Here is a 70199-nt window from a genome sequence, read left to right on the forward strand (position 1 = left end):
TCAACATGACAGAGGAGCCTTGTCCAAGAAATGTCCAAATAGAGGTGGGACAGGGAAAGGCACAGGGTGCTGTGTGTAACGGGATTCTTTTGCTGTTTGCTGAGTGAGGCTGAGGTTGGGATGAGCATACTTCCCATTGGAGGGGGCAGACGTGGATCTTCACCCTCTGCCTTGCTGGGCCAACCTGCTCCATGCAGATGGATTTCCCAGCTTCATGCCTAGGTTATCAGGGAAACAGAGAGCAGATAAGAATGTCTGGGGCAGAAGGAGCTGTGGGAATGGCTTGGGGAGCTGCATGCAGACTCACTCAACTGTGGGGTTTCCCCTCTGATAGGGAGGCTGGGCTGTAACTTCTCCCCCAGTGACCTCTGTTTACCCCTCAGGAAGGATGATCCACTCTTCTCTTCCACTAGATGCCCTTCTGGCAAGCCACCTTTCAACCCAGCTTCATCTTTATACAGATAACATGCTGGGGCATTGCTGTCCCATTTTCCCTCTGTCAACTCTCTGTTGGAGCAACCAGCTATGTATGGTATTTCTGCTGCCAACAGGCATCACTGGGTTCAGGTGCCATCAGTGAATTTTGGAGGCCACCATCCAGCTTGGCCTCCTATCCCTTTCAACATATCAGCTTGTCCATTTTGATGGGCAGGCAGATGGACTGTGTGGGTTGCTGGTCCTACCTCCAGCTCCCTGCTGGGGATTAGCAGGGATGGGCTCTTGCTGACTCGCAGTTGTCACTGAGTTCCCACCTTTGATCAAGAGTCAGCATTCCTGAAGTGCTCCATCTCCCACAGGTTGCGCTGATCAAAGGCAGCTGTTGCCTGGACCCTCCCCTGAGCCCATTTGCACACAACCAAAAATACAGAAACATGAAGGAAACAAAAGGAGGTGGAGATAGTGATGGATGGAGGAGAGAGTGGACAAGGGGCAGCAGCAGGTGGAATCCTTCTCCTCACAGAGGGTCCTATCTGTAGCCACCAGAAAGATGCCAGTAAGCCTTTGTGGGTCAGGAGAGATGCTGAAGTCTGGCTCAGGGCATGCCAGGAAGGAGTTGGACCTTATCTGTCACATGAAGGAAATGCTTTCATTACTAGGTGGCAGTAATTGCTTGGATCTTGTGCAGCTGCATGGCCAGTAGGATGCAGCCAACATCTCCTGTGGCTTGGTGGGCTCAGGATGGATGCCAAGAGATCCTCATCTTGAAGCTGATGCCAGAAGTTTGTTTGCACAGTGCCAAGGTCCCTACAGTCTCTCTGGAAGACCATAAGTTGACCTCTGCTTGGTTGATATGTTGCTGAAGTCCTGTATGTCTGCATCTCTACGTCTGAATGCCCCATGGCAATCCTGGTTGGTGCCAGGGACTCCTCTGCTCAGTACAAGCTCTCCTGTCCTTATCCATCCTCTCACCTGTCTGCTTTTTACTCAGTAATACAGTTTAGCTTTCAGGCTCTGGAAAGACACACTGCTCCAAAGTTGCAGACAGGAACTGCAGATACCAGGACCAAAGGAGACATTTGCAGATCATGAAGCAGGCAAGCCCAGGTGATGATTTATCTGGATGAAAGGTGAATTCTGCCCATGGTGATGCTGCAGCAATTAGCAAGCAGGAAAACTTACTCTCCATGTAGTAGAGGATCTGTCTACTTTGGGTGAAGCCCTTCAGCAAGGCAGCATGTTCTGCTCTTCCTATGGGCTCCATCTCCTTGTGCATCACAAGGGAGAGATGGATTCATTGGACACCACGCTTCCAAGATCTTGATGTCCTTAATCTAGGATCAGGTAGGATAATTTGCTCATATGAGGTGGGTCCTGGCATCTGGCAGCAGGCAGAGTGGGCAAGCTGTGAGTGACCTGGGGCAAACCTCTGGTGTCCTCTTTTGGACACGTGACAAGAAGAAGCATCTCTCCAGAACTGTGGTAGGCTTCACATCTGATCCCTTCTTGTACCCAGGGATGGGCAGGACCTGCAGCAGCAGCTTCTTCCTTTCTCTCCTCCAGCCCTGCTCCCCAAAGTTCAGATTCTTGGCTGCGGGCAGCCCATAGCAGTGTTTTACAGCAAGGTGACCCCTGCTCTTTGGTGTTGTGCAAGCCCCTGTCCATCCTGCTGACGAGCCATTTGCCAAACACATTGTGACAGCTAGGCTGGAACCACACAAGGACTGTGTCTTCTGCTATTGGCAGTGGGCATGGATGGAGAACTAGACACCCCCTGCCAGGCACCGGGGGACCTTGGAGGAGGGGGTGAGGGGGAAGGCAGTGCTTGGACCCTGCCACTAGCCTGACAGCCCTACACAGATCTATTGGCAGGACAGGAGAGCAACCCTGCTCCTCTATCTACAGACACCCAGGCTGTAGGTTCATGGTGCATCACCTTTGCTGGATGCATTGCCCACTGGGTACCCTCCTGAATTTGACTGAATGCAACCCCCCAGGCATGTGCATGGGATCATCTGACGTGTTTCCATGGAAAAAAGACCCCAAAACAGGATACATTCAGTCTGTTTCTGAGGCTGCTCTGGTGCAGTGTGGGAGTTGGGCTGTTTGACCTGCACCCAGTACCATGCAACACACCCAGTCTGTTCCCTACCCATACCATGCACCAGTAGCAAAAGGGCTAAAGTTGGTCTTTAGGATGTTCAAGCACAGCGAGCTGCTTTCCAAAGCCTCCTTTGAAACTTCTCAAGCTAGTGCCTCGGGTTCCCTCCCACCTGCCTGAGGTTGGGGTCTCTCCTCAGAAATAAGCCTACCTTGCGGCTTGCTTCGCAGGATCTTTCCTCACTGGGAGGTGGCTCTTTGTGGTATGAACCCTCTCAGAGGAGACACAGACCCAGCAGAAGGGTGCTGGGAAAGAGCAACCCCTATTGCAGGAGGAGCTGCTGGGCAGAAGCTGCAGCTCCAGGTGAGGCTGGGGCAGGAGAGGCCACTCATGGCCCAGATCAGCTGGCCACTGCCTGGTGGCAGCTCTGTCCCAGCACTGCCTGCTTAGGAGGACAAGGGCAGAACAGTCCTGGGCACAGTGTGCTGAAGCTGCGCCTGCCGGCAGCCACAAGCAGTAGTTGAGGAGGAGATGGGGGGGGGGGGGGGGGACAGACATCCCAGTGAGGACAGGAGTGACAAGGGCAAGGTCTGCATGTGTCAGTGACGGTGTGTGGGGCCCTGTCAGTGCCAGCTTGTGTCCCAGTGACAGGCTGACAGCCCAGCAAGGACAGCAGCAGAGGGCAGGAGGAGCAGGGCCTGTGCTGACATCTCGTGCAGACCACTGCAAGGAGTAGGGCAATGGGAGCAGCCACATCTCCTCTCAGGCTGCAGGAGGAAGGCTTTGTGCTACATGAAGCAACAGACAGCCATCCTGGAGCGTGCCACTCTCTCCTTTCTCCTGTGCACTAAGCCTGTCCATCCCTTCAATTCTTCTTCACTGGAAATGCATGTGTTTCCCTTCCTGCTCTCCAGGGACTTATATACACCACACTCCCCAGCTACACACCTGCTTTCTAATCCTGGTGGGATGCAGCAGGGCCCTTCTGCCATACACTGCCTGCGTTCAGGGCATGGGGAAGCAGGGCAGCACCGGGCCCAGCAGCACCACCTGCACCTGCACTTCTTCCTCCGGGCAGGGCTGGAGCTGAGCCTCCTCTTGCAGACGAAGCCCCCTGCACGAGGCAGAGCTGGGTGAGGTGGATGTTAGCAGAGGGGCTGCTCCGAGGGGCACAGCTCCACTTCCCTGTTCCGACCCGTCGCTGACAGCCCGCCGCCATGCCTCGCCTCACCGCGCCTGCGCACTGCCTCTCCGCGCTCACGTGATGCAGCAGGAAGATGGCGGCGCCCAGGGGTGGCGTGCGGGACTGTGAGCCGGGTTGGGCCTAGCGTTCAGTCGGGCCGCTCTCTGTGACCGACATGTCTCGGCTCATCGTAAAGAACCTCCCCAACGGGGTGAGTCTGCGTGCGGCCTCTGTATGGCAGCGTTCGGGGAAGGGAGATGAGTCTGATGGCTGCTGGGACGAGACAGGGCCGGGAGAGGAGGCGGAAAGGCCTGTGGAGGGCCCATGGGTATAGATACGGGTGGAGCGCCTGGGGGAGATGGTTCTTGAGGGGCTCCTCGATGGAGCACGGAGAGGCCTCGGGGCAGGGCCGGTGGGGGCTGTGGGCTGTGGAGGTGCCCTGGGGCCTTGAGGAGAAACCAGCTGCCCTGGGGATGGAGGGCCATGCTGAGGAATGCTGCGGGTTCTGTGGAACAAAGTCAGAAGGTACCACGGAGCTGCTTCCCAGCACGTGCCTCTGACCTCGGGACGCATCCAGCAGCTTCTAGGGTGGAGAAGAGGGGCAGATTGTGGCTTTCTGACCTTCCTTTGTTCCTAGGGAGGCAGAAGCAAGTGTAGATGGTTCTATTCTGACATATCTGCCCCCAGGGGGATACTAAAAGCTGCTTATGGGTGGGCTGGATGCTCCACTGAGGGCGTCCCAACACCTGGATGCAGCCTTTAGTATGGGGGTCTAGTAGGCACAGAAGCAGACATGTAAGGAATTTGTGGGGAAGAGGACAAGTTTTCATAGCTGACATGTGTTTCTTATCAGCCTTGCAACAACAAGGTGCAGTTTCTTCAGAAGTCCTTTGTATTAGTAAATGCTTTGCTTTAGATTTATCTGCCAAACGTCTCTATGATTATGTTGCTGATCTGCCTTCCTTTTCTTCTTCCCTTCTCCAGATGAAGGAAGATCGCTTCCGGAAGCTGTTTGCAGCCTTTGGGACACTCACTGATTGTTGCTTGAAGTTCACCAAGGATGGCAAGTTCCGGAAATTTGGCTTCATTGGCTACAAGTCTGAAGATGCAGCTCAAGCAGCATTGAACCATTTCAACAGAAGTTTCATAGACACCTCCAGAATCACTGTGAGTTGATATCTAAAAGTACCTTCTTTTGGTTCTTAAGAAACTTAGTCACTAGGGGATTTGATAGTCTTACAGATGAATATCTAAGAGCAAAATAAGTCTGGAGACTGAGTCCTTTGCAGCAAAACTCCATTCCTGGAGGCATTCAAGGCCAGGCTGTGGATGTGGCTCTGGGCACCCTGGTTTAGCGGCTGGCAACCCTGCCCATGGCAGGGGGATTGAAACTAGATGATCCTTTTCAACCCAGGCCATTCTATTATACAGTTCTATGATAACAGCAAAGCCTGATGCCAAGAGTTACTGCTGCTGTCTTGGGTAGGTACTTGATATGAATGGGTTGTCTTCTGTGCACTAGCAGTGATTTCAGTATTGGTTGGGGCAAATGCCAGGTTTTAAGCTGAAATAATCTGAGTTCTTTGTCCTGAGCTTGTATTTTCATTCGTTTGAAGTGATTCATCTTACTGTACTAGACAGGAAATTTCATTCATGATAAGCAGGAGAGCTTATTTGAGTCTTTGTAATTGAGTGTCACAAACTGCCATTTTGAGCAAGTATGAGGCTGCGTACTTCTAGAAAGAACATTTGTATTGAGTCATTAACCTGAACCCTCCGTTCTGTCCAGGTTATAAGAAAGATTCTTGATTAAGATGCATCCTGCAGTTTCAGAACAAGACTGTTGAAGATGAATTTAATTAAAAACTTGTTTGTTTGTTTTCTTTTCAGGTTGAGTTATGCAAGTCTTTTGGTGACCCTTCAAAGCCCAAAGCATGGAGTAAGCACTCTCAGAAAATCCCTGCTTTGGAAAAACAGCCTGAGAAACCTATGACAATTGCAGCTCCCGCAAGCACGAAGAAAGTAAGTTTTGCTTTTTTTCCATTTAGATTTGACACATATCAGTGCCTTGGCAGAGAGAAGGGTAGCCTGGCACGCAGAAAAGTGGACAGCTGATGTTGGGTCGTTAGGTTACCTGAGAAGTGTTACTGGCTTTGCTTCTGATAAGGTTTTCTGAAAATGACTTCTCTTCCTAGGATAAAAAGAAGAAAAATGCATCAGAAAACTTAAAGGAGGTGAGTAGAGTTTCTGTTCCAATGCCTACACTGTTGAGAAGTTGTATTAAAAGCCAGAGTTGAATAGCCCTTTTCTGTACTGCTTTCACTGTTATATGTTAAGCAAGATGTATGACTTAAAGAACTCCATAGCAATCCAATTCCAATGAAATGAATCATGATTTCAACAATCTCAGCGTGCACACACACACACACACACACACATATATATATATATATAAATTCTTATGGTTTTTTTTAATTGTTAAGTACTTCTCTGTTAATAAGCATTCTATCCAGGACATGTCTTTGAACAGTTGTGTCACATGCAAGTTGTGTCATGTTTAGTTTGCACACTTTTTTCCTTCTTTAATATTTTCTTGTCTCCTTTAAAGTGTTTTCTAAACATTAAATGTGAGTAGTAGGGCTGAAAGACTGAGAAGATGTTAGTGACTAAGTGCTCATCTTGTGAGTGTGGACTGCTCTTTGTGAACTGTTTTTTTATGATACTGGAAATATAATTGAATTTTAACATGCTACTTTTGTCTTCATGTCTCTCTTTTTTGCTTGGTTTGTTTTTCAACAGCTGGAAGAAGATAAAACATTCCAGGAATTCTTGGTGGTTCACCAGAAACGGTCTCAGGTGGCCACTTGGGCTAATGACACTTTGGCAGAGGAGCCCAAGAAAGAAAAATCAAAGCCAGTGGCTGATTATCTGAACTTTGATTCAGATGAGTCTGAGGATCTGAGTGAGGAGGAGGAGGATGGGGGTGAATCCTCTAAAGATGAGAAGGAAACCAAAGGTACCAAAATGGACAATCGCCCTTTGCTTGGCTTTGCCTCAGTGAATGTGAGATAAAACGTGCTCCTGGGGCTTGATTCAGTGTCCTGCTGAAACAGAGAATGTAATCAGAAGAGTAGTTTCCCCAGCACATAACTCATTGCGGGCACTGTGGAAGTGCAGATGGCTTCCCAAATATAGAGAAATGTGGGAAACACTCTTTCTGGTATTAAGGAGGTGGCGTTTGTGCTTTCTCCTGGGTTGTTAATTCAAAGCCTAGGAAAAGTAACAGGGCAGTCCTTTCCAATTTATTTTATACAGGAATTGTTGCTTGAAAGAAAGCAGGAATCCTGGCATGTTACTATAAAAGTGCTAATTTATAATTGCTCTACTGTTTTCTAGATTTCTCTTTAGGTGGAAAGTGTACAGTAGAAGGTCATCGTTCTTAGCCTGTTCTTAGATTTTACTTGGCTGGGGAGAGAGCAGCAGTATATATGCACAAAATTTCTTTGTTCTCTCCTTTCTGACAGCAAAGAAACAACAGAAGAAGAAGGCAGCTACAAGAGAAGACCTCTCAGATATGGATTACCTGAAATCTAAAGTCGTGAGGGATTCCTCCTCCTACTCTTCATCCAGTACAGATGAGGAAACAGATAGTGAGGAATTAGAAGTGGAAAGCAAGACTGAGGAGGATTCAGGCAGTACAGAAAATATTGGCACCCACACAGAAAAAAGGAGGAAGTCAAAATCCCGAGAAGCAGAGCAAGAGGCACTAGCAGAGAAGAAGAAAGGATCCACACTAGAGGTAGAACTGAATTACACTTATCACACTTAAAGAAGGAGCTTCATGGGATAGTATTTGTTTGTTGGTCACTCCAGGGTGTAATTGAAAGCTTGAAGTCTGTGAGACCCCTAGGTACCAGCTTTCTTGGCTTATTGGGTGGGACCCATTTAAAAAAGAAGTTTGTCAGATCTCCTCTCAGTGCTAGTTAAATTCCTCATTCTGGAAAAAAGTATTAGTCCTCCTTTCATAGGCTTTTCTCTCTTCTTATGTATATCTGCAGGGAATACTTTTGCAGAGCTTGTTTTTAGCATCTGGGTTTGATCATTCCAGTCAAACCTTGCAGCCTTATCTAGGTCCTTGTGGCCAAGCTGATGCAATTGTTTTTCCTCTTCCACTCTTCAACCTCCTGCTTACTATTCAAAATCACCTAGTCATATCATGACTTCTATGGTTTTTCAGTCAGCTTCTTTTTTTTTACAGACTTCTGTGCAGCAGAAAAAACATGTGAGTTCAGCAGGAGCAAGCACACTACACACAGTGAAACTACGTGGTGCTCCTTTGAATATCACTGAAGTAAGCTTGGTTCCTGAGCTGAGAATTCCCAGCTTCTAACTCAGCAAGATCTTTGCAGAGGCCCTGTCTTCACTTGGTTGAATTGTATGGGCAGTTGGGGAAGGTTTTTTACCTAGCTTTGTGCAGAAATATTGCACAAAACTGCTCCAAAAGTAATGCCTCCTATTTTTTTATGTGGTCTGTGACATCAGAGGGGGATGTTGGTATGGCAGTAAGAGATGACCCCTCCCACCAATGTTCCTTTACATTTAGTTGCTGTGCAACAGATGGCAGCAGAGGGGAACTGACAAAATGGTATCTGATGTGGAAGTGCATACAAAGCAAAGATGAGGAACTGAGTTCTGACCAAACAGTGACAGTTGAGTGGTTTGTTTCAGCGGTGATGACGGTGACTGTTACGTTTCCAACTCAGGTGCAGATTTTTAGATGTGCAGCATCCAGGCTCCTGTTCACTGCTGGTGAAAATACTGAGCAAATGGTGGTGACTGTGTTGGAAAAAATAGTATTTTGTAGCTGAGAACTGCCTCTATCAGATAGTATTACAATGCTCTTTGTATTTATTGTTGCTTTCATGGAAATAAATAGGAAGCATTACTTTTGGAGTGACCTACATATGGCGTTTTTGTAATGCTTATTTGAGAAAAAAAGGTCTGATGCCCGCTTTCTGTATCCAGTAGCTCATTTAAGCAATTCTTATTCTTCCTGCAGCAAAAGATTCGAGAATTCTTCTCACCTCTGAAGCCAGTGGCAATCCGAATAGGAAAAGATGCCCAGGGGAAAAATACAGGTAATGTATATATGTGGAAGAGGGTTGGCTCTGTGAGATCTCTCAATCACACCATTGCTCTTTCCATCTGTAGTGCTGCATTACTGGCCTGTGTCCCGATTCTTACAGACCTTTCTGTGACTTTGCAGTTCATCTGCCCTAGTTGCTGTCCATAGGATGCTGTGGACAGAGTAATGTTGGCTGTACTCCCTTAGGGTAATGCAGCAGACAGCAGCAGGAGCCTTTTCTTTGGTTTGTCTTTGAAGCTTTCCTAAACTTCCCAAACCATGCCAAGGAAAGGCCCCTTCCTCTAGAAAAAGCTGCTGCTGCAGATCTGCCTTTAGCCAAGGTGCTTTCCTGGCAGGCTGTGATTACTGGAAGTACCCATCAGAAGGTGCGGGTCCTTAGAGCTGATAGGGAACTTAGTTATGTGCTTTCCTTTCATAACCTAGAAGCAGATGCACCATTTCTTTGCTTTTGAAGGCACCTTTGGAAAGCCTACTTCAGCTGTGAAGTCAGGCTTGTTTAGTTTATACATAGAGAATGAGCTATTAAGAGGCAGCCTTCCAGTCTGCTGCAGCCATTTTCAGGCTGGATTAAAACTTTAATGGGAACTGAATGCCTTATCTGTAGAAATCTATATTTTAAGAAGCCTGATTCACCCTTAATTAGCCTATTGGTGACTGTGTTTCCTTGTGTGATGCTCAGCTGAACCTTTGCTTCCTCCAAGGTTTTATCTTTGTTGACTTGAAGAGTGAGGCAGAAGTGAAAAGGGCCTTGAAACGGAAAAAAGAATACATAGGTAAGTGCTGTTTGTTCCTTCTTCTTCTGGCTGATGTCAGTGACAGAGTGCTCAGGTGTTAAAGTGCTCCCTGTGAAAGAATCTCCCGTTGCCTTAGTTTCTTCCAGGCAAAAGGTGGGGGAGGTTTCCTCTGCACAGCTGTTGTGGGATAACCAGTTGCCATTTAAGAGCCATCAGGAGCAACTTAGACTGGCTGACCTATGTGTGTTACTCTTTGGCTCCTGCTATTTGTCATGTGCCAGATGTGTATCTTTTGAGTTATGATTGCTTTTGTCACTACTGTAAGCCTACTCTTAACACACTGATAGCCCAAGGCCTCAGGAAGCATCTAATGTGCCTGTATATGTTTGTTGACTAGGTAAGAGATACGTTGAGGTATCTCGATGTGAAAATACCCCTAAAGAAACTGCTACAGCAAAAACTGATGACCAACCTTGGCAACGAGTGAAGAGGGATGATGAGGAAGAGGAAGACTTGTCTGAATCAGGGAGACTCTTTGTCAGAAATCTTCCTTTTACTAGCACTGAGGAGGACTTGGAGAAGATCTTTTCCAAGTATGGTGCGTACTTGCTGTAGTACTGGGACTTGTAGGGCTGTGTCTCCTTGCTAACAGAGGTTTGCTGGGTGGGAATGGATGTATGAATCTGTGTATCTCACACCTCTTAGACTTTGATTCAAGTCATCTTCACTGCCTGGTGTGACAGCATGCAACTGCTTGGTATTGAAACTGACGTATCACTTGCTCAGAGTGTGTTCTCTATGCATCTGCCCTCATTCCTCGTATTTCTAATCCAGCAATCAAAGCCTTGTGTGCTACAATATATCTGGACTTCGGGTGCTATTGCTGGGCCTTCCTTGTTGGTCTGTAGCTAGAGGCTCCTCACCCGGACTCATGGCTCACCACACACCTTCCTGTAATGTTCAGAGCAGTTCTCTCTCTGGCTTCCTCCATGGCTGTGACCAGGGGATGCCTGTTCAGAGTGCTGGTGGTGAGTGTGGTGGCCATGTAAATGATCTCTCACAGAAAGACCTTTTCTCTTGCAGGGCCCCTCTCAGAGATCCATTTCCCTATCGACAGACTGACAAAGAAACCCAAAGGATTTGCTTTTATCACCTACATGATTCCTGAACATGCAGTGAAAGCCTATGCAGAAATGGATGGACAGGTGTTCCAGGTACAGTGACTGAGTTTCATATTCTGTCAGCCTACAGCTGGTAAGGGTGGTTATTAGTGAAGCGGACAGGTGTTTGCTTGTATGAGTTGCTGAGCACAACTCCTCTAGGTGCTAAGGGGTAGAGTCAATTTTCCTTTACTATCTGGGAACACACTTGACTAAGAGAAGTGCCTGAAAGTTTCTTTCCTCTGCTTAGTTCATGAACTTCTGTGAATTATTTCAGAGCTTCAGATCAATGTTTATAAATATCTAAAGTGCAGGTGTCGGTTGGATGAGGGCAGATTCTTTTCAATGGTGTGCGTGGTAAGACATGGAGCAAGGGCCAAAAATGGAAACAGGAATTTTCACACAAAGAAGACTTCTTCACAGTGAGGGTGGCAGAGCACTGGAGCAGGCTGCCCAGAGAGGTTGTGGAGTCTCCCTTTTTGGAGATATTCAAGACCCATCTGGACAGCTACCTGTATGACCTACTATAGGGGAACCTGATTTAGCAGAGATGTTGGACTCATTGATCTCTAGAAATCCCTTCCAACCACTGCACTTCTGTGATTCTGAATCCCATCTTCTTTTCTTTTAGGGCAGGATGATGCATCTTTTACCCTCCACAATCAGAAAGTTAAAAATTGAAGATGTTGCTGCAGAAGAATCTTCCTGCTACAAAAAGCAGAAGGAGGCCAAGGACAAAGCCAACAGTGCCAGGTACGAAGGTGTCTTGTAGCAGGGTAAGACAACATGACCTGCCAAATTACCAGATGGCCAGAATGCATCTTTGCAGGGGATGTATAGATTACCAAAGTCAATAAAGAATTTGTTATGCAGCTTTTTGTTTTCTTTACCTCTTACCTACTTGATTCTTCTTTCCAAGTAGCTCTGGTAGTTCAGCAAGTAGCATAAATAGAAAGAAACGTGGTTTTCATTGGTTTTGTGTATGAATTTTTCTGGTGTCTAATAAAAATTGATCTCATGCTGTAACTTTTCAGGGTAGTGGCTACAAATCAATTATATCTTTCTCATGCACTTGGTCACCTGCATTCTAAAACTTGCAGGAATTATCTTTCTAACAGATTCATTTGAAAGTTGACAATATGTTCAGACTTTATGGGTAAGGAATGCAACTTTGCTTGCACAGGACTTGTGCTTTTAGGAAACCATATGAAAAAAGACACATTCCTCTGGCTAGCTTCCAGCTGTAACTTTATAGCTGTGACCACTGACCTGCTAGGGAAGGAGAGCTAAGGTGCCAACACTGATGCCTTTGTTTGCTTAGCAGTCATGTCTCCCTCATTCTGTCCATTCTCTAAGTGTGTTCTACCCTTCTTTTCCTCCATCTTATCCTGGTTAATAGTGGTGACCTTGAAAGCTCTTCTTTTTCAGGATGATTGAACAAAGAGATGTCAGTAGAAGAAAAAACTGCAAGACTTTGAACCTGTCTCTTCTTTCTCTTTCCAGCTCTCACAATTGGAATACACTGTTTGTGGGGACAAATGCTGTGGCTGATGCCATTGCTCAGAAATACAATGCTTCCAAAAGCCAAGTGTTGGATCATGTGAGTTGAGTTACTGATCGGATGGGATGGGAGACTATTTTCCAACCTCTTTGCTCATGGCCAGCACATGCCTGGTCATTTTGCACAGCAAAAGCTGCTGTACAGTCATAAGCTCCACACGGACTGAAGCATTTGTGGTCATATAGCCTGTCTGTAGGTGACAGTCTCTGAAACTAGAAGTCAAAATGACAATCCTATCCTGCTTTTTTCCTCCTACTTAGGCTTTTCTGTGGCTGAAGTTTGTATTTGTACATGACTAAAATTGATGGGAATTCACAGATTAATTTAAGATCCTCCCTGGAAACTTCACTTTCCTTGAGAAGTTCTCTAGTTCCAACAGCAGCTTCAGAAGAACTGGAGCATTTTGTCTTCAGGTTCTCTGCCAAATTCCTGTTGTTTCTAAGAGCAGCAGGAACAAGTGCTCAGCAAATTTCTGGAACAGGCCTTTTGCTTCTGTATTGAACTCTTAACACATTGTTGACTGTTATTCTTGTCTGCAGGAGAGTAAAGACAGCGTGGCAGTGAGAGTTGCTCTGGGAGAAACGGAGCTGGTCCAGGAAATCCGACGGTTCCTCATTGAAAATGGAGTTAGCTTGGATTCCTTCAGTCAGGTGAGATGCCTGCCATGAGGCTGCAGAGTGAACCTGCTTCTTCTGTCCAGTCCTGACATCCTGTAATCTCTTCAAGGTTTTTAGTTAATTCTCAGTGTTGTGCAAGATTGAACTATTAAAATGGTTTTTAGTTGTTCTGAACTCTTGCAAATGAAGTGGTGCTTGGGATAGTGGAAGTACATGCTACAGCGTAACAGCATGTTAGTGGCAGACATCAAGTCCTGTGTCTGTAGCAGGATGTAGCTGGAGCTGAAATCTCTGTGTGTGAGAATTTGTGTGATGGGGTCTGTGCAGGGGCATGGATCTTTTCAACAGAATGCTGTTTTGTAAGAGGTTGTTGGCTCTTTTGAATCCTGAAAAGGGGTGACATGGCATGAGAGCAGATTATGTTGAAAATGAAATATCTTCAGTTAGTAAGAGATTGGTTTTTGCTTTCTGAAGTCCCACATCCTCTTTTTCCTCTTCTCCCACTGAATGTGTCAGGCTGCTGGTGAGCGGAGTAAAACTGTGATCCTGGTGAAGAACCTCCCAGCCACCACAAGCACAGCAGAGCTGGAGGCTGTCTTTAGCAAACACGGCAGCCTGGGCCGGGTGCTGCTCCCAGCCGGAGGCATCACAGCCATTGTGGAGTTCCTGGAGCCAACTGAAGCCAAGCAAGCGTTCACCAAGCTGGCCTACTCCAAGGTGAGTGTAGCCAGGGGGTATGCAACTGTCTGGAGGATGTTAGCTAATTGTGAAGCTGCATGCTAAAATGTGAGATAGAGGTGGTTTTTGAAGGAAGTTAGCTGTCAGCATCACTATGTTATTCCCTTAGATTTAGGAAGATGCCCAGTGCATCCATCTGCAGTAGCAGCTGAGTAGGACTCACAACATTCAGGGAATTGTTGGAGGAGTAGAGCTGTGACAAGTGTCCAAAACCCTCTGTGGCCAATGAGAGGGTTTCTGATGCCTTTTGCTACAGAGGAGTTAGTACTGAAGCTCGGAGCTCTCCCTTTCCTAGCTTTCTTTGTTCCTTGTCCTCCGGTTTCCATAGACTTGTCCTACACAAGCTTGGTTACTGACTCACTTCTCCAGTGAAAGATGGTTGAGCCAAACAAAGATGCTGCATAGCTTTTCTTCTCCATAACAGAGTGTTTGAAGGGAAAACAGAGCTGAGAGCTGACCTTTCTTTGGGCCTTACCTTCTACTTTTCACATTTCTTCTGTGTTCTCTCCACAGTTTCGCTCTGTGCCATTGTATCTGGAATGGGCTCCAATGGGTGTCTTCTCCAGCCCAGCCCTTCAGAAAAAAAATACAGAGGCTCTGGAGAAGGAGGGAAAGGAAAGGCTGGTACCTGGTAAGAGCTTAAACTGTATCGGAGGAGTCTGACTTTGTTACCGTGCTCCTTTCCACGTGAAGCAGCAATGCTGACATTCCTTAACTTTTTGATGCACTGGAACAGGTTGCCCAGAGAAGTTGTGGGTACCCTGGAGGCATTCAGGACCATGTTGAGGCCTTGGGCAGTATGATCTGATGGGTGACAACCAGCCAAAGGCAAGACTGTTGCAACTGGTTGGGCTTTAAGATTCTTTCCAACTGTAATGGTAGCAGGACTGGCTCAATGAGGTGTTAAAAAAGGGTGCTTACCTGTCTCTGGAGATTTAGGCTTGCAGAGAGACTCCACAAAGGAAAGATCTCTTTGCTAGAGATCCCCAGTGGCAGTCAGCCCTTAAATGGGATCTAAGAGGTGCATCTCGGCTCCCCTCCTTTCAGTCACACATCTGAATTGCCTTTACCTGTGCTCTCAGGCTTTTCTCCAGGTGCTCAATCAGTGGTTCAGGCTGTGACTCAACAGTTCCCATACACCAACGTAAGCTATTCTGTGACTTTGTTACAGAACCAGCCTTATGACATTCTCTGTGTGGTTTTTAGTGTCACCTCACTGTGCAGTGTGGTTGTTGATGTTCCCACATGTGTGCTGGGCTCAGTCCTGTCTCACTCCTTGCCTCTTGGATGAGATGTGAGCAGTGTAGTACTTCCTATAGCAGACCAATCCAATTTGGATTGGAGCTGATGTTCTGGGCAAGGGCAGGAGATTTTTGGTCAATTTTGCTCTTGGCAGCAGCCAATGGGATTTGTAGCTACTCTTTAGGCCACCCCAGCCCCTTGAGCACATGTGGTTACATGCTCCTCAAGGACACTCTCCTTGTGTGAGAGCACCTGAGCACAGCAGTGGGAGGATGTGGCAGCTGACTTGCCAGTGGCAGGCTGTGAGTCTCTGTAGTTCTTTCTCTGTTCCTCTTGCATTAGTCCCTGCTGTGTGCTTTGTCTGGACGCTTTTTCTACTGCCGCAAGGGCACAGCCTTCCTTCCACTGGTAAACTCTCATTTTCCCCATCCTAGAGGCTGTAAAAATTAAATCTCACCTGTATATTTAAAACCTTTCAAGCCTCAAGATAAAGGGCTTTAAGCCCAGGAGCTCCTGGAAGGCTGCTCAGGGCTGATAATGGTCTTTGCTGCCAGCCTCTGGAGCTCTGTGTCTAGGAAAGGGAAGGGAGGGGATGTGCAATAAACTCCTCACCTTGTTCACTAAAGGGCTTCAGGTGGCAGCACATGGCCTCTTATTGTGCCAGCCATAGATGGAGGCACCTTTTCATCCTGTCCTGTCTCACTAAATCTCTTCCCTCTCCCTTCTTCAAATTACTTGTTTTTAAAGGCACTGAGTTCTTTCTATATCATGCTGGCAAGCACCCTGCAGGTTGGGGCAAGGAGGGTTTGGCCACCTGACTGGAAAGGCTTGGTCTGTGTGGTGCCAGGGGTAGAGAGGGCAACTGGATGGAGCCCTGCAGGGAAACTTGGCTCTGGAGGTAGAACTGGGAAGTGTTAAAGTATCTCTGGCCCCATTCAGGTTCTCTCATACCATCAGAGAGAGCACTGAGCCTAGGAAAATAGTCAAGTAGATAGTGGTAATGCCACAGTGAGTTACTTAGCTTGGTCCTCCTGAGCACAGCATCAGATATGCTGTAGGGGCTGAAGCTGATGTGAAAAACAAGTTGTCTAGGAAGGGAAGAACTTGGGAAGCCAATGTATGACAGCTAGTGTATCTAACAACAGCCGTCATGTTGTTAGATGTGGTTTCACACACAGTGGGTATGTATTAGCAAGAGATGAGGTGTTAGAGCACTTACAGAACTGTACTTTTGCAAGTCCGGGGCTCCTTGCCTAGTTCAGTAGGTGTCTGGCAAGGATTCATGTGGGGGTGCTTGGGGGGATGAGGAGTAGGTTTATGGAGTTTCTATGTTCAGAGGATTTTGTTTCTAGAGGGAACTGTTCACATGTGCATGCTGAGTCTGCCTCAGGCTTTGTTCACTGAGTCTGATCTTGCTGAAGCAGTGACTGCCTGCTGGGGCAGGGGGCAAGCTCACTCCAGATTTCGTTTTGTTGTGTCTTACAGCATTGAGTTTTCTATTTTTGTATCAGATGGTGACACAACTGTAAAGGGCTCAGAGAAAACATCAGCACAGGATGATGAGGAAGAAGAAGAGGAAGATGAGGAAGAGAGCATTCCAGGGTGTACCTTGTTCATCAAGAACCTCAACTTTAACACCACAGAAGACACTCTGAAGGAGGTAAGCCATAAGCAAGGAGTGGAGTCTGGGTTTTGCTTAGTACAGGCAGGCTGCTCTGATGGAATAGAAGCAGGTTGAGACCACGCTGGTCCCCTTGCTGCTGGAAGGTTTGCATGGGCTTGAAGAAGGGGTTCTCCTGTGCTGCAGAGAGCAGGGAGAAAGGTGTTCTCCACCTCTGCTGTGCTAAGGATAAGATCTTGAAAGGAGATAAATTGCCAGTGGCATAGCCTTAAAGGTATAGGAGGGAGCACTGGATAATATCAGGTCTGGGAATCTCCACTTTTGAGTTATAGGCTTCAATTTGACAGATGTATCTGAAACAGTTTTGGTGGATTTGAATTCTACCTTGGGACAGGTGGAGGCAGTAGGAAATCTTTTTAAGACTCTTCATTTCCCATTATTCTCCTTGGGATCAGTACTTGCGCAGCTGTAATACTGCTTTACATGCTAAGGCAATAAATAAAACGATTATTTCATTGTCATGTGCTTTTCATCTTAAATTTTGTACCAGTATGGAGCTGTTTGTGTTACTTTACCTCAGCAAAGCATTTGGGAGAGATTGTAGCATTTCTAAAACCACATGTGATATTAATAGTGAAGCTGGGAAAAAACAGCTGGAAGTTCTCGCCTCTGCCACTCTGTGGCCTTGTGATCCACCATATTTCATGGTCCAAGAATGGTGGTGGGGTGTCAGTCCATCCTGGACCTGTGCTACTTCATCTTGGGATGGAGGTGCTGGTATAGATCTGGTCCAGCTGCCTGTGGGGACAAATGTAAATGTTTGGAGAATGACTGGGTCTTCTTTTTTTCTATCTTTCTTTTTTCCCTGGTACCTTCCAGTTGCTGTTTTACAAAGGAGTCATACAAATGTTGTGCCACTGTAAGACAGCCCATGCTGCCCTGCAGCCCACTCTTATAACTCTGGTAGGAGCTGTTTTCTCAGGGGCATTGCAGGAGTTACCTGCAGTTGGGTCCCTGCCTGCATGGGGCAGCTGTAATCTGCTGTGGTCCTCCACAACAAACACAGAGGTCTGTGGTTTCTGAGGAGTGGTGAAGGATTTCTGGCAACATCTGTATTGATTTATTTACGAGACTGTGTGTGTATTTGCACAGAAATAATTTTGTAAGAGAAAAAGCAGCTGTGCTGCCTGGGTGTCAGGTGTGCCTGGTGGGGAGGTGGGCTTGTGAGCATGTGTTCCTGGCTCTGAATGAGTGCTACGCTGTCACTCAAACTGACTCATAAGCCTCTGACAAAGGGTGTCTGAATTCCTTGCAGACATTCTCCAAAGTGGGAGCTGTGAAGAGCAGCACAATATCCAAGAAGAAAGACAAAGCAGGTACTCTAGATGTTACTGTTCAATTTCTTCCCACAGCTGGTTGCTGGGGGCTCAGGTGTGGCATTGCGTTAGCATTCATCTGGATGAGCATTTGTTAGGTTTGCATTGACGAAATCTTCAGTGTTTCTAGAAGTGTGCCTGTTGAAATGGCTGAAAACAGCAGCCAAAAACACAGTGGAGTTCAGTCTAGAAGGTTAAGCGGAATTGTGGAACTTATAGAGATGTGGCCTTCTCATGAGATCAGGACAGAGAAGCCAACTCCTTCAGGATCACAGAGCAGGATGCAAGTTGAAAGGGACCAGTGTACTTAAATGATTGAACATGTGCACGACACTTTATCCACAGCAGCAGCCACAGTGTTCAAGGGTGCCTGGCTGAGTACTGCTCTGAGCGGGCATTGTTTGCTGCCTGTGCTGATCCCAGCAGGATCTCTGCCTATCTCTCATGGAGTTGGACAGGACAGGGACTGTGTAAGGCAAGTGCAGCTAGGTGGGCTGCATCTTTCCAGTTTTAGGCTAGGGATTGTACAGCTCTGTGGGACTTCGCCTTAGGGAAAGGCTCCCTTGGCATCCTTTTGCATGGGATGCTTAAAAACTCTGATTCAGTGCCTACCAGAACTATTGGTTTCTGTTGTTGCAGGGTGATCTCAACATCCTGCTGCCTCTCAAGTTCAGAAGTTAGAAATTTGCTAATGCATTTTTGCTTGTGAATTTTTCCTTTCCTCTCCTAGCTTTACTTACGGGCTTGGAAATCGCAACTGCCTTTCCCGGTCACAGAAGCTTATTCTGTTTTTTGCCTGCCTCACAGACATTCTGTCTTTGAAATGTTGAGCTTTTGATTCATCGTAGTGGGAAATCATCCCATTACTTGCACATGACAGTTTGCTTGGTTCCCAGCAATGGTCAGTAACTGCCTACTTGCAGTGTGTTAACCAAAACCAATTTCTGAAAAGGTTGCAGATTAGAAAAGTCTCATCTGGGGACTAGACTGTAACCTGCATATTTCTTTCCCATAACAAAAGTCACACTTATGTCTGGGCTGTTTACAAATTTCCACAGTGAAGATCTTGTTTCGTACGTGAGGAGAATGTTCTGTGTATAAGCAGAGGCCTGTGTATCTATAATAGGATCAGTCACCCTGACTACAAACAGTGGTTGTTCTGTAGGACATACAGTTATTGTTTTATTTATGGAGGCTGTGCTTAAATCTCACAAAGCTAAAAATCAGTTTGGCATACAATACCATCTCTGACATCAGCACCAAAACAAGCTCTTCAAACTAAGCATCCATTCTAGAGCAGTATCTTGTTCTATGCAAGCTGGCAAGGAATGCTAATGAGGAACATGACAGTCAGGACATGGACAGGTTGGCCTCTTCTCTGGTGTATTAGTTTTTGCCTTCCTCCCCCCCCCCCATTTTTAACAGTCAGAAATTCAGGGAATTTTTGTGCTCACAGTTTTCTCTGGAACCTGTTGGGCACTGCAGTTGATTGTGCAAATCTGTGTAATGCTGTGGCAGTGTTAGTAGTTAGTATGTAACAACACTTTATTTTGATTTGTATTTAAATGTGCTTTTTAGTATCGTTGTTTCCCACTATCGTAACAATTCTCCTTTTCCTTCTGATAGGCACTTTGCTTTCTATGGGCTTTGGATTTGTGGAGTACAAGAAGCCAGAGAGTGCTCAGAAAGCCTTGCGACAGCTCCAGGTAAGCTGAGGTGTTGTTGGGCCTGGTTTCTTTTTAGAGACAGTGGGGAAATAGTGTAGACAAACTGCAAGGTTCAAAATCTAGTTGAGGAGGAGGGGTATGTACCCTCTTCCTGCCAATACTTAAAAAGATATTTGTTACCAGCGCCTAAAAGAAACCTACAAGAAAGTAGGAGGGGGGCACTTTATCAAGGAATGTCATGACAGGACAAGAGATAATAGCTTTAAAATAAAGAAAAAGGATCTAGATGACATAGTAGGAAGAAATTCTTTACTCAGAGGGTGCGGAGTCACTGGAACAGATTGCACAGAGGTGCTGTAGATGCTGCATCCCTGGGGTGCCCAAAGTCAGGTTGCATGGGGCCCTTAGCAGCCGTATCTGGTGGGAGGTGTTCCTGACTGTGGCAGAAGAGTTGGAACTAGATGCTCCAAGCTCCCTTCTAGCTCAAGCCGTTCCGTGGTTCTCTGTACGGGGCAATAGTTTGTACAGAAGAGTGTTTATTAGCACTGATCCAATGCAGAGATAGCAGAAAATGTGGAATTATTAAAATTCAAAAAGTTTATTCTGCAAGCTTTCCTCTGCAGAGCTGACAGAGACCCAATCCCCCCAAAAATAAGTATAACTTAGTACTTGGTGTTGTGGGGTTCTGTTTTATCTTTAGTGAGCCTGTCTGTGCTTCAGGCGCTTGTAGCCTCACGCTTTCTCTATCACACATGCCATAGGGCTTGGATGCTCTTCAAGGGTATAAGGTGTTGCTGGAACAACACCTGGGTGATACAGGTCTGACAGCAAAAGCACTCCTTATCTAAACAGACTTGGTGGAATTTCTCTGTGTGTAATCGCTGTTTGCTCTGTGACCACTATCCATGGGTCTCACCTTCTACAGGTGGTGATTTTGCATACCACAGCTGGTGTAGTCTTGAGGTAGATGGGTGTCTTGCATTGTTTTGAACAGCAGAATCCTGGGGTATAAGAGAAAGCAGGACAATTGAGATTTTGCAGAGGGAGTGGGCAGTAGGGCTCCAGGTTCTCAGCGTAAAGCTTTTGCATGCCCTATGCTGTGTCAGGACTAATTGGGCTGCTTGTTTTCTGTGCTTTAATGTGTGGTTAGCAGGAGACAGAAGACTTTTGGTCTTGGCTATTGACAGCAAGTGAGTCATCCTTGGCTCATTCCAGAACAAGCAGTAAGGTGCTCCCTGCCTTTTGAAGATTTTACAGTCCAGAAAGAGAAGAAACAGTAGCCCAGGGCAAGGAAATGACTTGCCTTTGCCAGACTAGTGGCAGAGCTGAGGCCAATGGGCAGACATCAATGTGCTGTCTGCTTCCTCGGTTAGTCAGACTGTCTCCAGCTTCATAGCAGAACCTTGCCTTGTATGAACGGGGAAGAACTTCAGTGAGAAGGAAAGAAATATATGGAGAACAAAGATGTGAAATGCTATGCTTGTATCCCAAAGCTTGAATGCTGTTGTGACTCACATTTTTTTGTTTTCATTTTAACTTTTAGGGCTGCATTGTAGATGGCCACAAGCTCGAAGTTAAAATCTCTGAGAGAGCTGTCAGGTAAATCTGTCTTCCCTCTGTAGCGTGGTTACATTTAGTCTGTGCTAGATCTTGGTAGGCTCTTCATTTCTAGCATCTCTGCTTCATAAGGATGCGGGGCCAGTAGTACTTTGGCTGTTTGACGTGTCAGCCTTGTTGTGCGTTGCATGGAGTTGCCTTAGTCAGTACTTGGAAAGGAAGAAATTAAAAAGGAAGAAAAAAAAAGTAGATGTGAAGGTGCTTGTTTACTAAGAGACTGACTACCAAGTGAAACCCTAAGCAGCATGCACTGCTGGTGTGCCAAAAGTGGGTGCAAGGTGAGAACCAAGCATGTGATACTTATTTCATATTTAAGGAAAAGGCTTCTCTGAAAAATGCTCAACATTCTTTTGGTGGGGTGCCTCAGAGACAGACCTTTCTGTGAAGTTAGATTTCCTAATGTCATATAAAGAGAAGGACTGACTCAGGTTTGTACCTTTATTGCTGGAATCTGTGACTCATGTCCATTGGGATTTTGATGATCTATGCCTATGAGGTTTAAAAAATAAACCAAGTGTTTGAAGGTGATTATTGGCACCCTAAAAACTGTCTTGTAGGGACGCTTTAAGAAACACCTCACAGCATTTCCAAATGGCAAAATTCCTTTGCAAATCAGGTCCCTGGGGCCCAGAAGGCTGGCAGTTCACTAGCTGCACTCTGTATTTGTTTTTTTTTTAAGCATTCATGTCCATTCTGGATTTTAAAATCCAGCCTGTGATGTATAATGCTTTACTTTAAGCTACTGTATTTTTTTAAATGGTAGTTAAATTTTTATCTAGTTCAAATTCAACACAACCTGAGCAAAATAATTTAACAATATATTTTAGTTTTATTTACTGTTTTCTAAGTTAGTAGGTAGAAGAATGAACATTAGCTTGCATTAGACTACTTGTTTAAACATGTGCAAATGGTTCATCTCCTGATACTGAATAGACAGAATTTGCAGTCAAAAGAAAAGTCAGCTGCAGATGTGAATACAAACCTACTGCCTGAGCTCTGTTGTGGCTGCACTCAGCAAGCCAGAAGCTCTGATTTTAAATTGGGGATTTAAATTACTTGCATTCATTTCTTCTCTATGTAGCCCATGTCAGTCATCCCAATTGTCCATGACAATTATCCGTTGTCACCAGTATGAAGCCCACAAAGTTGTTGTGAGCTCGCTGGCTAATTCTGACAGCTGGCATTCAAGCAGACAACATGCCCTTACCTGTCTGTTCACCTGACAGGCCTGCTGTGAAGTCCTCTCGAAAGAAGCAGACAGTCAAGAAGCAGAAGACTTCCAAGATCCTGGTCCGAAACATCCCATTCCAGGCCACTGTCAGGGAGATCAGGGAGCTTTTCAGGTAGGAAAGCATTCTCTGTCGGGTCTGGGCAGTGCCCTGCTCAGGAGCCAGCAAGGTTTTAATGCAGGATCTTTTTGTTGGGTTGTAACTATGAATTTTGACTTCTTTGAGGTACCAAGTGAACTTGTAAATAGAAATGATGTAACAGGTTTTTCTGCTATAGAAATGCTGTCTGTGAGATAGATTACATATGCCAGAGTCTTGGCTCGAGTTCTTTGATCTGCCAAAGCTGGGTCACTCTGCAGCAGGCATCCACAGAGGATTGACATGTCCCCACATATAACAGATGACGCAGCCTTGGATGTTTTTTTCCCTCTTGTTTGTAAGGCTTGCAGCAGCGTTCCTGCTACTTGGCACACCTGGCTGGGAGGAGCACTGAGAGCCGCTGCAGACAGCTGGTGTGAGGTATCAGCTCGGGCCAGCTCCTCACTCCATCTGCCCTGTGCACACAATGCTGTAGCTCCTTCCCAGCCTGCAGGGAGCATATAAATCTGGCTGTGCCTTTGCTGCACTGGAGTGCGTACCTAATGTGCTGTGCATCCCTGTGGCTGCAGGGATGTGAGGTATGCATCTTGTCAGAGCCCATCCAGCAAAAAGTACCTTAAACCCTAACCTAGCGATCGGTAGGGATTTCAGTAGGGATTTCAATCCCAGCCTGCATTCTGCTATGTACCTCCTGCTCTCTTCATATCCTCAGCCCAGTTGTGCATTTGATGATACACTAAGCCTTGTAGTGTATCCCACAAAAGAGCTGTAGCTGTGTATAGTGTAGCTTATGTCGTCTGCTGCTGCCAGGGTAAGAATCCGGGTGGTAGGTCCAGGCCATGCTCCCCACTGTGCTGCTGGCTTGCTGGAGGAATCTGGGAGAGTCACTGTCTAGCTCTGCCTATCCATTTTGCTTTCAGCAATACTGAGGGTGGCATCGTCCATCTGCCGGATGTGAAGTCCTGGGTCAGGAGGAGGCTTTCCTGTGGAGCTGTTGTTTGTCTCAGCAGCAGGCAGTGGTTCTGCCGGGTCCAGGCCATGCTTTTCCTCAGCCATGGAACCACTTTTAACCCTTTGAAAGTTATCAGGCCATGCACCAAGAACTGCCTTACACAGAGCCACAAGGCCTTTCTGGGAGCAGGGGAAGCTCCTTTCCCTATATACCCGCTCTATGAGCTATGATGTTTTCCTGCCCTGACAGTGGGTAAGGACAGTAGGTCTGTGCTGCTACAGCCTGTGTTCTTGCAGGGTAGAAGGATGCCACTGGTGGTGACAAAAGCTGTATGCTGCAATGCTGTTTAGGAGTGGGGTCTTTGGTTTTAAGTGGGTGCACACCATGACTCAGCTCAGACATGTTCAGGAAAAGCATGGTATAAGGATTCACATAGAAGAGCAAAGGGGTTTTCGTGCTGTGCAGTTGTAACCTGGATGCTTTTGCTTCAGCACTGTCCTGAGGCCCCTAATAAGGCCCAAAAAAGCCTGGGGCTTCCAGGGCTGTGTGCTGAGGGCTGACAGCATGTTAGGCACTGCTCATTCAGAACTCAGCCTGTGTGGTTGCATCCATGTCCCACATAGCACCAGAGCAAACAATATTGAGGAACCTGTTTGCCTTTTAGGGTGCCAGGCTATGTTCATAGAATGGGGAGACTGTGAACATCAAGAAAGATCCCCGGTGGCGCAGTGGTTAAGGACGCCGCCTTGCAACACTGGGGCCCGGAGTTCGAATCCCCCCTGTGGCGCAAGTGGTAGAAGTGCCGCTCTACTACACAGAGGCTCGAATCCCGGGGGCTGGACTCGATGATCTCTAAGGTCCCTTCCAACCCGCACGAAACTATGAAACTATGAAAACGGATGAGTCTAGCGGAGAATGAGGGCTTTGCTGTGTGTTTTATTCTCCTACCTTGTCTGGCATCTGGGGCTGGGTAGAGGCAGGGTGGCTGTGATGCACATGGCAAGAAGCACACAGCCTCCAGCAGCATGCTGCTGCCAGCGCTCCAGGGTGATGCACAGACATCCATTTTGTTTACTTGGGTTCTGTGGAGATGGGAGTTTGGTCTTCAGTACAACAGCCGATGGTTTGGGGGTGCCCACAGTACTCCCTATGCCCTGCCAGCCATCCAGGCCTGCTGAAAGACTGAAACTGAGCACAACTGAGCACTGCCATGTGCTTTGTCTTCCAAGATGGCTCTTTGACAACAGATGCCTGTGCCCTGGAGCTTCTTGTGTTCCTGTGTTTAGGAACCTGTCTGATTTTTGTTATTGATTTGAAATCACGGATAGTAGTTGGGCGGCAGAGGCGGCATGGCCAGCAGGGCTGCAGGGGGCACTCTTAGCCTGCCCAGGAGAGTATCCGGGCTGTGCATGGCACCACCAGCCTGGGAACACAGGGACAGAGACAGGGCACAGCCCCAGCACAGAGCCAAGCTGGGGGCCCTGCGGACGAGCTATTGTTCAATGTGCTCCAAAGCCCTGAAGCCGATGTCTCTCAGCCTGCTCCCTTCTGCTTTCTTTTTTGTTTTGTTTTCTCAATTGCTTTGGCAGGAGAAAATGCATGTGTTTTTACCCCCCAAACAAATATTTGCATGTTTTGAGATTTTTTGACAAGCTGTCTTCATTTCTGTATCTCTCACAGGTAGGTGTTAATGGCGCTGAAACAGCAAAGCAAGGGAGCTGGATGTTTTGAACAGCAAATTGTGCAGGTTTCTGTACACCACTCAGGGTTTCCTGAGCTGGCAGTGCTGCCCCACTTGTCTTTATGCTTTTTAGTATTGTTGATTAAGGATCCATAGCTTGAATGCTTAGACCTGCCCAGCACTGCCGCTCTCATTCTTACAGCAGATGACAATAGATGTGGCTGCTGCCTTGCACTGGCTGCTTGGTGTGAGCATAGCTGTGCTGCCATGGGGCTCTGAGTGCCCACATCCATGTTGCTGCAGAGCTCTGCCTTCCCGTCCCCGGGTGCTGCTCTCTGCCATCCACTGGGGCTAGTTTTGTGAGATCTGATGGATGTTATTTTCTCCGGTGGGAGAAATGCTTTTCAATTATAGGGGCAGCTTTTGGGCTAGGTGTGAAGATTTCGCTTTTGTGGGTGTTTTTTTCCCCAATTTTGTTCTTTATTAGATTCTACTGTCATCTTCACTACCTGGAAAAATAACAAAAGACAAATGGTCCTTGGTTCTCCCTGAAGAGCCATAGTTAGGGGAGGAGAGACAAAGACACTGATATCCCATGAAGGCTGCTAATTTTTGCTACCAAATTGGTGGGCTTTTATGGCGTGACTTTTTTTTTTTCCGAAAGGGACTGTAGATGTGGCAGGTTGAATTGGAGATTTGTGAAAGGCCACATTTTCACAGATTGGAGCTCTGGCAATTTCTGAAAATTAGGCTCCTTTAAAATCTTACCACATTAGATCTGTGCAACCTTCATTGGATGTTCCAATTAACTGTTTGTTTCACAGCATCCTCTGCCATCCTCCTTCCCCCCCCACCTGCATCAACTTTCATGGATATCAAGTCATGGCTGATTTGCAGCTGGCCCGTAACATTTCAAGAAGATACATGTTTTATTTTCGCCATAAGAGATGTGGTTGGATTTGGAAAGAACTGTCTTATAGATCTCTGCCCAACAGATGCTATCCGAGACATCTATGGAGGCAGAGAGAACCTGCCTGGACTTGGACATCCCTGCTGCTTTTGCCACCAAAGGAACTGCATCTTAAGTTGCATGTTCTGAGACTGGCACTGTTTCCTTTTAATTTCTTTGCAAAGTACACCTGTATGTATGTACAAAGTATGGAAAAGGGTCCTAAAATTGCCATAACCTCTGCTTCCAGCCCACCTCTGCCAATTGGGCACGCAAAAATTCCAAGCACTGCTCAAGATGAGGTGTCAGGGCAGTTCCTGGTTTTCTCCATTCTAACAAAGATGTGGCATTTGCTGCACCTGGCAAAACAGGTGTCTGAGCCTGATGAGGAGGAAGCAGATCTCCCTCTGTCAGAGGGCAGAAGTGAGAGCAGCAATGGGATGGGGCATGGGAGTGAGAGCTCTGCTAGGAGAAGGAACATCTCTGAAGAAAGATGCAATGGATAAACTGGCAGAGATTTATTATTATTATTATATTTTTTTTAAGGCAGTAGGTAGTCTTTATGAAGTTAATTTTATAAGATGATGCCTTTCACTTCTTCTGACCTATTATAATAAAGTGTAGTTATCAGAATGGGCTTTTCATTTCCCATTATGAAGGACACGGTGGTATAATGAGTCCGTCTGCCAGACACACTTGCTGTTCACACCTTTCTCCCAATAATGGAGCCTACATGGCTGCAGACAATTTCTCCTTCCTGGAGTAACAAGTAACGTTGCCCTGTTGAAGCTGTGGAAATCTTTGCTACTGAAAGGCAGAGGAGGGAAGAAAAAAGAAGTAGAGTGCCTTCATAAACATGTGAGTTTTTTAAGCAACTGCTGGGCAGTATTAATTAGGATGCACAGTGGAAATGCCCCTGGGATGCATGGCGCTGCAAGCATCACTTTCTGAGCAGCCCAACATCAGCTCTCTCTGAGTGATATTTTGCTTTTAAAGCCCTAAATGTTGTGCTAGAAAGGTTTCAAAATCCATTGCTTCCATGTTGCTTCCTAGTTGCTTCCATTCCCATCTCGGTGATTTGAGGGGCAGAGGTGAGGTTGCTAGCTGTGCAGGCACCAAGTGGGCTGGACCCTACTACTGCTGCAGGAGAAGGGGAATTCATCTCCCCCTTTCTAAGAAGGGCTGCTGGGAGCTGCTGGGATTGTGCCCTACTTGCCTGGGCTGTGCATGCAAGCAGACTGAGCTGCATTTCAGCCATTGTATCAAGGTGGTCCAACAGTCAGCCTGCAGCTACCATGGGTTTGAGGGACTTGTGTCTTGGGGAGGAGGGGATGGGTGTTGGATAATAACAAAGCCAAAGTGAAACTCCTGTCCCATATGGGGTTGGCTGCTGGTTGGAAGCCAGGAGCTCCTGCTGCCCCTGCAGCAAACACAGAGTTGTTCCTCAGGCTGCTTCTGCCTGATGAGACCCTCGGGGTCACTTCCATGTTCAGGTGGGCAGGTTAGTCCACTGGTGCCCTCAGATGGACAGTCCCTTTTCTGGAGCGGTCTACAGCAATGGGGAGAAAGGCTCATCCTCTCCACCTTTGTGTGCTGGGCTTTAGGTGCACTGCAGAAGAGGATCCTCCTTTTGAGAAGAGATCAGTGTATGAGATGCTTGGATGGATGCTGCTGTGTTGGGGCCTGGAAATGTCTTTGCAGCTGAGCTTCAGCTACTCCACAGGCTGATTCAAATAAGTGATCAACCCTTGAGGACTACAGAGCAGTCATCAGTGTGCATGTGTGCTCTGGTACCCCCAGAGTACCCTGGATTACATACTAACAGAGCTTTAGATCCATTTTGCTGATCTTCAGGGGAAAAAAAACACGTGCTGCTGATTCCATTTCAAAGACAGTTTCCCCAAACTTATATGCTGCAAACCTGGGCCTGGAGTGCTGTGTAGCTGCGTGTCCTGGAGGAGCAGTGGGGGCCCCGTCCTTGAGAAGTATAAGTGCTAAGTGCTCAGGCATCCAGTGATGCTAGTGGATGATATGGCACTTCTTTAATGCTAGACCTCAGCTCTCACTTAGGATGTGAGGTGTGCACACTGCTGATGCCCTTGGTTGTCTGTGTGTGGGCATTGGGGCTGAACAAAGCTGCTCTGGGGTCATTGCTTTCAGCCCTGCTCCCATTGCAACTCAGCTCCTCTCAGCCCTTGCTTAGCAGGCACCATCTGCAGGTGAGATTGGACAGCACTTGGAAACAGTGGTGCTGTTAGGGATTAGCTTGAGTGATGGCTGCCTCCTTCCTGACTGAGAATCCTGCCCCATGGTGTCCTGCTCCCATGCAGGGCTCCAGACAGTGCCATGCAGATCTGTGCTGAGAGTGGCTTGGATCTGTGGGGCTGCTTTATTTCTGGCGCTATCTCAAAAAGCATAAATTAATGTTTACGTGTATATATTTTTTGTCCTTCTTCAAGCTGCTGCTTCTGTGTGGAAACCCAAACACAGCAGTAACTGGGCTGCTATTCAGAGAGTAGATACGTAACCGGCCACTTTAATTTGACTATCCAAAACAAGCCATGGGGTTCAGGAGAGTGAAATAGGTTTTTGGTGCTGTTTTTCGGTTTGAATCAAAAAGGTGTTTAACGCAGATAAGGAAACGTGTAACTTTGTGTTATCTTGGCAGGGCTGCTTTAAAAGGTGGATCTTCCCAAGAGCAGAAGGAAGATTTTTCAGTACATCCCTTTCCCTGCCTTAAATATTCATTTCAGCACTGGATTTTAATTTCTTTTTCCCCTCTTCCATGCTCAGTGTGCTCCACACTCACAGGTCCCCGAGCCACAGTGAGCTTTGGTTGGTTGTCCTGCTCAGTCCTGTTGCCTAGTGCCATGCAGGGCAGTGCTGGGCTGCTCCCCTACAGCAGTGCTTCTCATTGAGCTCCATTTGTTTTTGCTCATCAGCGCAGAGGGGCTGGGGAGATGAGGAGAGCTGGCAGAGGGGCTGCATGTCACACGTGTATCAGATAGAACCATGGTATTCTGCTCTGGGGCTTTTGCAGTTTTTCTGTGCCAGTGAGGACTGGCACAAGTGTGTGCACACATGTCCTTTCCTTGCTCAATATGAAATGAGGAATGCAGCACATAGAGGAGACAGCAGCCAGGGTTTTCTAAGTAAACCACTCTTGCTGTTAGTATTATAAGGTCTTCTTTTGTCCGAACTACTCAGAAGTTTATATGCATGTCTGTACATAAGGAAGGAAAAACGTACGACAAAAAAGCATAACCTCACACTGTAGCTGGTGTCCTTTGTCGCCTTTTGGTCATCCCTCTGGGGCTGGCAGCAGGACTGTGAGACCTGGGAAGTTGCAGTGTTGCTGGCCTAACTTCTGAGCTTGTATCTCAGCTTTTTAGCACGTGGAGCAATGAAGGTGTTTGTTTTCTTGATTTTTAAAATTCTTCTCTGTGTCATTTCTTAGCTTGTTGTTGGCCCAGCCACCTTCCATGTCTTTTGCTAGCATATGTGTGAGTATTTTTCTGTCACACTTCACAAGAAGCCCCTGAACGAGCCCCTAATGAATCACAGTTTCCAGCTCAAGATGACACTGTGTCTTTTATTTACATCTCTGTTTACATTGCTGCTCACTGCAGTGTTTCTTCCTCTCCCTCCACTGTGGTTTTCCAGCCCTGGAGCTGGTCTCTTGCTGCTCCTGGCAGGCTCTGCCCAGGACTCCCTGTGTCCAAGCACTTACTGTTGGCTTCTGCTGCCCGTGGCACCATGAGCATTTGTCTGCACTCCCCCCACACGCTGCTTTTCCTGATGAAACCCAGCCAAGGCAGAGCCTGCTGCCATCTGCCTTCTCGCCTGCCTTTGCTCCTCCCTCAGCAGTGCCTGAACCAGCTGAGTGCTTCCAGGCATCAGGCAGAGAAATCTGAAATGTGACAGCCTGTTCCAAGTGAGTGCGGGCAACTCCTGCAGCTCATCCTCCCAGGAGTGCAGTGCTGGGAATGGACGCTTGTTAGATGTCCAGCTACTCACATACCACCCCTTCCATGATGCCTATTTTCAGACTAAGGTTTTGTTAGTGGCATGGAGAACTGGTCCTAGGAGGATGCTCTGCTTTCTGCATACTCAGTGGTAGATGTACTGCTTCTCCATCTTTGCTTCTCCCAGCTTGGGTCTGACTACTTGTCCTCCGTCCCTTTCACCAGATGTCTGTGCCAGCAGCTGAAGGGTTAAAAGACTTCAGGGGTGGGGGGAGCACAGAGCTGAGGTACTTCAGATGCTCATTACTCACTGCCATCTTCCCCCAAAATCATATTAATTTCACGCTGTCATGCAGGACTGCGTTGTCTCTCCCGTCAGCATCCAAGAAGGGGGGGAGTGCCTGTCTCTGCCTGCCATAGGGATGTTTGTGGGGAGAACTGCACCCACTGTCCCCATGGCTGTACCGCCCCCCCCCCAACCCATTAGGGCTAAGCTTCCACTGCTTGTGAGGGCCCAGGGGCCTGTGGTGCTTTCCCAGCTGCCCACTCCTGCTGATCATTTTCCACCCCCACAACTTGTGCAAAAACCCCATGAAATGAGGTGTGCTGCAGCAGGGGGGACGAGGGGGGGGAGCAGCCACCCTGCCCTACCTGCATGCAGAGGTGATGCTGCTGGCAGGTCCCTTCTCACCTCCCCTGTCACACCACTGCAGCCCAGCTCTCTGCACCTCTGCACTGCCTACATTACCTCCTTCACTTTGTGATTTTCTGTTTTATTATTTTTTTCCTGAGGAGGGTGGGGGCGTTAGGCTCAAAGGGTCAGGCTATCTCCTCCCTGTCTCCCATCACCCCCCATGACTGTGCTCCTTGCAACACGCAGCCCCCCCAGTGGCAGTAATTCAGTTCCGCTGTGTGCAGTGGGTGGGCTCAGAGGGATGGCTCTGAGGTGATGCTGACCATCCTGCAACCGGCAGGACCTACTTGCTCTCACAAGCTGTTTTCCTGAGGAAATGGGGTTCTCCATCTGCCCACATCACTTCTCACCTTTGAGGCTGAAGAGGGTGCAGGGCAGCTGGATTCCTACCAGTAACACAGGACTGTGGTGGTGGTTGGAAAATGGTGCACAGACCACTGCTGCCAGCACATAGTGCTGCTCATTGCCAGTGCTTTCTGATAACTAGCTGAGTGGCAATGAGTCAGGTGTTATTTTGTGTTCTTTAATCTCCCTCCAAGCATCTCGCTCATGCTTTCCCATCTCCACTTCCTTTTGAGGTCCCTCTTCCTATAGATGCCATCCTCTGATGTGTGCCCTCCAGCACACTACTGGCACACAGCTGTAGCCTTTCATCAGTCCCAGCCCCGTTGGTGCCCCTGCTCTGCTCTCCCCCCAGCAGCTCACAGGGAGCTCCCAGCCTTCCTTGGCTAGAGCACTGCATGCAGCAGCCAGCAGAACCAAGGTGCATTGTGCTCTGCAGGAATGCTTCAGCATCCATTTCTCCTTCTGTAGCAGTGAGCTCCCACTTGCTGGCATTGATGGTTGGACTGGATGATCGTACAGGTCTTTTCCAACCTTGGTGATTCTGTGATTCTGCTCTGTGCTGCAGATGAAGCAGGTAAGGGGGAGTGCACACCCAGTACTCCCAGCAAAAGCCCTTTGCATACACTCACCTGCCCTGTGGATTTTGCACGTAGGGGGCATCACTATCTGGAAGCAGGAGCACTTTAAGGCAGGAGGAAGCAGCAGTGCTGGGATGTGCATGGCACACAAGGACAGCTCCTGAGCCTGCACCTGTGTTAGCATGGAGCATAGAATGTGGCTAGGTCAGCACATGTCCCAGCAGTGCAGCATTGGGGTGGTTGGTTACCACCCGGGGCTCTGCTGCTGTCTCTCAGCTGTTGTGGTGCAAGCTGAGGGAACACACAGAACATCTGGAAATATTCCTGTGCTTACAGTCCTTCTGCAGCATATCAAGCTGCATGCAACCTGACAACTGGTGGCAGTGCTGCTGCTGAGTTTTGCTCTGCTCTGCATCCTTTGTCTCCTCTTGGTCTGAGGAACTCGGATGCAGCTGTGGGAGCTGTGTGCTCTGTGCTGTGCTCAGATCTCCCCATCCTCGCTGTATTGAGGCACCAGAACACAAACACTTCACTCAGGCTTCCACGTTCTGAATGCATTTGCATGCATTTGATCTTCCCTACATGTTTCTCTGTTCTCCTGATGAAAACAATTAATCTGGTTATTTTTCGAAGTCATCCTGCAGCTTTACAGGAACAAGACTTAAATTAGGTTTCTCTTTAAAGCAGAGCTATGTTAAAATAGCTCTCTGCCTATAAATACCTCCTTGCTTCTATATTTATTCTCCGGCTTGGTGCAGGAGGGTCTGTGCTGGTTTCTGCCTGTAGGTACGAGATTGCAGCCAGTTCCTGCAGCAGTGCTGTTTTCTATGCAGGGTGCCCTGTGTGAACCTTTGGGGGGTTCAGGGCACGGCTGCATCTCCCTTCTCATTTTTAGTGCTTTGCCAGTTGCACAAATTCTTCTCTCTTTGAAACCAGCTGACTCATAAGAAGCACAGAGCAAAGGAGATTTGTACTGGGCCCTCCTGCAAGCACTATTTTTAGCATAACTTATTTCTGACTGTAGTTGCACTCTGATCAGGCTTTTCAAAAGAACCAGGAAGAGATGAATCCCCAATCTCAGCACTGTTCGGGCTGTGGGTTGCTTTGAAATCCCAACGTGCAGGAGGTGGGTGTGGGTATCGCCGCTCCTCAGCCCTGCTCCTGCATGGTGCTGTGCTGGAGCTGCATGGCTCAGGAGCTCCATAGAACACTGTGGGTGTGAAGTCCATGAACAGATTCCAGCTCCATGTGTTTGGGATGTATGGGTGTCAGCCTGGTTCTTCTGGTGCCTGCAGTGCCTAACCCGGCACTGCACCTTCCCTTTGCCACCCAGAGCATTGGGATGGAGAGGTACAGAAGGAGATCTGTCTGTGCTTTAAGTAATGAATCTTTAAGCATGAAAATAACTGCATATAATGCCCAGGTGTCTTCCCAGGGAGTGTGAGCATGCTTAGCGAGTCCTAGGCACTTCTCTTTGGTCTTACCAAAGCAAGGATGACAAGTGCCTCCAGCTGTGAGGCAGACCTCAGTAAGGAGTCGCATCTCAGCACCGTGCTAAGCCCTGTGGAGCAGGATTAAACGTGACAGCATTACGAAACCAAGCCTGGTGCTAGCACCTGTTTAAAAATGACTTAAGTGGTGGGATATTAAAACTTTAAAACCTGCCACTGTGCTGCTGATGGAGGATTTAAAAAATAATAATTACCGTTTTTTTTTTGTCCCCCTTTTTGCTTGGTTTTCAGAATTGGTTTCTTTCTGTTTAGCATGCAGCCTAATTGCGTAATTACACGATAGACTGGAGTAGAATTTAGTGTGTGTAATACCAGTTATAAAGAAGAGCCCTAATTATGTATATCTTCTCAGGTAAATAATACATCAGGGGCACGGAGTGGCCTAATTACTGCTCTGAAAACCTGCCTAATGACTAATTTACATGGAATTTCAGAAAGCTTTTGATAAGGTCCCTCATAAGCAACGTTAAAGAAAATAAATCGAGAAGGGATAAAATGTTTTGTTACATTTTTAAGCGAGCAGTTGAGGCGAAGGGGAAACAGCCCCCATGCTCATGTTGTGTGTTGTGGGAGATAGGGATGCCCTGGGGCTGCTGAGACCCCTGGAACAGAGCCTGAGAGCCCTTCGCAGGGAGTCTTGGAGACTTCTGAAGCCTCGGTGGGGTCCCGTGTGAGCACTGAGCTACCACAGGGAGGAAGGAAACTTTGCTTTTGAGTCTCTTTTGTGTGTTCCCAACTGCTGGAGCCAAACCTGAGGAAGGGAATGAGCACGAAGGGCCTATGCACGCTGGGCAGAAATAGAGCATGGGGATCTTTGTGCCTGGCCAGTGACATGCTAATTGGCTTTCCTTCCTAGCAAGCTTTGCAAATGATGGTCTTTTAGTTGTCAGCAAGATAAACAGTTGCTGCAGCAGGTGTGCCAAAATCACTGTCTGGATATAATTAGACATGTTTACCAAGAGCACCCAAGAAATGCAACAGAGTTGCTTGTCCCAGGCATGTCTGTCATGATCTGCGTCCTGGGTGTGGGCACGCTGCTCTGCATGGCCTGAATCACAGAATCACCAAGGTTGGAAAAGACCTACAAGATCATCCACTCCAACCATCCACCCATCACCAATAGTTCTCACTAAACCACATCCCTCAACACAGTGTCCAAACGTTCATTGAACACCTCCAGGGTTGGTGACTCCTCCACCTCCCTGGGCAGCCCATTGCACTGCCTGACCACTCATTCAGAGAAGTAGTGTTTCCTAACATCCAGCCTGAACTTCCCCTGGTGCAGCTTGAAGCAGTTCCCTCTAGTGCTATTACCAGTTACATGAGAGAAGAAGCCGACCTCCAGCTCACAACAACCTCCCTTCAGGTAGTTATAGAGAGCAACGTAGTCTCCCCTGAGCCTCCTCTTCTGCAGACTGAACAATCCCAGCTCCCTGAGCTGCTCCTCATAAGGCCTGTGCTCCATCTTTGTTGCCCTTCTTTGAACACACTTCTGGGCTGTGATGTCTTTCTTGCAGTGAGGGGCCCAGAACTGAGTACATGGGGACAATTACTTCCCTGTTCCTGCTGTCAGCACTGTTTCTGATGCAAGCCAGAATGCTGTTGGCCTTCTTGGCCCCCTGGGTGCACTGCTGGCTCATGTTCAGCCGAGCATCAACTGGTGCTCCCAGATCCATTTCCTCTACACAGTCTTCCAGCCACTCCAGCCCAAGCCTGTAGCGCTGCCTGGGGTTGTTGTGGTCAAAGTGCAGGACCCAGCATTTGGTCTTGTTGAAACTCATCCCATTGGCTTCAGCCCAGCTCTCCAGCCTGTTCAGATTCCTCTGCAGGGCCTCACTACTCCCAGGCAGATTGACACAGGTCAGCACCTGCCCATGCCCTTGTACTGTTGGGGTGTCCTTCTTACAGCTGCCTTTCTACCCTTGATACTGTGCCCAGGGCATTAACTCAGTCCGTCATGTTACACCATTTCTTAATCCCAAACGCCTTCACTGGCTGACAAGCTCTGTGTGTCTTTGTGTGAGGCTGGTAAGCAGCAGCCATCAGCTCAAGCAGTGGTTAAGTGTTGGCTTTCCAAGGCTGCCAAGGCAGGGAGCTGAGCCTGGTGGCCATCTCCAGCCTTCAGAGCCTTTGGAAGTGCTGCTCCTGGTTTTGGTGATCTCCTTCCATCAGGGCGAGTCACAAGGTGTTCCCCATGGAAAGGCTGGTTCCAGCACCTACCTCCTGGGGAAGCCTTGTGTGTCCTTCAGCACACAAGCAGCATCCCAGAGCTCCCCAGGTCCAAGCATTGGGGCAGCCCAAGGCTGGGAGCCATGCAGGCAGCATCGAGCATTGCCATTGCCCAGGGGCAGGGCAGAGACAGCTGCCACTGGCTGGAGACACGGAGGGGTCCGGCTGTTGGTGTCTGGCCGTGCCCTGGAGCTGCTGTGCCCCTCTGCAGGTGCCCCCCTGCCCCTCGTGCCCCCTGTCCCCAGCTGCGGGGTTACCAAGGAGACAGCACTGATGGTGCTGGTGATAACAGTAATGGGGGAGATAGGTGGCAGATTAATTCCTGAACTGCCTAACAGGATTTAAGCTAACAAGAGAGGAGGGCTTTTTTTCTTCCTTCCTTTCCCTTCCTCCTTTCAGATATTTCCTGTGCTGGGGATAACAACACCGAGGAGTGTTAAATTGGCTCTGAATGTCCACCCCTGGCTGTCCGCATTCTTGCAACGATTTCATTAGCTTGAATTATCCACGTTATTTTCTTGTAATGGGATTAGCCGAAGTGGAGTCAGCCTGAGTCCTGCAGCGGGGGGCGGGAGGGCCGTCCGTGCGGATCTCATTAACTCCCACATGGGGTGGGCTGCCAGTTCACCTGGCACAGCCGCTGGCAGGGCCCTGCTTCCAGGGTGGGGGGACAGAAAGGAACATTTTTTTTTCCTTTTTCTTCCCTTTTCCCCTGTAATCAGCACATCGGTATGGAAGCAGAGGCGGGTGTGGGCATCATTTACTGGGGGGCAGAAGGTCCTGTTTGAGGTTGAAAGGAGAGGGGAAAAAGCAATGTGACAGTGACTGTTGTGCATCAAAGGAATGAGTCTGAGCAGAGGTGCGTTGCAGGGATGTGGCTGTGCAAGGGGATTCTCATCTTGCTTGGGCCCTTTGTCCCCTTTCAGAACCGTTGCAGTGAGTGGGAACTCTGCCTGAGCTCAGTCCTGGGCCTGTGTCATGCATCCCCCAACCAAATTCCCATGCACTGAGTTTTTTTCCTGATTTAGGACCGTCCCATGCAGTGGGACATCAGTATGTATCTGAGAACATAAGAATGGCTTGTTTTGCACAAGGAGAAAGAAGGTTCCTGCAGAATACCCCCTCTGAGCCCATCCTCTGTGTTCAGCCATGCCAACGGAGGATGCACAAACACCTCCATTAAATGGGCAGAGCCCAACATGCAGTGTGCTGTCACCAAGTGTGAGTGTGCACCTTCAGTGCTTATCCCACAGCTGGACGTAGCCTTAGCCAGGATGTTGCTCTGTCTGGCGCTCCCATCAGAGAGCTGCAGAGTACTTCCTTGCATACCATCTGCTTCGTTCCTCGTCACCCCACTGGGACAAGCCATGTTCATGTCCCCACTGACAGCGCTGCTCCCAGGGGCTTTGCAGCTGGCCCAGCCCAAGAAGCCTTGCTCTGCAGGGGGTAATTGAGTTCCCCTGCCTCTGCTTCTCTCTCCCATCCTCTCCAAATCTGGAGGAAATAATTGGAAAAGAGAGGTGTGAGCCTCTGCCTGGTGCTGGAGAGGAAAACATTAAAGGCCCAGGCTCTCCACTTCATTCACAGCTCCTGGGATAGTAATTGCTGTGTTGTGGTTTCTAATTAGCGCCGCAGCAGGGGAGTGTTTCGCTTCTCAGCCTTGCAGAGCCAGCCCTGTCCCCCACTGCCCTGCTGAGCATTACATTTCTGTCCTGGGTGCTGCTGTCCTGGCTCAGCTGCCCCACAGCTGCACCACTGCCACCCTGATCCCACAGACACACTGCTTCAGGTTTGGACCCCGCTGTTGGTTTATTTACCGCCAACTTCTTCCCTCTGCTGTTCTGCATCCCCCACAGATCCCCTATGCCCCTCACATGGCCACCCTGCTGCCATTCACCATGCTGTTCTGTTGTTCCCTGTGCTGTGCATCAGCTCTCAGCATGGTGCCCAATGGTGGTGCTTGGTTCTTTCGTGCACTGAGCAGTGCCGTAACACTGCAACCAACATTCTGTTCCCCCATGCCACACATCTCATTTCCCACAGATAATGCATTGGGGCCCCCATGGTGCACCAGGTGAGGGCTCAGTTCTCACATCTTTGGGCCAGGAGCCCTCTTGTTGGCCACCATAGTATTCCCTCCCCGGGGCATCCAGCACCTACAGGGACACAGAGCTCTGTGCCCCACGTATCGCACAGGAGCACTGTGCCCCATGCACAATCTCTGCAGCTGAGGCCATGCATCCCTTCAGGGGGGTTTGTTTGTTTGTTTGTGTGGCAGTGGCCCGAAGGGGGCATGAGGGAGGGAGAGCTCAGGCAGCCCTGAGGAGGAGGCGTGCGAATTCATTTTGAGGCTTCATCATGGTGCATTTACACAGCGCGTTGCCTCGGGAAATTGGGTGGATGGATGCCTGGTCATGCTGCCAGAGCTCCAGGTTAACTCCCAGATTTAGCTTATATTATTTCATGAGAGCATTTATGGCCTTTACTGTGTTTATTCCCAGGTGCTCTCTGGCACTGCTGCATCCTGGGCTCCTTTTGTATGTGCGAGAGTGTGTGCAGGTTTTCAAATAAAATAGCACATCCAGTCTAACCCGGTCTGCATTAAATATTTATTGGTTTCAGTTTGTGCATATGTGTTTGATAAATGGAAGCGAGAGGAGGGGAAGCAGGAGCTTGGACACAGGCAGAACATGGGCATTATCCTGGATTCCCAGGGGTGGCACACAGTGAGCTGTGCTGCAGTCGTGCTCCTGGGACTGGGGTGGGGGCTGCAGGGTTCCCATACCTCAGAGCTGGCTGCAGGCACAGCCCTGCCATAGGGCCCAGCTTTCTGCACATCTCAAAGGAGGGGAGGTACAGAAGTTACACCAAGGGAGGTGCTTGCTCTGTGAAGGTGTCAGCAGGATGGGTGAATGGCCTTTGGGATCCAGCTGTTAGGGGGAGCCTTGGTGGTGCTTTTCCTTGCAGGAATCAGGTGGGCCCAGTGCATGGATTGCTCAGCCTCAGGGCTGCCTGCAACTGGAAGTGCCGTGATCTGGGTTAAACGTGGCCTTCCCATCAGACTCAGTGTTCTCACTTCTCTCCTTGTTCACAGCACCTTTGGGGAGCTGAAGACCGTCCGGCTGCCCAAGAAGATGGCAGGAACGGGCTCACACCGCGGCTTTGGCTTTGTGGATTTCCTCACCAAGCAGGATGCCAAGGTGAGGCTCCCTCCCTTACCAGCCCTTTCCTGGACCAGGGGGGTCTGGGGGTTGCTTGCTGGGGCTTACCCTAGGTCTGACACACTGTGGGACTCACCACAGAGCTGTGATGGAGCCAAGCCCCAAAGGTGGGCAGCGCCCAGAGGTAACTTTGTCTCTGTGTCTGCATTCAGGCCATTGGAATACTGTCTCCTCCACTGAAGCCAACACTCTGAGTCCCCACTGGAGATTACTTCTGAACAGCTCTTCTCTGCAGCTGTGGGGAAGGCCAAGAATGGCTGCTGGGACAGCTGTTCCTTGCAGTACTGTGCTTCAGACCTGCCAGCCTCTGCCTGTGGGGTGAATGGCCTACAGAGCAGTGCTAACAGCCACCAGTCAGACGTGCAGAGCTGCTACCCAGGGCTTCTGGGGACAGTTGCCTCTGGGATGTGGCATGGGCTTCATGTCCAGAAAACAAATGGTCCCATGTGGTCCTGCTTGAGCTGGCTGACTAGAGGTGGCTCATGGGAAGGAAAAGAAATTCCAACACAGTATCAGTTTTTTCCAAGTGCCTCCTGGAGCACCTTACAGGAGACCTGAGCAGTGCTGGTTGGGACTGAGTTCTGAGCAAGGAGTCCCCACTCAGAGAGCTGTGTGATATCCCAACCCCTGTCCTCCAGCACTCCTGATAGAGACAGTCAGCCTTGGGGAGGGTTTGCTCCTACCACACAGCGTGTTTGCAGGAGGTAGGGCAGCACCTGGTGTGCTGGGCAGTGCTCTTAGCCAGCAGGTAACACCACCAGGACGGCTGACCATGCTGAATAGCTTTGTTTTGTGGTGTGTCTCTGATGCAGTGGGTGCAAGTTATTGTGAAGGTGCTGTTTGGGTGTCCCTGCTGCTAGCAGTGTGTGGGATCGGGACGAGGAGTGACTGTGGTGCTCCCAGATTTCAAGACCATGAGCAGAGGTGATGGAGGGAGGAGCAGGGAGCAGGCGTAGCCTGTGTTTATATTTTTAGACAGGATCCATTGATCCACGATCACAAGGGACTATTAGATCATCTGTTCCAGCATGACCTCCCATATAGCACAGCACATGAGGTTTTTGTGCTAGTCTTCTATTGATCCACATTCAAACCTGCTTTGACTCAGCACCATGCTCCCCTCCAGGTTGTGCACCTCCAGGACAACTCTGCTTGGTACACCTTTGCTCAGAGGCAGCCTCTGCTAGCTGCACTTTCAGCTCCACATGGAGCAGCCGGATTGCAAGAGAGAGGTGCCCTTCTCCAGGTGCTCCTGCTGCCAGCATCTAGCAAGGACCAGCACTCCCCTGGTCCCACAAAACAGGATCGGCCCTGGAGCTTGAGCCCTGAGAAAGATCGCTCTGAAGGTTCCTCTTCTCTTCCAGCAAAGCAGCTTTTCTTCCTTCCTTTTTTTTTTCCCCCTTTTTTTCAACCTCTTCTCTTTTAGGGATTTAATTGTCTCATAAGTGGCACATCAAGTACACTCCATTGGCCGTCTGGAAAAGGATGTGCTGTGTATTGATGAATAGGATCCTGAATATTGTAAACACAGCCATAATTGGCTGAGAGTTTATTGCTAAGTGAAATGGGAGAGGAGGGGAGTGGGCCTGGAGACCTCTGAGCTGAATGGCTGCAGACGATCAATGACTTTTTTTTTTCCCCCTAAGAGTGGTAATTTGGGAATCGCTTATAAGCATCTTATAAAACGTGATGCTTTTATAATAGAACAGTTATGGTGGCTTTGTTGGGCATTTAAAACCTGTGACCTCCCCATTTGTCTTTCTCTGAGCCGTGACAAAGTGCCTGTAGAGGTTCCCCAAAGCTGGGACAGAGGTGTGGGCTTCCACTGCAGTTCTGGGTGCACCCCATGTGGTTCGCTCCCTGTAGCTGTGGAATGGTCCTGGTGTGGGTACCTTACATGCAGTGTTAACTCCAGTTACTAAAGTGTTAACCATGGGATACGTTTCCTGAAGTTCCCTGTGCAGAATTGTTGTGGGATTGTTTTTATTTTTAAACTATTAACTGGGAGCCAAGTTTCCACTTTTCTCCCTCGTCGATATAAAAATACATCTGGTCTCCAAATAGAAATTGCCCTTTTGGGAAAGACAGGCAGCCCTTTAGAAATGCGCACACATGGAAGGCAAAATCCTGCGTGCAGCTGGCACTGCCGCAAGCATCCTGGGGTGGGACTGTTTCTTGTGAAGAAGGGAAATGCATCAGTCTCCTAATGGTGGTGACCCTTTGTCCCTCCAAAGCCGACAGCCCGAGGCTCTTCAGCTTGAGTGTTTAACAGAGCAAGACGGGACTCCAGGCAGAGCAGACCCATCCTCAGATTAACGGAGCACGCAGGGATGGCCGCAACACCCCAGCCCAGCTGTCCTGTGCAGCACAGTGCTCAGCACACAGTGGGTGCAGCCCCAGGAGCAAGCAACCTGTGCCCACAGTCCATCTGCTTGTCTGCTTTTCCTCCCTTTGTACTTCTCCTGTTGTTCAAATGCATTTTTCTCCTCCCTTTTTTGTGCAATAGCAGCAGCGTCACATTTCCCCTTCTTGCAGAAAGATGTCAGGCTGTGCGGGTGTATGGAGGGGGCATTACTCCCCTCCACTGCTGTCATTAGCTTATCCTCTCTTTTCCCTGAGGTGGTATGGAACACACTCAAAGCAGTGAATTCAACTTCTTTATTTTCATTGGTTTCCAAAGGAAATGACATTGGGTGTTTTTCACCTGAAGCCCAGGGAACCCCACAGCACTGGGTGCTCTGCTTCTCCCATGTATAACAGTGCTGATGTTGAGCAGGCATTATGCACCACTTACATCCCACCAGCAGGTTCCTTCATCACACAGCAGCCCTCTGTCTGCACTGTGGGACGAGAGGATGCTGTATGTACCTGCGCCCTGTCCTGCAGCTTCCTCTGCCGGTTGCTGCAGCTTGTGTGCAATCCAGAAGTCAAAATGAACAAATGAGAGCCGATGGTGAGCGCTGCTGTATTTTGCCAGGCAATGGCAATGGCTCTTTGTGCCAATGCAAACAGCCATCAAAGCTCCCCACTGCCGCTCCCCCGAGTGTTTGTTTAAGCCAACACATTGCTCTGCTAATTGGATCCCATTCTGAGTGGAAATGGGCCTTTTAAAACAACAGCAGTGGCAAATAAAGGCAGCTGTAGCTGCAGAAGGCTGCAGCCCCTCATAGGGAAGCACACCCCACCATCGTGAGGCCTGTGTGAGTCTGTGGGAGTGGCAGGGTGGAGAGATGGAGAGCACTGATATGCCAGCAGGGTGCAGGGAATGGGAGATGCGTTCCTCTCCTCTGGATTGAATGGAAGTTATGGGAATGATGGAGAGTCAGAAGCACTGAATTGTTAAGGTTGGAAAAGACCTCTAAGATCACTAAGTTCAACCCCAACCCATCCCTACCATGTCCACTAACCATTGGGTTGTGCTTTGCTGTGCCAGCATGGAATGGGGGGTTCCCAGGTGCACTAGGCAGTTATCTGCATATTTCCCTTCTCAAGGGCATGTGCTGCCACAGTAACAACAGGGACCAGATGCTACCTGACTCCCCATGCTGCCCCCCACCTCACCGGGCAGCAGCACTCCTGGCCCCAGGGCTGTCCCATGGCTGCACCCAGAGCTGAGCAGCTGTGTGGAGCACCTGCTGCAGCCCGCAGGGATAGTGTGTGGTGATTGCTCTTTGCAGATGTGTAGAAGATAAATGATCAGGCCAAAGGTGCTGATGGAGACGAATCCTGCCCTGTCAGAGCAAAGTGCTCAGAGCAGAGTGTTCTCTCCCTTTCAGATTCAGGGCAGAGGGAGGGACATCTTTGTTTTTCCTTCTTATTTTCTCCTTTTCTTTTTTCCACTTTAATCTTCAGAAAGCATTCAATGCGCTGTGCCACAGCACACACTTGTATGGCCGCAGGCTGGTCCTGGAGTGGGCAGACACGGAGGAGACGGTGGAGGCACTGAGGCGGAAGACAGCTGACCATTTCCATGGTAAGACAGCTGACCATTTCCATGGTAAGACAGCTGACCATTTCCACGGTAAAGCATCCTCCTGGCTGCTGGCACACACAACTGGCACCAACCTGCTGGCCCATGGCTGTGCTGCGCCGGCCCTTCCATACCCAGGAGAAGTGGTCACACTGCACAGAAACTGCTGCACTCAGGGATCAGAGTATGCAGCTCTGTGCAGGTGAAGCAGAGGGCTGCAGGCTGGCTGCAAGTTGGCAGGGCATAGATACCAATTACCCACTTCACTGACAGTACCAGGGCTCTCTGTGGCAGCTACAGGCTCTGCTGTACCAGCACCTTGCAGTGCTGCAGAGATGGGAATGGCAGGGGATGAGCAGCCCTGGTGGCACTGTGCTGCACAGATAACCTCCCAGCAAGGGAGTGTGGGCAGGGATGGGCACTGGGGGGCTGATGGGGTCACAGAGAAGCTTGATGACAAAGAACAAATAACGTGACCATCGGGTGGGATCCAGAAAGTGCTGTTTGGATCAGGTGCCCGAGAGTGACAGCTCGGCAGATAGCAGCACTGCAGGTTGCTATTGACAGCCATTGACAGCGCAAACGCATGGCTTGGCAAATATTTATGTAGGAAGGGCTCCCCTGGGCTGGAGGACTGAGCTGGAGATCGATGCTCTCCTCCCGAATCCCCTGCAGCATCCTTTACCGCTGTCGCACACCTGCCTGTCACCAGGGGTGGCATAGCACCATGGCGTTGGGCAAAGCACAGCTCCCAGTACTGGAGACTGTGGATGAGGGGGAAGATGTGGGTGGGAGCTAGATGTGTGGCTGGGGGGACATGGGTTGATCTCCAGCATGGGCTCTGAGAAGACCTAAAGGAGTTTGGTGATGTCTGCTGTGTATAACAGCGGGGCGTACAGCTGCAGGCATGCATCGGGAGCAGGGAGGACAGGCACTGCCTAGAGATGGATGTGCCCTCTGGGATGTAGCTCCCTGCAGCAGTGTGGAGCCAGGCTCCAGGCAGCACAGCTCATGGCCAAGCCCATGGCCAGGCAGCATAGCTCCATGGCACAGCCTGTGGCCAGGCTCCAAGTGGCACAGCCTGGGGTCAGTCTCTGTGCAGCACAGCTCACTGGCACAGTTAAGACCTGCTTGCCCCTCCAGCAGCTTTGGGGCAGCATCAGTTTGGCCTCAGAATGCACAGAGCTGGGCTGCAGGAGATGAAGTATTCTCCATCCCGGCACCACCTCCCTTCTGTTCAGTCAGGCACTTTACTTCTGGACACTGCTTACATAAATTTTGCCCCTCGGGTTTTGTTTGTTAGGTTGGAGAGATCTGGTCTCAAAGTCTCATCTGCACAGGCATTTATCGTAGCAGTCAGGTCACGTCTGAACCATCATTTCCAAGGATTCAACAGACACAGTAGGATGGACCCCTTCCTTTACTGCACTGCACCTGGTGCTCTGCAGTCCCACCCAGGGCTTTTTGTGTGCATTCATGAGCATCCCCGTGTTCACGTACTGGTAGCATGCAAACCTACACATCCATCCATCCATCTGTCCATCCATTCATCCATCCATCCACCCACCTCCTTTGGTTTGAATCCCTTTCCCTTCATGCTCACCACAGGTAGTGTGGCTGCACCATGTTCCACTCCCATCAGCCCTGTTGCCATCGACCTGTGTTGGGAGCACCGTGCCAGCGGACTGCTGCCCTCCTGCCAGCACTAACATGGGCGCCAGCTGCGCCAGGCAATCCTGCTCCTTGCCATCAATCAGAGAATTAACTGACAGATGGGGAATGCTGCACCGAGCACAGGAAGGGGAAGGGCTGGCTTCTGCTGGGGGACGGAGCAGTGGGAGCTATGAGGCCAGGTTTTGGGGTCCAGCCCTTGTTTGGGTGGGAGAGGGCAGAGAGAGGAGGGCTGGGGCTGAGCCCCTGCTTGCTCCCCCCCCAAGCTGCAGCCTGTGATCTGCTGCTTCCCATCCATTGTGGCTCCATTTTTATTGTCTTCCTTTCTCTTCTTTCTCTTTTTTTTTCTTTTTTAATTTTTTTCTTTCTTTCTTTTTGAGAGCACATCTGTAAGTAATGCAGACACATGCCGTAGCCAGAGAGTAAACCCTGCAGGATTAGTGTGGCATCCGCAGCACCACCATGGTGTAATCCCACAGTAATCCCTACCGGCCCGCCCCGGCTTTGGCTGTTGTTTAAAGGGAGTAAATGGGATCGTTAGTGGCAAATCCTAACCAGCCTGGAGCAGCAGGATGGACCTCCGACCAATCCACTTCCACCCTCCTCCTTTTTTATTATGTTATTTCTCTATTAGCCTTTCTCCTCCCTGTTAGCTGGCCGTGGGCTGCCTGGTGGCACATGGCATGGCATGGGTGCTGTCTCAGCTCAGCTCAGCTCAGCTCAGGACAGCAGGCAGGAGGCGCTGGGTTAGGGCCTTCCTCTGGCATCGGTCATCATGTTTTGTGTCTGTGAGTGCCCTGATGGGGCCAGAGCTGTGCATGGGGTCTGGGGTGGCAGCTGCACCCCTTCCCACAGCCCCCAGGAGCAGGCAGGCCCTGGCACTCTGACAAGGAATTAATTGAAAAATAAAATCGTTAGGTGAGAACTCCAGAAATGCAAAACTGCTCTGAGCTGAAGGAGGCAGAGGAGGGGGATGTGAGCTTTTGTCAGGTTAATTTCTTCTGTATTGATGTTTTGTGACATTTACTTGTTGTTTATCTCCCGCAGCAGCTGTAATACTAAAAGAAAACGCACAGCTTGTTCCATTTATTTATTTTACACCTTTTCTTCAGTCCTATGGTATGTTTGTTTGTTTGAGAAACCCAGCGAGGCTTTTGATGTCTGAAGCAGGATTCAAACAACTGTTCTCCATGTGCTCCACAGCTGCTGGCAGGGAGTGGGGGGTGGCTTCTGCAGAGGGCACTCTACAGCTGGTGGGGGGACATAGCACTGCCTTGTACCCAGCACAGGGCAGGCAGATCCAGCACTGCAGGCCTGCAACATCATCTGGGCTCCACTAGGACTGGGGTCTGGCCCTGAGGGACCAGCCTGGTGTACGGACAGCTCCTGTGGCCACTCTTGGATGTGGGATGGGTGAACTGCATTTAAGGGTTGGCATCACCACATATTGACTGGAGTCAGGCACATGGCTTCCAGCAGAGCATTGGAGCAAAGGTGCTGTGGGTGTTGAGACAGCTTCTCAGTGGTGCCCATGGGGTTGGTGGGGCAGGACTGGGGTACCCCATTGTGACCCTCACCTTCATTTTTCTCTCGCCTGTGCCTCTACAGATTCCCCAAAGAAAAAGAAGAAATCAGAGATGCTGGGTGAGATCCTGGAGCAGATAGAGGAGGAGGAAAGCAACAAGGATGGAGGCCTCTAGCCAGTCTGCAGCATGGTAAGGTGGGTATGGCAGAGCTGGCCCTGCAGGATGTGTCTCGGGCTGCAGCAAGACACAGTGCTGCAGGCAGGGTGACAGCTCCTCAGGGTGTGTGGCAGGGAAGTAGGTGGCTCAAAGCCATACTTTGTGCATGCTTCCTTTCTCCCACCTCCTTACAGACCTCACAGGGATAGGAACAGTCCCAGCTGGGTTACATGGCTGCAGGGGTAGTCCCAGCAGCGTTACACTGCTGCCTGCCTCATGCAGCGTGTTGCAGTGTGCGCATGGCCTCAAAATAGCATTTGTTCCCCTGGAGCAGCTCAGCTCAATGATACATCCAGTGGTCAGCAGCTCAGCAGCATGCAGCTGGAGAAGGGATGGAGAAGCAGTGCCCAGAACCAGGCAGGCCCAGTTACTGGCATGCAGCTGTGTCACTGCCCACAGACAGTGTCTGCAAACCTCCCCAGCTGTGCTCTGCTCTGCTGCAGGAGCTGGTGCTTCCAGCTCTTCAACTGCTTCCTGGCACCACATGCTGCATCGCTCTGCCCCCAGGAGCCAGAACTGCAGGCTCTGGGTCTGACCCCCAGGCTCACTCATAGGCTGTGGGGTACTAATGCCTGCCCCTTGCTGCAGCACCAGCACGGTACCCAGGCCCAGGCCTTGCCCTGGGACAGGTATTTGTTCCCATTGTGCAGGTGGATAAACTGAGGCACGGTGCTGGAGCAGCACTATCAAAGCAGCTGTCAGCTGAAGTAGGGATGAGTTCAGTGCAGAGTGCTGGAATCTCTGGTTTTTTATTGTTGCTGTTCATGCCTATGTTTAGGCAGCAGAGCTCTGTGTGTCTGGGAGCTGCCATCAGCTCAGCCTGGGGGAAAGAGACATCTCTGAGGAAGAGACAGTGAAAGATGGGGAGGGATGGGAGGCACGTGGCACTGCAAGAAAAGATGAAAACCATCCCAAGATCCACAGGAGAAGTGCTGTGGGGTGAAAATGTCTATATAAATTGCTAGGTAAAACACAAGGGTTGGACAAGGATGCTCAGCAGGAGGGAGGAACCAGCAGCACAGTGCAGCCAGGGCTGAGCAGGGCCCTGCCCGTATGCTGTCCCCAGCAGTGTTTGAGCAGAGCCTCGCAGGACTACAAATTTGGGTTGGATTTTCCCGTGTTGGTTTTCTTTTCTTTTTTTGTGTGTCTTTTTCCCTCCCTCATTGTCTTTTGTGGCAGGGCAGGGTTCTTGCTGCGCATCTCTGAGGTCTGCAGCGGCGGCGAAAAGGATTAGCGCAAGCAGAGCATGTAGGCTTTAGAGAACAGAGGAGAGTTTGGTTTCAACATCTAATTCAATTTGTTCTGCCGAGATTGAAATATGAAATGGTTGCCAGTCAAATGTTCTAAGGTGGGAGGAGGGAGGAGAGGGGAGAGGGAGCCTTCCAAATTTAAATTTTAATGAAAATTAATTTAACCCTTTGATATGTTTTAAAACATGTTATTTCCCTGTCAGGATACGGGGCTGGAAAACATTCGTGAGGGCTTTTTTTCTGTACCTTCAAATATAATGAAGATTTTCTTTTTCCCTTAATGATACTTATCTCGTCGAGCAGTTCGACACTGGTTAATTTTTCAGGCGATTTGGTATCAGGGAAATCTGTTTGATGTGCACGGGTTGGGGGGGGCTGTGTATGTACACAGCTCTGTGCCCATACTTCAATTATGGAAGTGCTGATCGCAGACGTGGAGAACAGTTGGAGTTAATTCCCACTCTGCAGGCAAGGACCCAATGTCTTTGTTGCGTACGGAGGATCCCGCACAGCACACCCTAAAATGACAGCAGGTGTAATGGGAGCATTCTGAGCCGTGGAGTCACTGTGGAGTGCTGGGTGCAGCTGTGCTGGGAAAAGGGCACGAGCTTCTCGCCTCTGCACGTCCTGCTCACCCCACTGCTGCTCAGCACAGCCAGCAGCCCCTGCCCGGCTCCGTGCCCCAGAGCATCGCGTGACATGGACATGCTGCCTCCTGCTTCCCAAAACGTGTGCATCTGAGAGGGAGAGAAATCGCATGGCAGGGCTTGAGATTTCAGACTTATCCATTCATGAATAATAATCAGGCTCAGTAATTCACAGTAAATGGGTATCCAAATTGGCTAATAAGGGAGGCTTTCACCCCAAACTGGAGCTGGGAAGAGAGGCAGAGAGAATATCAACAAACGTTGGCTGAGGCATATGTGCACGATGTGACCTGAATTGGAGAAATATGCAAAGCGATGAGAGCGGGAGCACGGCTCTGCCAGGGGGTCCATGGGGCAGAGGGGCAGCAGCAGCACCCTGCACCCTGCCTGGGGCCGGCTCTTTCCCAGCACACATCCCACCAGAGCCTTGCAGGGCTGCAGGTTGGGGTTGGATAGCAGACCTATGGGACGGGTCAGTGCCTGAGGCTGCTTCCACTCACTGCACTCGGGCTGTCCTGAGGGCTGCAGGACCTGGCAGCAGACATAGAAGCTTTGCCTTCCTGCTGGAGGGAGAGGCTGCTGTGGAGCCTGCAGGTGTGCAAGGAGCAGCTCGCTCGCAAGCATCTGGGTGCATGCAGGATGCAAGAGGAGTAAAGGGCGAAAACCGACTCCTCCTGCGTGGAGCTGGGCACTGGGACGTGGAGTGGGCATGCCCTTCCCAAACTGCACACTCAGGTACTGGCAGTGCTGCAGGAGGAAGGCAGAGCTGTGGCTTAGTTAGGATGCAGCCCTCAGATCTGCGCTCTCCCTCTGATGGCTGAGTGTGATTGACACTTACAAATTACCCAGCCAAAAGTGTCGAGTCTTTGACCCCTGAGTAACATCTTTGGCAAGCCTGAGATTTGCCAGCATTTTGTCATCTAATTACTACAAATCCCTTGAAAATTCTCTGGCTGGTGAATTTTTAATGCGGGACAATCTCAATGTGACGCATGGCCCAGATGGGCACACGCGCACACACACACACACACACACACACACACACACACACACACTCCTGCCATTCCCCCTAACCTGCCCACTCTCATCCTTTCCCTTCCTACTCTATCACCTCCCTGCAGGGCCCAGGGCTGCTCCCCAGCTCCTCCAGCCCCACCACCTCCTGCAAACTGTGCGGCAATGACGGGTGGCTGCTTCATGGCATTGCCTTTATTCTCTTTTCCTAGGGTTGATGGATGGAGAACCAATGGATTCTCAGTGGACACGCACCTGTTGTGTACCCACAGCCGTCTGCCCATCCCCAGAGTGTGCTGCCACCCCAAGACCCCCCTGTATCCACAGCAGCAGGGCAGGAGCACAGAGCTCAGACTTCAGCATTGATGTGGGAGTCCTCTCTGGCCCCAAGGACTCTGGTAGATGTGCTCTTCGTGTCTGAAGTACACGATTATTTGTGTACCATTAAAAGCCATGCATATATTTTTAATAATAGCTTTCAAAAATCTCAAGGTTTTCTTGGATGTATTTCTGTATTTGTGGGGTTATTCTGTCCTGATGGGGGGATAAGGGTGATAAGGGACTGGGGCTGGGGCCATGATGTGTTCAGCTCTTCCTGTGTCCCTTCTGTCCCCACTTGCAGGCAGCTGCCTCCCGCCCCTGCCTGGCTTTCAAAGGGAAAGAGGCTTTGCTTTGCAGCCGGGCTACCATGTTACATATGTACGCAGCTGATAAAGTATTTTCACTTCACCCCTTTCCCCTCTGGGAATCGCTGTCTTACGGCAAAACTGTTTTGTCTGACAAGGGCTGAACAGATTACACGTGTTGGCTGCAAACACGGGCCCTTTTTTTTTTTTTTCCTTTTTGAGAACTGCATACCTTAAAAAAAAACAATGATCCTTGCAGCACCTCAATGCCTGGGGTGCCATGCACACTGCCTGTGCCCAGTGCAAGGTGCTGCCCTGCACCTACAGCCATGTCTCTCCAGGTCTGTGTCTACTGTTTGTCTCACATGGTCCCATCAGAGCCCCAAGCCACTGAGGTGGCCTTGATGCTATTCAGTGCCGGCATCAGCAAGACAGGACTTGTGGCTGCAGTGTAGGGTAGGATGTCTCAGGACCCCTCATCTCCACTGACAGCAGGGGGATGGTGCTCACATGAGCAAAGCATAAATGTTTCTCAGCAATTACTTAGGAACAACCATGTACATGTCAGAATTACCCCATTGCAGCAGTGCAACCCATCAGGTCCCAAGCAGCTCTGTGCATGGCCAGTGGTCCCCAGCTCAGGGACCCCCAAGGGAAGCACATCCAGCTCTGCTCTGTGATCACATTCACTATTTTGTTTCCCATTTTACAGTACTGCACTTGAGATCCCACTGAAGCAACAGGTCAAGGCCCTGGGAATGCTTTGTTTCCCCTGAGTCATTTGTGGACATAATGTGTGTGACACTGGCTGGAACCCACCGTGAGGAGTGCAGGGAGCCCAGGCTGTACAGCAAAGCACTGTGTTCTAGGGGCACCAGGCCCCTACTCCATGCCTCAGTTTCTTTTGCTCTTTGCCTCATTTTCCTCTCCAAGTCCGCTTGGAGGGGGCTCTCCAAGCAGACACATGAGATCCTTGTGGCTGCAGCCCCCTACAAAGAAGAGTGTTCATGGAAAATATTGAACCTGGGGGTTGTGGTGATAATGCCTGAAAAGGAAGCAAGGGAAGAGGATAAGTGACGACCGTGTGCTCCCCCTGGGGAGTGTTCTGCTGTAATTCCGATCTTAAAAATTCAGATGAGAGGAAATGGGATTGAACCAGCACAGCATCTTCGAGATGAGTCAGGACTCGGATGGAAGCAGTAGCTGAGGAGGGCGACTGGGGCCCACTATGAGCCCCTCCTGATCACTGCCCAAGTGCCCTTGTGCCCTGCTGGTCCTGCCCTGTACACCATGAAGGCCATTGGGCTAGGTGTGATGGGGCTGAGCAGCTCTTCTCCCCATCCACACACCAAAAGGGAGAGAGAAAAAACGGGAGGGTAAGGACATGTCAAATCAATCATATTTAAACAAAAGTCTCTTCAGCCCAAGGGCCCTTTTAAAAGCTGCTTATTTAATTAAAAGTCCCATTTTCCATATTTATGGCCCTTATTCAGTTAAATATTAACCGCCTGGGCCAGGGCTGGTTAATTCTTTGGGAAGAGGCAGCATTGGAGTTCATTAGGAGTTTGTCAGGTGGCCGGCACACTCAGCAGATGGAGAGTGGATGGATGAATAGGGGGACAAACAGATGTACGTATGGGTGGGTATATGGGTAGATGAATGGACGGATGGATGGATGGATGGATGGATGGATGGATGGATGGATGGATGGATGGATGGATGGATGGGTGGATGAATGGATGGGTGGATGGGTGGGTAGGTGGATGGAGAGATGGATGGGTGGATGGGTGGATGGATGGATGGATGGATGGATGGATGGATGGATAGATAGATGAGTGGACAGATAGGTGGGTGAATGAATGAAAGGATGAATGGACAGGTTGATGCACTACAGCACATGAGTACATAAGAACAGCACCATCACCAGGGCCATCCTTGGTCATCTTCCCAGCTGCCATTCTTAAGGTGGGATACAAAGAAATAGGATAGGGGATGGCGGTGGGAGTTGTGGCTGTTTGTCCAAATCCTCTTGAGCTGAGCAGGAGGGCAGAGGAGGTTTGGATGTGTGTGAATAGGGTGGAGGTGGAAGAGGTTGGGGTGTGGGGACCCTAGGGAGCAGAGCAGGGGAGATGGCCATATCTTTGGCTATTCAGCCAAGGTGACAGTGCAGCCACATGTCCTACACTGAGTCTATCCCAGGGTGATGTGATAGAGGTGATAGAAGCCACCATCCTTCTTCCTGGAAATGTTCAAGAGGGTTTTTAAAGGGTCATAATGGTGAAATGAAGGAGTCAGTAATTGGCCTTGGAGACCTGCAGGCCGAGAGATCAGTGCAGGTGCAGATGGAACTCACTGCATGCCAGCGTGGGGAAGGGATGAATGCAAAGAGTTGGAAGTGCCTGCAAGCAGCGTGGCAGCACAGGGAACCTGAATCTTCTGTGGGATCCTCTTAAGGAGAGGATCTGGGCTTCTGGGCTCAATTAGGTGCACCAAGGAGCAGCAACATGTCCCAGCTGTGACAACAGCACCATTGCTCTTCTTGCATTAAATGCGCATGTCCTTTCTAGTAAGTGTTCTCCCTGCTTTTGGTGGCTGTTTTGCTCTCAGATCAGTGTTTGGTTCATCTTAGTTGTGACCTTAATGAGAGCTGTCTGCTGCTTTGCTGATACTCAGCTCCTTTGACCTACATCCATGTAGACTGTGGAGGAGACTAGGGGCTCCTCCTTGACTCTCTAGTGTGTAGATAGATAGTGATTAAACACCTTTTAGAAGACAGTCGCAAAGTCAGAGGAATGAACAGGGCTCCATATCCTGGCTGGAAGCTGCACTGGTGGGAGAACATGGCACAGAATGGCCAACCCGTGGGGTGCAGCAGGTGCCTGAAGTGGAGCAAAGCCTTGGGAAGGCGGCTGGGAGCAGAACCCACTTGGGCTGTCACGGCACCTTGGTGCAACCCCTTGGTGCTCAGCACATCCCCCTGCCACTCTCTGCCTGTGTTTTAGGGAACACACATCCCCGCACAGCCCTGGGTACCACCGTGCCAATGTGGTGATGCAGCGGGGCAGCTACGGGAGCATCTCCCCTTCTTACAGGGACGCGGTGCTTGCAGGATGGACAGGGGAAGGAGGTGTTCTCAAGGGACGGTGGGCAAGGAGGGGGAAGGCTGGTGCAAGCCGCAGGGACAGCGGCAGGAGAGAGAGAGCCACCGGGTTATCAGAGAAGTGTGAAGACAATAATGCAATCTGACATTTCTGAAATGAGACCCCCCGGTTGCCCTGGCAACGGCTCACGTGGGAACAGTTCCCGGGAGACGGCTCCGAGATGTACCATAAATGATGTTTGATTAGAATTTAAATCATTTAGGCGGAGAGAAGATAGGCCTTTTGTCAGCGAGGGACCCGCGGGGGTCAGGTTACCTCCCCCCCCCCCCCCCCCCCCCCCCCCAGCCACAAGGCCGGTTGAGCCCAGCGTATGCGTGCTGCAGGGAGGAGGAGGAGGAGGAGAGGAGGAGAAGGAGAAGGATGCCTTCGTGCCCTGGGAACCGGGCCGGCACGGGGGCTTGACAGCTGTTGGCAGCAGTGCTGACCCCGATAGGCAGTGGGTTAAACCCAACATGAGTTCTAGGGGTCTGCTCCCTGCGCCCCTGGCTGGGGGAGTGGTGCCAAAAGCAAAGCAAAAGCTCTGCATGGAGTTTCTTCCTGCAAAATTAATCAATGTCTCCTTCGTGCCATGGTTTGGGTTCAGGGAGCCTGCAGGGCTTGCTTCTCAACTTCCAGAAAATGCCATCTGATCATGAAATTAGAGCTAAACTAATAAGTCTCCACAAATATTAATCTAATGAATTTAGTTTCTCTCTGTTTGTGGACTAGCAATGAGGGAATTACAATGTTCTCACATGTTGTAATTGAATGCATTCAAAAAACCTTTCTTGACTGCTTCAACCATATGGATTTGGTCAGGAATATTAGGGCTCCGAGTTTTCTTTCCTGGTTGTGATCACTCTCATTCAGTGTAAACTGAATGACAGTCACCTTTCAATGAGTGCTAAGAATTAACCAAGGGGAGCTCTGAGTCCTGAATGCAAGCCACAAGTTCTGATGGTGGCTTTGCATCTCTAGAAAACCTCTGCTCTCCCATGGTTTGCCTACAGACCGGAGCCCTCATAAGCACATGGGGATGGACCAGGGCTAGGGAGAACCTGTGCAACTGGAGTCTCTTTGCCCTGAAACCAAGTACAGCTTCTGCAGATGAAGTGAGGTTTGGTAGGTGGAAAGCATGCAAGGTGTGGGTTTGTTCAGCTCATGGATCCCATAGAGCATCTCTGAGGCAGCTATGGATGCAGGGGATGATGTGGTGGATGGTGTGGATGTGGCGGATACAGAGGATGCAGGGGATGCCATGGAGGCAAGGGATGCTGTTGGGTCTCCAGGAACCCAGCTGTGGTGCCGATGTTGACATGCTGATAATTGGCACGTGCTGCAAGTGCAAATCCCATACAGGACCAGGCTCGCCACCAGCAGGCACTGCCCAGGCAAAGTACACCCTGGCTCCCTGCACACCAGGTCGGGGTGCTGGTTGCTGAGGCTACCAGCAGCAGAGAGCCCCATGTTTGGTGGGGCTGCACTGTGCCAGTCTGAGCATGCCAGAGGAAGGGGCTTGGGAATGTGTTACTTTTTAAATTAGCACTGCATTGATTTGGTTTGAGAAGCTGTAGTGTAGGAGCTTCACTACATGCCAGTGCTGAGACGTGGGGGATGCAGGCACATACCTGGAGACTGGTCCAGTGTTCTGTGATGGGGGAAGAAGGATGCTCAAGCTTTGCAGTGCTCAGTGCTCACCTGTCCTCCCTTGGCAGCCACTTACAGCTTGCCCTGCTGCTCCATGGGACGAAGGGAATCAGAGCATTTTAATCATTCCATCTCCAAGGGGAAAATAATGGTGCTGGCAGCTGAAGGAGCCAGCAGCTTCTTTTTCACATAGAGCTCTTGACTTTAGCAGAGGGAGCTGCTGTCTCTGGTGCTGGGATGAAAACAGGACCTGTGGTGACAGCTGCCAGCGGCTGTGGCAGGGTCACACAGCAGCTCTGCAGGGTTGGGATGCTGCAGGTCCTGCTCACCGCCATGGCAGTGGCTGTCCCCAGGCCTCCCCCTTTCAGGCTGAGAGGCACCAAAGACCACACGCTGGGCAGGAGGGACCACTGTCCCCTTTGTTCTGCTCCTGATAGCGGTGGAGGAGCAGTGGATGTAGCAGGGAGCAATGGGGGAATGCTGCCAGATGGGCTTGAGGAGCTCTTCTGCTCTGGTGCCTCTCCCTTTCTCCTCCAACACCCATTTTTTTGCATGGCACTGTGTTTAACCCCAGCAGCGACACCAACCCACCCTCTGAGACCTCACATCTTTGTTTTTTGCTTTCCCTGTCTCTGTCTGTTGCATTTCCTTGTGTTAACAGAGCAATTAGGTCTGAACCTCACCAGACAGGGACAGCAGGGACAGCCAGTGTGACATTTGGGGATACTGCCAGGCTTGTACAGATCCCCAGGCCTTGTGCTGGTGGCATATGGTTGGGACCAAGCACTGATGTCCTCAGAGGGATCTGGTCTATAAACAACCTGGAAGCCAAGGAGCACAATGTGGGCCCTGACCTCGCTCCCTGCCTGCACCATGGGGATGGACAGAGACCATGGGGGTGACATGGGGGCTGTGGCTGCACAGCCTTTCCTTCCAGCTCCCTGTGCCTCCTCCTGTCATCCCTCACTTGTTGTGTCCCTGTTCCCTGCTGCACGAACCACTTGAGTGGCTCTTGTCTGTTTATTTTCTCTAATGGCATCAGGCTACAAGTGTCTGAATGCTTAAAATGAACACCATCAGGCTTTCTTTCTTGCATTCACTCAGGAAGGGGGAACCTTTGCTCTGTTCAGGTTCCTAGGGAAGGTATCAGCCTTTCTTCGGTCCCTCTGAGCCCAACAATCCAACTTCTGCCAAATTCAAAGGATGTGGAATGAGCTGGGTACAGAGCTTGTGGAACCCAAGAGACCATCTTCGGTGGTGTGCGGGGCTGATAGAAACCCCAGCATGAGGTCCTACAAAGATACACAATGCTACCAACCCACAGCCTTGTGCTGCCTGCTGCTGCTCCATTTCCCCACTTTTACCCCGAAATCATGATGGACTTCCCAGCCATGAGACCTGAATGCATGCACAATGCAGAGAGTGCTGGAGCCGGAACAGGCAGTGGAGGGGGGCAGCCATCAGGTGAAGTGTTTCAGCTCCACTTGGGCAGTGGGGGACAGCAGGCAGCAGTGGGATGACAGTGTGGGGTGCTGGGATGGCCATGGGGGGCAATGGGTTGGCAGTGGGTTGGTAGTGGGGGTCAGAAGGATGGCAGTGGTGTGCAGTGGAATGGCAGTGGAAGTGAGAAGAAGAAGGGTAGCAGTGGGGGTCCGCGAGGTGGCAGTGGTAGCAATGGGATGGCGGTGGGTTTGCAGTGGGGGGCAGTAGGAGACAATGCAGGTGTCGGTGGGATGGCGGTGAGGGGCAGTGGAATGTCAGCAGGGGACAGTGGGATGTCAGTGAAGTGGAAATAGGATGTCAGTGGGAGGCAGTGGGGGGCAGTGGGAAGCAGTGGGGTAGGGCAGCCCCACACCCCAGGGCGCATGCGGTTGCCCTGCACCTCTCCTCCCTCTGTCCCTCACAGCTGCTTTCTCCTTCTGCTCCTGCTCCCTTCTCACTCCCTCCACTCTGCCTCAGAGACACACATAACTCTCCCATGAAATATATACAGTGTAAATATATAAAAAGCCAGCGTTTGCCTGCTGCTTATGTATTCATGAAATAGTAAATAAATTTTATGGGATAATGTGAAGACTGCCAGGGAGCAGGAGGATGAAAACTAACCCCTAATGAGCCTCCGTGTCAGTTTGGCACACTCGGGATCGATCTGCCGCTTCCATTTAGCACCCACGTGCAGGGGTGGAGGTGGTGCTTCCTCGGTACAGCCCTGCACATCACTGGGCAAAGGGTGAAGGGTGTGACAGGGTGATAGTCTGGGAGTTGGGGGGCTGCTCTGGGGGGAGCACACAGGTCTGCATGGGAGAGATGAAGGCAAGACTGCATGGAAGGGATGGAGATTTGCATAGGAAGGATGCAGGGAGGCATGTGGACTTGTACAACAAGAATACAGGGAGAAAAGCAGGGAGGGATTCAACCTGACACAGGAGAAATGCAGGTTTCTATGGAAGGGATGCTAGAAAACCTGAAGGTCTGCATATGAGGGAGAGAAGGAGAAATGTTGGTTTGCAGAGGAGAGATGCAGGAAGGGATGTGGGAAAGGATTCAGGTTTGTATGGGAAGGTGTAGGTTTGTATGGGAGGGATAGAAGGAGGGATATGGGGAGATGCAGGTTTACAAAGGAGTGTTGCGGGTTTGCATGTGGAGGGCAGTGCAGAATTTCAGGGGGATCAACAGGATGTTTTCCTTTGCAGGCAGGCCAGGGTTGGGGCTGGAAGGGCAGTGGGGACAGCCCGGTGACAGCCAAACACCATCTTTCATGCCAGGGCTCCCATCCTGCTGCTTTGGGTGAGGTAGGCACCAGGGATCCCACCCCGGCACTGAGATATTCCCTAGTCCTGCAGCTTGCTGCCATCTCTGCTCCTACCCTGCAGTGTGCCCAGTGCTCCCGCCCCAAGACATTGTGTTTTCCCCATCTGCTCTCAGTCTTCCCAGGCTGCAGCTCAAATCCATCCTTGATTGTCCTGAATAAAGCCAGGAAGCTGCTCTTCCCCTCCTCCCCTCCAGCTGGTGATGTGTTTGGAGGCATTAACCTCTCTGTTTGGGTAATTTTCGGCAACATTTGCATCCACATGGCAAAGACAGCAGGGTGCGGGTCCCACAGACAGGCAGCACTGGGAGTGATGATGGTGGGAATCCCGTGCTGGTTGGATGGGTGTTCTGTCCAGAAAAAACACTGGTTTGAGTCAAGCAAAATGCCAGTCTCATTCATCAGCATTTGGGAGAGACAGCGATGTTTGGAGGGGTGGCAATGGGGGATGTCGGAACATTTTGCCTCCACCATCATCTGCCACGAAAAGAGGAGATAACACATGTGGGACACAGCATCTGTGACAGAGGTAAAATAATGTGGCTCTTGCACTGGGTGCTTCCACTCCGGGAGGGCCCCTGCATTCCCTCAACCTCCAGTGCTGTGCCCGGGGCCACAGCTTCCAACCCCTTCCTCCCCCCTTATATCCTTTTTTATGGAGGGAATGAGATGGAGAAGTAAAAATTATTAACCCCGGGGTCAGCACCGGCTGCCTCATTCCTCTCTAGCTTCAAGCACTTTCTCCCTCATCTGTTTCACAGACAGCGATGTTCGGCTCAACACATTTGCATATACTTATTGCATTTTTTCTTTCTTTCTTTTTTTTTTTTTTCCTTTTTTTCTTTTTAGTCTTTATCTATTTATTTATTTTTAAAGAGACAGCGCCATCCTTGGATTCACTTTTTCCCCCTTCTGTGAGCCGTCCCTGGCTGCTGGCTCTGATATGGGTGTTTGTGCTCTCAGCAGCGCCACTGGCAGAGAGTGTTGCTGTGTCCTCCTTCTCTGCATCTCTCTGCTGCTTTTTTGCCTTTCCATGGGATGCCCCACTGCCATAGCCAAGCCCTTGTAGGTGCAAACCCAACCAATGCTGTCAGCAAACCCATGCTGTCATTCAGGCATGCCAGCAGCATATGCTTTGTCTTCAGGGACTGACCATGGCAAAGGCTTTCTCCTCCCATCTGCCCTGAGAAGCTCTAAAAAAATCATAAAAATATAAAAAATGGAGCACGTTCTGACACTCAGCATCTCCCAAAATCACTTGCAGATATTCATAATAGTCCAGCAGCTATTAGAGGTGCAAGAAGAAGGAAAGGGAAGGAAATGAACACTGGGCAAGAGGAGAAAATTCATGGCCCTGCTGATACGCCATGATAAATAATTATGAGTTATTAATTTTAAATTACATCTTTAATGCGTTGCATGATTTTAATTCCCACCACGGTATTAATATAGGGGCTACGGGTTTGATTAATTTGTAGCAGAATGGAATGGTGTCGGTTCCTGGGGCTGCTGGCACACACGGGGTGCAGCCGTGGGCTGCAGGTGGGAAGCACCCAAAGCCGGGGGGGATGTGGGGGCAGCTGGTGCCTGGGGTGAGAAGCAGCCAGGAGTGTGTGCGAGCACAAGGGTGCTGGCAGTGGGATGTTTGGGGGCTCTGTTGTTTTGGGGGGGCGGATACTGTGAGACACTGCACTGTGGTGCTGGGCACCACTCCTGTATCCCACCGGGCATGCTCGTGCAACAAGGGCTGTGCTACAGAGTGGAGGAAGAGGAAGCATTCTCATGTTCCCATCGCCTTCACTGCACTATTCAACGTCCTTATTAACAAACTCTGACCTCCCCTCGTTGCATTGCCCCAAGGCCACTTGCCACACCCCATGCTGGGCTCTGTGGGACCAGGGGGTGAGCATCTGTGCCCCCCCACAATGAGGCCAGGAAGCTGCTCTAAGTTTGCTTTCTGAGTAAACTTCCCTAAGTGTGACAATCGCTTTAGCTTCCCAGCGAGGATTTACCGGGCTTCTGTTATCTCTTTGAAAGTCGGGAGTTCTCCAAATGGGCATGAGAGAGCAGCCAGAGAGGTCAGAGCCGGTTAGGCTGCACAGCCGTTCAAAGCCCCCTTCCAAGCGGCGTTAAAGACGGGATTAAGTCTAAGAGGGTTATGAAGGGAGGAGTAAAACAGCCTTGTCCTGCACAGAGCACAGAGATAAGGCTCTGTTCTGGAGGTGTGAACTCCCATATGTGCGAGCCCAGGCACTCGGGGGGCTGCAGCGGGATAATTCCAGAGGCGGCGGATCAAGCTGCAGCCAGAGCGGGCTCCTCGCGGGGTGGTGCTGCCCCTCAGATGGGATTCTTAATCTGGGGAGCGGTGGCACAAGCAGCCCTGATTTTCCACTTGCTGAGGATGTGTTGGGTCCCTGCCCTTTGGCTGAGGCTGCATTTGGAGACCCATGTCCTTTATCAGGTGCTGGAAACAAAGCCAGCCTGGCCACTGTTGTCCCCAACCTTTTACATCCCCAACCCGTCCCCTACCCCTTGTGTCCATAATCACTTGTGCTATCAAGCTCCTGGTGTCTCCAACTTCTTGTGTCACAAATCTCATGTCACCAACTTCACGTACCCCCAATTCCTTGTGTTCCCAACTCCTTGTGTTCCCAGCCTCTTCTAATCTAACCCCTTGTGTCTCCAACCACTTGTGTCACCAATCTCTTTTGTCCCAACCTCAAGTGCCCTAAGCTGTTGTGTCCCCAATTTCTTGTGTCACCAACCTGTTGTGTCCCCAACCCTTTGTGTCTCCAGTCTCCTGTTTCTTCTCTTGCCATCTCCTGCAGGCGCTGGAACACTGCTTGGATCAGCAATCACTGCACTGTCATCACCTTCCTGGGCTAGATTGCATGGTACACACTCTGCCAGTATCATGGGAGGGATGGGGATGGATGGAGATGGATGCTGCTGTTGCCCCCACAGTCTTGCAGTACCAAAGGGCTTGTGCTTTTCCTTTCTTGGCTGCGTCCCCAGGCTGCTCTGCAAGGATCCAAGTTCCAGTGTGATGTCTGCATGTTCAGAGGCTGTTAAATTAAACAGTTCAGGGAATTAGCTGCATGCCGCGAGCTGCAGCAAACATGCTCACAGCCAGAGACAGCTGATTTTGCTCCTTGCCAAAAAAAAAAAAAAAAAAAAAAAAAAAAAAAAAAAAAAAAAAAAAAAAAAAAAAAAAAAAAAAAAAGAAAAAAAAAGCACCAAGAAGAGCAAAAAAGGTAAGAAAATCCCCTCCTGCTGCATGGGGCCTTTTCTTTCTCCTCTCTTTCTTCCAGAATTATTTTTGCAGGGCTCCTGTGGATGCTCTCCGCATCCCCTCCTTAGTTCTGGCAGTGCTGGGGCTCCGCATTCAGGGGCTGCCCCTGAGATGCAGGCAGCTGTGTCACTGTGCTGTGCTCGCTCAGCACCAACATTTTTTTTTGCTGTTAAAGACCATCCCAAAGGAGCTGCTCTGAGGCTTGTTCTGCAACCCAGCCTGCTCCAGCTGTTCCCCAACCCCCACCGTGGACTGCAACAGGAGTTTTGTGCAGGACCTGGGCAGGGAAGGGGGCTTGTCTTATGCACTTTCCTCCCAGTGCTCCTCATGAGCACTTCAGTGCACAGAGCATTCCACTGCTGCCCACCTGCATGTGATCCTGCTGGTTTGCTTTCTTTTTATTCTATTTGCAAAGGAAGTTGATGGCATTTTCCTACTTACTAATTGTTATCTGATGCTTTTTCTGCAAAAAGCAAAAACAAACACAACAGAATGAAAAGAAGGAGTGCTCTCACAGCCATGGAGGTAAAACCGCACCATTCCCAACAGCCAGCCCCTTGATGAGCGCCCATGTAATGTGCATGCAGCCTTGTAGCCTCTGGGAAGGACTTCCCAGGGGGAAAACCTGCATCTCCCATCCCATCTGGATCTCCCACCCCAATGCTGCATGCACTTCATGTGCCTCCTGCTTCCCTCCTTGTGCACAGAGGAGGATGCCCAAGGATCTGGGGCAGCTCCATCCCACTGCCTTGGTTCTGTGCTCCCATCTCGCCAGCCCCAGCATCCTCATGCTGCTGTCAGGAGGAAGATGTAGAGCAATCACAGCTCTGTGCTGCAAATATTAATTATCTGCTAACTGCTCTCCAGGCAGCCATTAGATCTTCGCTCTCCAACAGCTGTTCCCAGCCACCCACCCGAGGGACACTGCTGTGGGGAGCAGACAGGGGACTGAGGGGAGCGGGGGTGGCCGTGGGGAGGGGTGCCAGGGCTGCAGCCCCCAGGGCTAGAGGATTTTTACAGGGCACTGTTATTTCCTTGCAAAATGGCTTTATTTTAGGGGCTGCTTTCTCCCAGGAGGGACGCAGGGATCATGCTTCCCCTTTGCACAGCCCTACTTGGCTTTTGCTCCACCCCAGTGGTGGGAGAGTGGGAAGTGGGAGAAATCTGCCTTTTTTTAATTGATTCCCTCTCCCCCCCCTTCCAAAACCAGGCATGCTGGTGGGAAGCTGCTCGCTGCAAACAAAGGCAGCACAGCCGGTACCATGGGCAAGGAGGGATTTGCGGGCGCTACCTGCAGACCCACTGCTCTGCCCCAATTCAGGCTGCAGAGCTCAGCTCAGCAACCCCACACCGTATGGGGTAAAGCAAAGGAAGCAGTGCATGGGGTGGGCAGAGCCGTGGGGAACACACATGTACACCCCCACCTCCCACGCCTGCACCCCTCTTCTCTCTGTCACCCCATGACAGTTTGGGGCTGCACCAAGCAGAGCCAGTTAACAAAATAAATGAGTGAGGCAGGCCTGAGCGCATATAAATCTCTTGCAGAGAACATTTAGATGTTCCATATTTGAGCTGGCCACCACTGAAATTACCATTCTGCCTCCCCTCAACCTTGCCTCTCATTACCGGGATTTTAATGCTCAGGACTTAATTGCTGAGGCTTAGTAGGAATTGCCTGCCTCTGCCTGCTTGGGATCCCATAGTCTGGGCAGATCCCCGGGCTCTTCCTGGGAAACGCCTGCCTATGGGGTCAGATGAGGTCTTTGAATGTTTCCCCACAGCTGTCTGTATTTCTGGGGCTGGACAACCCCTGGAAAAGCTGCTGTGAGGAGGCTGAGCTGCAGTGGTGGTTTGCAGTCCCCTCTGCATCATTTACCTTCTTGTCCATCCTGTACTGTGGGAGTACAGGAAGGGTTTGTGCAACATCGATGCAAAAGCAGGAGTGGGAGTTTGCTGGGAGAGATGAGACCAAATGGGAATGCTCCTGCTTCCACCAATAAGGTGGAAATTTACTTAGGGAATAGTGTATGTGTTGGAAAATAATACATTCTTGCTATGAGGGAACCAGGAAAATCTTGAAATTGAGCCCAACTTTGCCAAATGGGGAAAAATCACATCTCCAGCCAGAGAAACCAGGGCATCAGGCAGCTGGGGGCCAGGGCAGCACCATGCCCTGCATGGGGCCGGCTCCATAATTGGCAGCCCTTGCTCCACTGCCCCTTCTTCTGCCTGGTGTTTAATTGCACTGGCTAACAGTTCAGGGGCAGAGCTGCTCGGGGGCCTTATCTCTGCTTTCACCATTTTTCTTTCTGGGAAATGAAGTTAAAAATCCCTTCACAGCAGCTCCAGCGGAAAAAAAATTAGTCCCATATCACTATTTAACATGCACTGCTAAAAACTAGATAAACACAGGCCGTCACTTGGAGATTAGCTCCTCACATGACTAAATGATTTATTTAGAAGATTCCTTCTTTTCTCTCTCTCTCTCCTTCTCCCTCTCTCTCTTTTCCTTGGCTAAGAACATATTAATCAGAAATTAGAGGCAAGCTGAGGGATGGAGAACAACCTGACAAAGAGCAAAGAGAGAGGGAGAAGGGAGAAGGATGAGGGAGAGGAAGGAAGTGGGGACAGAGCCTTGAAAGGGGAAGAGGCAAAATGCACAAAAGGTGGGTAAATGGAGAGGGGAATACAGGGAGTATGAATGAGGATGAGAGGGGAAGCGTGTGTTTTAGAAGGGGGACCCACAGCAGAGGAATAGGGATGGAGCTGGAATGGAAGGAAGGCAGTGCCAAGAGGGCCGTGTGTGGAGCTGAGCTGCCCCTGGCAGTCAGACCTGCTGCTGAGGGCACTGATGGGGTGCGCAGCCCCCACTCCCCATTCCCTGCAGGTGTGAGAGATAAGAACATCCTGGTGCTGCTCAGGCGTGAAGGGGCCAGGGATTTGCAGAGGGGGATAAAAGAGAAGTGGCACCAGCTGATTATGGGGCTGTGTGCTGGGGTGGGGGCAGCACCGTGTCCCTCCCTGTTATCCGCAGCAATAAGCAACCCCGAGGCTGAGGCTGGCAGCGATAAGGAGATTAGGCAGTCAGCTCTCAGTAGCGCTGCTCCTGCGGGATCTCCTGCTCCCACGGGCCCACCAAAGGTTATCTGCTGTGCTGCACTTGAACCTTCCTGCAGCCCTGCCCGGGGGGTGCTCACCAGCCCACAAAGCTGAGGATGCTCCCAACCCACAAATCAAAGGATGTTCCCACCACAGAAATAGGAAGGATGCTTCTCACCACATGAACGGGAAGGATGCTTCCTATCCCATAAAGCAAGGGATCATCCACAGAATACTCACCCCACAGATGGGGCTGCTCCCCAGCCCCACACCAGCCCAACCCCTTCACAGGGACAGCCCCAACACCAGATGACCCCACGCTGCAGCACCAACCCAGCCAGCTTCCACCTGCCTGCAAGCACAGCGCTACTGCTTTGAGCACTGAACACTCAGCAGTGCCCTGATGTATCACAAAATGGCCAATTACTCTCTCTCACTGGTTATTAATTTATTTAACTTCAATTTTGCATAGAGTGCTGCCCAGGTGGGAACTGGAAAGCAACCAGAGTTCTCTTTGCACATTGGATGCAGTGTGCCACTGTGGGGCACCCTCTGCAGGCGCTTCCCTCAGTCACAGCCCCATGGGCTGAGCGGGAGCTGGGTGATGGCCTCAGGGAGCTGTGGGGGTTGCAGGGGGCTGCGGTGTCCTAGTGAGGTTGGGGTATCAGATCTGCAAGTGCAAACCTGTCCATGCAAATGAATGAGTGGAAATTCCTGCATGCAAACCCATGTGTACAAACCCTTGCATTTAAACCCTTGTTTTCAATCTATTGTGTGCAAATTCTTGCATGCAAATGCTTGCATTCAAACCCATATGTGCAAAACCATTGCATACAAAGCATTGTGTGCAAACCACTGTGTGCAAATCCTTCCACACAAACCATTGCATGAAAACCCACGTGTAAACCCTTCCATAGAAACCCATGTGTGCAAATCCTTTTGTGCAAACTGCTGCATGAAAACTCTCATGTGCAAACTGTTGCATGCAAACCATTATGTACAAATCCTTCCATGCAAACCTATGTGTGCACATCAACACTTCAGGCTCTCTGCCACCTTTGCTCTCACACTGCTGCAGCCATGTACTACAACCCACAAAGGCCCTATTTCCTTTGCTCCACACCAGAGTAGAGGGGCAGGTTGGGATGTGCAGCGCATCCTGTGCACCATTCCCATGTACCCTACAGCAGAGCTGCTCAGTGTGAGCCCATGGGTGCCCAAAGCTGAGGAAAGGCTTTCAGGGCCCTGCAGGCTGAGTGGTGTGGGGACACATTGTGATACACAGCCCTCTGCAGCCCTGTACCTCATAGCCATGGTGTCTCTGCTTATCTGCACCCATGACTCCAGGAGCCTGGAAATGATAATTTTCATGCTCGCCAGCCTTTCTGTTTCCCCCATGCTGCTTTCCCTCCTGCATGATGTTCTGCAGGCTGACAGCCACCTCACTCCCCCCCACCCCTTCCCAACTTGCCTCCTTTTTCTCTGCATTTTTTCCCATACACTCCTTTCTCCTTCCTCTTTATTTTATCTCGATTTGCCACAAATCTGTTCCCCCACAAAGCAGCTGCCATCTTTGTTCTTTGCCATTATCAGCTGCGGCACACGGGCCCGGACAGGCTGCCTGGCAGACAATTGCTGACTAATAGACTGTCTGAGAGCTATTGTGGAGTGTGTCCGAGGCAGATCTATCACCGTGTCCTATCACCCGTGCCGCATTGACACCAGGGGAGAGCAGCACGAAAGGGGGAACGGGGAAAGGGATGGGAAAGAGGAAGAAAGAAAAAAAAAAAAAAGAAAAAAAAGAAAAAAAAGCTCTCACTCGGCACAGCACAGCACTGCTCCATGGACCAGGCAGGAGCAGATGTGGTCAGCATCTCTGGCGGGCTCCATCCTTCCTCCATCTGCTCCTGGAGGCTGCTTTGCAGTGGGGGGCTGCTGTCAGAGAGCTGCAAGGGGAGAGGGACTGCAAGGCAATGGGGAGTGCTGGGGGTGGGTGACACTACTGGCGGTGCAGGGGGTAGCAGGATGCTGGTGTGTCTTCTGCCTGTGCACTGGTGTTGGAGGAATGCCTGGGAGCCCAAGGAACTGGGGACACAGCGCTGGCCCTTCCTCCTGCTCAGAAGGCAGCTAGGATGGTTCTTTGGCTCCAGTGTGGCAGGAGCTTAGTCTATCAGGCCACAGCTGAGCAGGGGGGCAGGGCTCAGAGGTGGCCCCCCCACTCACACACAGTTATCTTATTGCTGTTAATGAGGCCTGAATACCCAGTGTAAAATCTGGTGGCACAGAACCATCACAGCTCCTTGTCCTGCCAGTGAGTGCCCTGTGCAACATTCAGGCTGCAACCTCAGCCCCACAGTAAGCACTAGGACCGTGTCTCCAGCCATGACCCCAGCCCTGGTGAGAGGGAAATGGAATGGGAGACTGGGGTTGAGTTTTTGAATCTTGTCTCTTTGTACTCTTATCCCTTTGTTGTGTTGGTCTCGCACTGGGGAGGGTGCCCAAAAGGCCACTGTTAGTGCTTGGTGCTGGCTGGGGGAGACTCTGGGACCCCAGGGAGATGGGGACAGAGAGGACACAGCTGCACACATGGGCTGCTGGAGTCAAGCAATGCATGGGCGCTGTGAGAGCCCCAGGCCCCAGTGGGGCTGTGGACAGTAGAGGGGACTGCAGATCAGTGGGAGAGGTGACATCTGTGGGCACACTTTGGGGATGGGAATGGAGCAGCTGGGACTTAGGGTGGAGGAGAACAGGGATCAGGAGACAGCCACGGTGTGCAGGGGGACGGGGCAATGCTTAAAAAACATCACCCCTCAAAGGGAAATGTGCTCCCTGTGCTGATGTGTGACTGCAGAATGGCACCTGTGGGTGGTGTGCAGTCCATGGCTAAAGTACAAAGGAGCGCAGAGAGAGAGGCAGTGGGCTCTGTTTTCCCCAGGCTGTGCTGCCTGATCTATGCGTGCACACACAAGGTGAGATGAGATGAATAGTTAATGTCCCCAGTGGGTTTTGCTCCTGCTCACTGCAAAGTTGTGAACAAAATGACCGGCCATGCATTGAACGGGCTTACATCTCTCTCCATATGGAAATGAAGATAATCCAGGGCCTCGCTTTGTGTTCTGCAGGAGAGCCGGTGGCAGAGGGACTCGGGGGGATGGGGCCAGATCCTGCCCGCCTGGGGAAGACACAGAGACCCCAAAGTCTCAACCCCATCTGCACACACATGAACAACAGCCTCGTGCCTCACGTCTGCCTGGAGGTTCTGCACAGCTCTGAGATGCACTGGGGGCCACACTCTGCCTTGCACACACACATGCCCCTTATCCCCCTCCCCCGACTCAGCTCTGCTTCTCTCAGATCAAAGCAACAAAGGATGGTTCTTCCCAAACTCTTACTAATGAGACACTCTTTCAAGAAAGCCACCAAAGTGCTGCTAACAAACTAACTCAAGGGGATGGGGGAAAAAAAAAAAAAAAAAAAAAAAAAAAGAAAAAGAAAAAGAAAAAGAAGAGAAGAAGAGAAGAAGAGAAAAAAAAGAAGGAAGAAGGAGAGGAAGGAAGGAAGGAAGGAGGAAGGGAAGGAAGGAAGGAAGTAAGGAGGAAAGGAAAGGATAAGAAGGAAGGAAGGAAGGAAGGAAGAAGGAAGGAAGGAAGGAAAGAAGGAAGGAAGGAAGGAAGGAAGGAAGGAAGGAAGGAAGGAAGAAGGAAGGAAGGAAGGAAGGAAAGGAAGGAAGGAAGGAAGGAAGGAAGGAAGGAAGGAAGGAAGGAAGGAAGGAGGAGAGGAGGAGGAGGGGGGAAGGAAGGAAGGAAGGAAGGAAGGAAAGGAAGGAAGGAAGGAAAAAGAAACCAAAGAAAGAAAGAAAGAAAGAAAGAAAGAAAGAAAGAAAGAAAGAAAGAAAGAAAGAAAGAAAGAAAGAAAGAAAGAAAGAAAGAAAGAAGGAAAGAAAGAAAGAAGATTATCCCCCAGATTAAATTTTCCTCCACTGGGCACTTTTCGGGGCTTCATCTGGTGCTGTGCACCTGGTTGGATTTTTGGTGAGCCCTACAGTATGCGCACTGCTTGTGATGGATTTGAGGCTCGCACACCTCCTGTGGTTCCATTCCTCTTTTGTTTCTCTGGCTCCGAGTGGAGGACAGAGGTGGGGGACATTGAGCAGAGACCCAGCAGGGCAGCATCTGCCCCGGTCCGGTCTGTGCCCCCTCTGCAGGGTGACGTGGAGACCCCTGAGCGGCTGTGGGTCCCCACAGAGCCCAGCAGCAGCAGCAGCAGGCACTGAGCATACCGCATAGCTCGATGACATGGCTCCCCCTGTAGCCACCGGGAAAGAGGCACGGCAGCACAGGAGCAGAGGGGTGCCCCTCCACCAGCCAAGTTTGTGGGGGTCCTGCCAGCCCATAATATGCCGCAGCAACCTGCACTGCCTGATTGCAGAATAGTGGTGAGGTCAAGCTGCACCCAAATATCCAGATTACAGGGTGTGCCCACAGAGCATCCTCCCTGGGGCAGGAGGGCTGATAGCTGGAGCCATGCACACTTCATGGCACACACATACAGCCAGGGATCACTGTGCACCTCCTTAGGACAGAGCAGATGGGGCATAGTCCCAAGCCATGCTGGAGATGCCCCATAGGGTGTGCAAAGGGCAGTCCTGCTGCTGGAGATACCTGGTGCCAGCGTGGTGCTCGGGAGCCTAGTGCAGCAGGGATGCACACAGCCAGAGGAGAAATGTGGACAGCCTCTTGATCACACCACGCAGAGTTGGCTAATTGCTGTGACTTAACAAATTCCCGCTGCCTATCTGAGCCATGGAAATCACTCCAGCATGCACTGGTGGCCCCTAAACACACACAGGTTTTGCTTAAGCCGCATTTTCCTGTGCTGTTGGGTGGGGCAGGGTCCAGCCTGTTCCTTGCAGGTCCTTCCCCATCTGACCCAGCATTTGGGATCTCCCTGTGCACCTTGGTTCAGGCTATGAAGGCTTTGCAGATTGGGGTTATCTGAGGGCCAACCTCACCCACCCTGTGCCAGCTGCTGTCTCTGGGGGCAGCCCAGATGTCCCCTGTGACCACTGCAGTGGGAGGGGAGCAGCAGGCAGCCTACAAGGGCAGACAAATCGCCTCTGATGGGCAGCATCAGAAATACTCCATGAGCCATTTGTCACCACTCCTGCCAAGGATTTGAGCAGAGCAGGGGGAACTACTGGGTGTGGGACCAAAGGGGCAGGGGTTGCTGCAGAGGTCAGATGAAGCCCAGTGCTAAAAGGATGAGTTTCTACAAACAAAGACAATAATTTGTGCTCCATGGATTGAGCATTGCAACATCCAGAGCTCAGTCCCTTTTGCTGCCCCAGTGCTGAGGCCGTGGTGTTGGGGCCGGAGATGAAACTCAGAGCAGGCTTTGGGCCACAGTACATGAGTGACAGTGTGACTGTGCATTCAGCCTCACTGGAAAATCAAGCTCTGATGGATAGTTAAAGTGTTGGGCCCTGAGATCTGCTTATTCTGTTCTGCAGCAATAGTGCTATAAAAGTGTTCCGCACAATTACAGCCACAGTGGCTACAACCACAGTTAGAAACCAGTGGTTTGGGGCAGGAGCAGCTCTTCTCCTCATTGCCCAGGCATCACTTTGCACGGACAAAACAAATACCACAGGCAAATATGTGCTATGTGCACTCATCCCCATGGCAGCACCTCTTTTCCTTCCTGTGCTCAATTGCAGAGGGTGGCTCTGCTGCGTCTCCATCCCAAATCTCCACCTTTTGAACCCAAAGCAGTCTCATCTGCTCCATCGCTACCCAGCTGGCTGCATGTGGGCAGTCCATCCCCTCGGCCCCAAAGGGCTTTGGGGCGGGGGCCAGAGTGGAGGGGGCCATGCAGGCGGGTGTATGCTTTTTATTTCAGTAATTCTTTTATCTTGTTCTTGCACCCTGAACAGTATGAGCGTTCATCAAAGTAATTGACGCGGATGAAATTAGCGCTTCCTGCTATGTCGGACAGATAAACTTTGCTGAATATTGATTTTGCACAAAGAAAATGACATGTGCTTGGTCCTCACCCTTTATCTGGACGGAGCAGGGAGATGCTGGGGGAGGCAAGGGGGGAAGGAGGCAAGCCTTCGCTGGAGAAGCATCCATAAGAATTACTTTTATCTCTTCTTCCACAAGAAGACAACAGAAGATAAGGCTGGGTGACAGTGCTGGGGGAGGCTGAGGGGGAATCAGGGAGAGGAGTCCAGCAAATACCTCTGCTGGTGCTGGACGTGGGGCTGGGCTGGGGGCTCTTTGTCAGCCACAGGGTTTGGGCATATAATAGCTTTCCAGGGGTGTGTGTCACAAAGAGTGGAAAGGAGTGAGGGCTTCCCCTCATCCCACCTGCAAAATGCCCCCAGCAGGGTGCCCTGCCCTGCAGCCCTACCCCACAACCCCAGAGCAGCACCCTGCCCATCCTCCAGTCCAGAAGCTCCGCTCCGTCCTTGCCGCTGAGCCACTGTTCCCCACTCCAATGTTTGCACAGAAGGTTTGCAGGATGCATTCACCCAGCTGCAAGGTTTTATGTCAACACCACGCTCTGCAGAGAGGGGATATGGTAACAAAGCTTGTACATGTGCTGCTTTTCCCAGACCGCCATTCTCTGAGATGTGG

General features: G+C 50.2%; 1 protein-coding gene across 5 annotated transcripts; it reads left to right on the plus strand.

Moving 5' to 3' along the window:
- Positions 1-3777: 3777 nt before the first annotated feature.
- Positions 3778-49439, plus strand: RBM19 (RNA binding motif protein 19). Of its 5 annotated transcripts, none has more exons than XM_015878372.2 (25): positions 3780-3933; positions 4707-4889; positions 5613-5744; positions 5918-5956; positions 6522-6738; positions 7247-7521; positions 7981-8073; positions 8782-8860; positions 9570-9641; positions 10000-10200; positions 10686-10816; positions 11394-11515; positions 12266-12362; positions 12863-12973; positions 13457-13657; positions 14192-14309; positions 16432-16580; positions 17857-17917; positions 19544-19623; positions 21128-21183; positions 22428-22544; positions 38528-38633; positions 42507-42651; positions 45904-46010; positions 49161-49439. In XM_015878372.2, the coding sequence occupies exons 1-24, from the start codon at positions 3898-3900 to the stop codon at positions 45993-45995; spliced, it is 2913 nt and encodes a 970-aa protein (XP_015733858.1). In that variant the 5' UTR covers positions 3780-3897; the 3' UTR covers positions 45996-46010; positions 49161-49439. The 5 variants fall into 5 exon arrangements, with proteins under 5 accessions (XP_015733856.1, XP_015733858.1, XP_015733857.1 ...); XM_015878371.2 differs by having other exon boundaries at positions 3781-3933; positions 45904-46015; XM_015878373.2 differs by having other exon boundaries at positions 3781-3933; positions 42507-42627; positions 45904-46015.
- Positions 49440-70199: the final 20760 nt, after the last annotated feature.

The sequence above is a fragment of the Coturnix japonica genome, chromosome 15, assembly GCF_001577835.2.
Source record: "Coturnix japonica isolate 7356 chromosome 15, Coturnix japonica 2.1, whole genome shotgun sequence".
Classification (NCBI taxonomy): domain Eukaryota; kingdom Metazoa; phylum Chordata; class Aves; order Galliformes; family Phasianidae; genus Coturnix; species Coturnix japonica.

What these genes read in the sequence shown, in the direction of transcription:
- RBM19 (XM_015878370.2), top strand. Translation starts at nt 3,898, where the DNA reads ATGTCTCGGCTCATCGTAAAGAACCTCCCCAACGGG. An exon ending in TAGACACCTCCAGAATCACT is followed by an intron (nt 4,890 to 5,612) that starts GTGAGTTGATAT and finishes TTTTCTTTTCAG; the next exon opens with GTTGAGTTATGCAAGTCTTT. An exon ending in AAAGGAAAGGCTGGTACCTG is followed by an intron (nt 14,310 to 16,431) that starts GTAAGAGCTTAA and finishes TTTTTGTATCAG; the next exon opens with ATGGTGACACAACTGTAAAG.